At 28.0% G+C, this 61,923-nt stretch overlaps 1 protein-coding gene and 1 long non-coding RNA gene across 4 annotated transcripts; one reads left to right on the forward strand and one right to left on the reverse strand.

The window, feature by feature from the left end:
* The first annotated feature begins 19,483 nt into the window (after positions 1-19,483).
* LOC111037128 (carbonic anhydrase 2) lies at positions 19,484-46,901 on the forward strand. Its single transcript, XM_022319506.1, has 7 exons — positions 19,484-19,860; positions 38,846-39,046; positions 39,515-39,633; positions 40,186-40,281; positions 40,989-41,106; positions 41,324-41,430; positions 46,538-46,901. The coding sequence occupies exons 1-7, from the start codon at positions 19,824-19,826 to the stop codon at positions 46,676-46,678; spliced, it is 819 nt and encodes a 272-aa protein (XP_022175198.1). The 5' UTR covers positions 19,484-19,823; the 3' UTR covers positions 46,679-46,901.
* A 7,232-nt stretch (positions 46,902-54,133) lies between these two features.
* Positions 54,134-55,541, reverse strand: LOC111037145. Of its 3 annotated transcripts, none has more exons than XR_002604848.1 (3): positions 55,428-55,541; positions 54,573-55,363; positions 54,134-54,308 (listed from the first exon to the last, which is right to left on the reverse strand). It is a non-coding gene; the product is annotated as an uncharacterized LOC111037145 (long non-coding RNA). The 3 variants fall into 3 exon arrangements; XR_002604847.1 differs by lacking the exon at positions 54,134-54,308 and having other exon boundaries at positions 54,390-54,700; positions 54,793-55,363; XR_002604846.1 differs by lacking the exon at positions 54,134-54,308 and having other exon boundaries at positions 54,390-55,363.
* Positions 55,542-61,923: the final 6,382 nt, after the last annotated feature.

Below are 61,923 nucleotides of genomic sequence, written 5' to 3' on the forward strand. Positions count from 1 at the left end.
CAAGGTACGAGTATATGAAATAACACAAATCAAAAATGCTCATATCTTGTTTGAAAATTTAAATACTCAAAAATCCGCTAACACTAAAGCATAGATAATATTCTCACCTAAAACTTTTATAATATCTTAATTCACTCTAATATCAAAACTAACAACACACTATTGAAACTAGTGAACAAAAATGTTCTATGTCGTACGTGTGTAAGACGGAGACAACAAATGTAAGAGTAGCGTCCACTTAACTGTTAAAACTTGATATTTTACTTTTATTTTTTTTTCGCTTGTAAATTTAATAATATTTATACATTATTATACCATTTTGTAATTTATTATTCACACCTACTTTATATATATGCATAGGTACACGTCATATACATATTGTATATTTTATAAATTCCCTTGTGTTATATAATTTATAGTTTACTACCAACCTAAAACTTTATTTCAAACAAATTTCTATACCATCATTACCTAGGTACTAATATCATGTTACTATTCTCGGTCCTGACAGTGGATAGTCTAGCGTGGGTGAGTCAACATCAGTGATAAATAGAGACAACAAAATAATATGTTGTGCTGACGCCTGACATCCACTTAAACTCTACAAACGTGATCCATGGGTTGGTATAGTTTTAACAACGAGTAGGTATTTACATTCTACGTCGTTGGTTTGGCTACCTACGTCAGTTCCCGGAAAACAATAATATTATCAGAAGTCAGTTGTATAGCTATAATACGGTACAGGTATGTGCGGCGACACGCACTTGATGTAGGTACTAACTTATTCTGAAATGCAAACAATATAATATTATAGAATTATTGATCCCAGTTTATCAAGTTAAGTGTTAACTATTATAAGTACCGATGTGTATAATTGATACAATTATATTATCATTTTAATCACCAGCAATATAAAGTATACATTGGTAGGTACCTAGTCGGGTATAGACAAGTAGGCACTCGAGACTCGAATAGTACCTATTGTAAATCTCTCCAAAATCCTTATTACGCAGGTCGATGCGTTGCAAATACCATGCTTACTCAATTTCTTATGTAGATTAAGTGTATAATAGCTACCTATGTATTATATTATTAGTAACTTAATATACATCATATACGTAATTACAGAAGTTTTTAACTTTTTAAGTAATTAAAGGCTTTTGGTGTATGTATAGGATTGTATATTTGTTTTACAGTGTTGTGTGTGTACCTATTTACTTTATTTTTTTTGTCACATTCACGATAGCACAAATGCTTCGAATACTGCTATCTTCAACTTCGAGCTTGTTTTCGATTGGCTGGTAGTAAATTTGATCTAGTTGGTCCTTTTTTTGAGGAGGTAATTCAAAAAATATTTTTCGTATGAACTTTTTGCCATTTGAGTATACATATACATATTATTACTATTGGTATCAATACACAAATATAATTTATTATTTTGATATTTAGAATAATTTTGTGCTATTTTTTAGAACCTATCCATTAAGTTCTACGGTCCGTCAGTGTTGAGTTATATAACTCTATAAGTTAACAACACTACTGAAACTAACCTGCAAGAAATAATGAAATTGGGGCATTATCAATTGCGAATAATTTAAGATCTTTGAAAAATGATTAGCATTTCATATCTTTAATATATATGCATGCACGAAACCTGGTAAACTGTCACCCAGCATATATATTATCATAAGTGCTGCATAATATTATGAATAAGGTACTACAGCTTTACTAAGCACATTGGCGTAATTAGCTATAACTGTTAGGGGTTGTGAATATTTGAAGGCAAAATTGAACAATATAAACGTTTAAACACTTTAAACACTTGAGGACTAAATAAAACAATATTTTTGCTATACTTCATACCATGCTGAAATATTGATTAAACCATTATTATTTGCCTTATATAAATCTAAAAAGTATACTTTTTCGTCATATTTCTAAAAAGTAGACAATTTATGTTTAATATGCTTATTGGAATTATTAATTTTAACTCGATATGGCAATTGTCATCAAAGTAAATATTCTTTGAATACCCGGTGTATGCTAATATGCAAGTGCGCGTGGTTGAGTACAACCAACGAACAATATTATTTTATGAGTAGATCTGTTTGTACGCACTAACCTACTGAAAGAGTTTTCAATTTTTCGTAACTTTCAGAACTTGAGATAGGTAGAATCAATAAAAGTAATATATAGCAAGAATGGCTATAGTTGATAGGATTTTAAATTTGATGTTAGCTATAATAAGTATAGGTAATAGTACAATATTTATTTGATTTTTTTTCAGAACTAAATAATAAAATATAATGAACTTAAGACATTGGTGTCATTTAAATATTTCGTATGGTAAGTAGGGCATAATAATGATCTTCCCCATAAGTATAAACTTATAAGTACATACCAAAATAAATCCGATATCTTCATTCGCTAAGTCCCCCGATTTAATGCTTTTTTACAATTTATATTAAGCAAACTTTATCAGCTTTTGTTAATATATTACTTATTCATATACAAATTATCTTAACTCAGAACAACAAATAACTCTCCGGTTTCAATAAACTAAAAAAGAAAATATAAAAATGTATAATAATAGTTTCCCAATAAAATAGTCATCCACGAAGTATCAAACACGAAACACCACTATTTCACTTAGTATACCTACTTAGAATAATAATGTTAATAAATTATAATAATATAATTTAAAAAGTATAAGCGTAATACAATTAACAAATAATAAGCAATATTATTTTTAAATTGCAATCAAATAAAAAATGTAAGACTTATAAACGCATAATAGGTATGTGCAATTTAAAGTAGTAATAATGCAATATAACGTACATCTAGTCATTACAATTTTTTATTTGAAGAAATCTCAAGTGCTTCATTCAAGTCTTCGCAGCACAGTGTGACGTATCTAGGTACTATGGCCCACTATAAAACTAGGAATTAAGACATCGGTTATTCATTAAAATCGTACATAGATATATATAAAATACATCATTTAATAAAATAAAACAAGTTAGCTGAACGAATAATCTCTTGTCCTGCGATTACAATAGTATTACTCATTATTTTTTCCATATTTGTTTTCGATAATCTAAGTGTCCCCATGGAGATTATTATTATTTTTTGGTATTATCGCAATGCTTTGGCCCTCGTTCAAGTCACAATTTCAATTGATTCCTCATTTTTGGCAAAATTGAAATCTATGATGCTCGTGTCGTGACGTTGTCCCTTGTCCACCGTTGTCATCGTCTCTGTCGGTTTTGCGTGTCTGGGAGGAAAAGTGCATGTGCTTCAATTAATTAATTATTATTTAAATCTGTGGATTTGAAAAAGAAAAATAGTATATGTAAATATGATATGTCAATATGTCATATTAAATCTATTCTGTGGTTATACATATTTCATATAATATATCATAATAGTATGCGGTTATAGTATACCGCAAATTCTTCTATCAGCTAGTTATCTCTAAATGTTGATAAGAACGTTTCACGCATAGATAATAAAGAAATCTTTAATATTTATAGTTTCACTCCGTTTTTCCCAGTATCCCACTATAGGCAGCTGTCACTAGATTACTTAGATACATCTTAGTCCATGGCTGTCACGCAACTATTCATTTCTATAGCCATGCCATATATATATATATAATTATTCTATGTACCCGTGAGCTGTGCTAAGAATAAAGGTATCTGATCAAGCCAGGGGTGTACTGATATTTTATACAAAGTATTACTTAAAATGCAAGAATTTTGTACAAAGGTTTTTTTTCCAATAACCAATTAGAGATTCTGAGCTACGCGAAACGATGTATGTATTGATTTTACAATGATTTTTTTGTGTTTATGTGCACGAAAAATAGTGGAAAAAATAATTCGATTTTCAATTTCTAGCCTTCTAGGTGCGAGTTTCTGATAGGATAGAAAATTAGAACTAGTTTATACTTTTAAGAACTAAAAGTAGAAAATCATTAGTATTTTTTTAAAATAACTGGAAATACAAACCAAAAGTTAATGCAAAACTGGAATTTTTACACAAAACCTGTTTTTGGCAATATTGTTTTGTTCTTTTCGTGTTACTCAACAACGAATAACCGTAGATACAAAATTTTCACCAATTGTTTAATTAAAATTTCATGTACATGGCAACGTTTTAAAAATATTATGACTCTTTAAGAGTTTTTTAAAGACGGTTTAATTTTTCAATTTGTTTTGTTTCTTTTCTATAAATGTTGATTTATATTTTTTCACTTTGTTAAAAACCCAGAAAATGTAAATGTAATACAAGATTTCTCTTGACTTATTCATATACCAATTAAAAAATGTTAAAATACCTAGTCACAATATTTTTTTATAGGCGTTTATATAGTTAGACTTGTGACAACATTTCCCACCGTTCCAACGTCTATACAATAATTTAGTCTATAATTGACAAACAAATTCACTGAAGAACGTTAAGCAATATTGTATAACATTCCTATGTTAAATAAACAATGATAACACTTTCACTTGAATACAATTTATTAGGTATTGTTATAATGTTATTGAATCTTCTCTAATAGTATCATGTGGTGAAATGAAGACACGTCACACGTCGGTGACATGATGGTATGTACAATGTACATATTTATACGATTAATATTTATTACGATTCCAAAACACAATGTCTTGTTCATAGATAATACACTAATGCGTAAGACACTTTATGTTTAATTTAGAATCGAAATAGTTGGTTTAATAATAGGTATAGCTTCAAAAGTTACACACTTCACAAACAATTATGCATTCAGATAATCGTCAAAAATTGTTTTACTAAAATAGTAAAATGAAAAATTGTTGACTGAATTATTTTTATTTTTTGTCTTTTTGTATTATTATATTGTTTCCATATCAATGGATCAAGGTTGATCACTGTAGTTCGTCGATCTTTTCATAAAAAACAAAATCGTTAGTAAGTTAATATAATATTAAGGTTTTCATTAATTGCGTATTTGCGGAAGTACAAAAACTACCTAATCTATCACGCGAAAAACACAATATTTACATAGTATTGGTATAGTGTAAGAACCAAACATTTTTGTTTTTGCAGAATAACCTGGTTAGGTAAAGAAAACACAAAAATCTAGATAATGCGTAAAATATATGCTCTAATATAGACAAAAAAACTTTTGAATAGGTATGCAAACATTTTGGAATTCTATTTCTTATATCTTAAATAGGAGATTTATTTGACCTATTTATCGAGCTATCCGAAAGAATACATACAAATGCTAGAAGTTATAAGTTCCTAAGCCTAATCATAAGCATTTCTTAAGTCTAAAAGTGATGTGATATTGTCTATATAGTCTATCCAGAGAGACAAAAAAATAACATAAAAAAATAAAACATTACTTTTGACAAGGTATCGATGAAAAACAGTGAATATATACTTGGGTAAGTGCAGAAATCAACACGAACCTACGCGGAAACAAGCAAATAGCTGATACAAGTATATTTAGTGGCTCAAGCTATTTATTTATTCATTAGATACATGTGACTGTGAGCATGTCTCGATTAGGATAAGGTTAATTGATTCACTACTTAAACAAAAATGTACACTGCCACACTCTAATGTACAACAAGTTAACGTGGGTATGTGAATGAATATGATTTAACAAAACTTTTTATTTTTGCCGGTCAAAACGATTTTGATATTTTACTTTATAAAGTTACATAGGTATTATAATATTTTATATTATACACGATATCTATCAACTATCTAACTTTAATTAATTTTGTTGTGTCATTTTCTTGATAATAATTTCTAACAATTTTCAACACTCAACTAATACAGGTATAATATAAAATAAATAATGCTTTATCCTAATTTAAGCTTACAGAAAGCTTTACAAATAAAAATAAAATTAATAATAATAGTACCAAGTATAATGTATATTCAATAGTCACATTTCATAGATTTATCATTACGATGTAAACTTAAAAATATAATATTTTCGAATGAATCTACTATTGATGGAAGACTACTAATTTAACTTTCCCAAAACAAATTTTCAATCAAGCATTGAATCATTGTTTTTTTTCCACTTATTTTAGTTTAGTATTATATGTGTATGTTTTTAGAAGTCAAACAGTAAATTAAGTTTTTTTAAACAAGTGTTGTATAAAATTTAATTAAGAAAATTCTTCGTAAAAGATCAGAAGCATGGACATCAAAGCCGTGGTTTTTGAATTACGACATCACCTACAATAATCCATGATTATATAGTTCTTTATATATAATCTATATGATATACCATTCCTAATCTTGAGAAAGGAAATCGTCGAAACCTGAAGGTTGGTTGTAAAAAAAGTACTAGACTAAAATTGGTTTTGATCAGGTTTTTGTACAATTATATATCTTTAAAAAATATATTTATAACACCTGGTCATAAACTCATAATGATTTGCATGGTTCCGTGATAAGAGTTCCAATAGTTAATTATTAAATTAACAAAAATTACATTGTCCAGTTCCTAAATGACGATGATTATGAAAAATATCGGTATTTTTTATTCATATTAATACACTTGAAATATGTCATACAACAATATACATTATGTAGGGAGGTATAGTTGGGAACTTATCCAATAAAATACTCCAGTAAAGAATCTGGATTATGCCAACGAAATAGAAGGGGTAATCCGTTTGGCCGTCCTTCAAGAAATCACATGATGAAAATAAAAACTGAAATTTGATAAGATTATGCTAACGAATAACAGTTATTGAGTAAAGAATTAGATCACTATAATATACGTATGAAGCCTATTTACTGGAGAGTAATAAAAACTCAAATAGTACTTATCAATAACAAAAAAATGTATTATTAACTTCATAAATTAAAATTAATAACATAATCGTTGTTTCTGTTGAAAGTTGTCCAGGTCTTAAACTTCTGTCTTCTCAATTAATGTTTTAAAATTTATTAAGGTTTTCTATTAAATAGCTTAACATTTAAAACATTAGAGCTCAACAATTAAGATAGCACTAACTATTAAGAAGTTAACTGTATGAAGTGTATGCAATGCATACTATGCATACAGCATACTTTACTATTCTATGGTACACCAAACCATTTTTTTAAAATTTATATTTACACAAACTTAAGCTTGGTATAATGATATCCATAAAAATTAAAATAATATGCATATACCTACTATTAAAATTCTTCTTGTCAGAGGTAAAAATTAAAAACTATTAATTAAATTCCACGAAATTAAACGACTTGATATACCGCTCATACCTTCTCCAAGCGTTTGATTGACGCCAAGGATATTAAAAAAATTTTACTTCCGTCTTTTTCATATTATTTATGTTTAATACACATAACAGATTATTTTAAAATTTGTATTCATATCCTTATTATTTTAGTACCGACTAAATTAATATCTGGTTATCTATTTAAAATATTTATTCGTTTGATAGATGAATTACTTGTCCTACTGAAAAAAAAATATTTTCAACATTTGTCTACATTTTTAGAATTTCTAATTGAACAAATTATTTTAACATGACTAATTTACCATCAATTCAATTAGTATAATTATTTTTTAGATTTGCTTTATTAAAATGGTATACCAATATTATGTTTTGTATTACTATAAAGTATGAGTTATAACATATAGGTAGCCAATCACTGAATTACCTATTACCTTTAGATTAGGCTCAAATATATATATTTGTTTAAATACAAGACATTTTAAATCATACTTATAATTTATATAGTCTGAAATAATAGGGGAGGGAGTAACGACATTGTCCTTTAAGACTAGTCCTTAACTCAAAAGTTATTATCCAATCATATTGAACAATGTATGTTACTTTTTAGGTATATACATATATAGTAATAGATTTGTGTACTTAAAAACATCTTACAAAAATGTTATATATGTTGACATAATAAAAGAGCTAAAATATAAAATACAATTCCTTATTGTATGCAAGTTCTTGGTAAAATGTATTTTTAACCTCGAGCCAACATTTTTATTTCGTCTGACTTGTACATAGGGTAACTACTTAAATAAATTAAAAATATGTTTAGCACTTGTAATTAGTACAATGAAAATAAATTACTAACCATCATTAGGTAACTTTCCTTATGAATTATGATAATTAATAATAAAATAATTATTATACTGAAATACTGAAAATTTGAAATATAGCAATATGTTTAAAAATAATTTATAAGATGAGATGGTCAACCCAAATCAAATTTTAAAATTTTTAGTATATTTTACAAATACAATTATTTGACTAAGATTTTTTTTTTAAATTGATAAAAAAAAACTAAAATTTTAAAATGTATGGAATGAGGTAGGTACCTCTATACATAAACACGGGACAAAATTGTTGTTAACAAAAATAACATTATGTCGGGACAACTTGATGCTCGATTCAAATACGGGACGATCCCTTACATGTTATTTTATTAGGTAGGAATTATAGTATAGTGTGTANCTGGGTGACAGTTTACCAGGTTTCGTGCATGCATATATATTAAAGATATGAAATGCGAATCATTTTTCAAAGATCTTAAATTATTCGCAATTGATAATGCCCCAATTTCATTATTTCTTGCAGGTTAGTTTCAGTAGTGTTGTTAACTTATAGAGTTATATAACTCAACACTGACGGACCGTAGAACTTAATGGATAGGTTCTAAAAAATAGCACAAAATTATTCTAAATATCAAAATAATAAATTATATTTGTGTATTGATACCAATAGTAATAATATGTATATGTATACTCAAATGGCAAAAAGTTCATACGAAAAATATTTTTTGAATTACCTCCTCAAAAAAAGGACCAACTAGATCAAATTTACTACCAGCCAATCGAAAACAAGCTCGAAGTTGAAGATAGCAGTATTCGAAGCATTTGTGCTATCGTGAATGTGACAAAAAAAATAAAGTAAATAGGTACACACACAACACTGTAAAACAAATATACAATCCTATACATACACCAAAAGCCTTTAATTACTTAAAAAGTTAAAAACTTCTGTAATTACGTATATGATGTATATTAAGTTACTAATAATATAATACATAGGTAGCTATTATACACTTAATCTACATAAGAAATTGAGTAAGCATGGTATTTGCAACGCATCGACCTGCGTAATAAGGATTTTGGAGAGATTTACAATAGGTACTATTCGAGTCTCGAGTGCCTACTTGTCTATACCCGACTAGGTACCTACCAATGTATACTTTATATTGCTGGTGATTAAAATGATAATATAATTGTATCAATTATACACATCGGTACTTATAATAGTTAACACTTAACTTGATAAACTGGGATCAATAATTCTATAATATTATATTGTTTGCATTTCAGAATAAGTTAGTACCTACATCAAGTGCGTGTCGCCGCACATACCTGTACCGTATTATAGCTATACAACTGACTTCTGATAATATTATTGTTTTCCGGGAACTGACGTAGGTAGCCAAACCAACGACGTAGAATGTAAATACCTACTCGTTGTTAAAACTATACCAACCCATGGATCACGTTTGTAGAGTTTAAGTGGATGTCAGGCGTCAGCACAACATATTATTTTGTTGTCTCTATTTATCACTGATGTTGACTCACCCACGCTAGACTATCCACTGTCAGGACCGAGAATAGTAACATGATATTAGTACCTAGGTAATGATGGTATAGAAATTTGTTTGAAATAAAGTTTTAGGTTGGTAGTAAACTATAAATTATATAACACAAGGGAATTTATAAAATATACAATATGTATATGACGTGTACACTGTGTATAGTTTATAATATGAATATTGAATATGGGTAGCAATGATTAAATATGCCTACTGTACATTTAAATTTTAATTAATGCACAGTGGTTAAAGTTTGTATAATAGGGTCATAGGGATAGGGTTATAAGGATATTGAAAATTTTAATAAATAGTTACCTACATGGAACATATTCAGTCCTGTAAACTGTATACAGGATGGATCCAATAGAGCCTAGATACATCCGACCATCCTAGTCTTCTTAAATTTGTTGTTATATTAATTCTATAGCAGTTAGCAGATGTGGTAAAATGTAATGCCTACACAGCTATACGTCCTTCACCGTATCGTTCATTTTTATGTAACTATTAATTTACAAACTATTCAGACTTAAACTTATAAATAACGTTTCAGAAAAAATATCCAAAATTATAGATATGTATTCAAAATACATATCGTAGTTGAGTGTATATGGTGGACGAAAATAACATCAAATAAATTAATTGTGTTAAAGCTTGTACACCTGTCCTGTTAGACAGTTATTTTATTTAAAATTTAAGCATAAAGCCATAAACTTCAAATATTTTAAAATTAATATTTTTTTAAGCATATATGCGATGTTTATGTGATTTTACGTGAATTTACATGAGTTTAAGGAACTACCCAACAGTAGTACTTATGATGTGAGGGATTTAAATGTGTGGGTTATTTGAATGTTAATAATTTTACGTTATTGCTAGGTCTCTGCACCAGTTTCTTTTCGACCTTCTTGGCGGGTCACCAGGTATATTGATAGAGTCAAGGGCAAGGATCAGAGGGTTTGAGTGGTTTGCTAGACGGGAGCGAAATAAGTTGTAGGATTTTGCTACCTCTGGAACTGTTTGGATGTTTAAATCAGTGTGAAGTTAATACTAAAATTTATATAAAACTGTTCTTATTGTTAATATTATATATCTAACTAATTTTTAGAATTTAATCTCGAAAAATAAACAACTAATTATACAATTAATAGGTGCTTAGGTATACTTATATCGTGTAGCCTAAATAGGTTCCAAGGATTACTAGAGATTATGTGAGTTATGTGAATATAATGGATGATAATGATTTATATTGGATATGTTGCACAGTTTTTAAATTATATATTAATAATTAAATTATAGTTAAAACAATATACATGCAGACATAATGCAACCATAATGATTTATATTTTCAAGGCATCAAAAAAGTTAGTGATAGCAAAATTATTACATAACGATATTTTATTAATTGTTCAGTTGTGTCATCTTGTCAAAAAAATCAAAAAATCAATGAAATAGTATTACATTTTAATAGGATTGAAATTCAGCTTCTGTAGGGGCAAAATTATATCTTTGCACCCTCTAAATAATACCCAGGGGTGCAACTTTTCCAATCATATACATAGTATGAGAATGGATAGGCCATTCCTATATTAAAAATTTAAGGGGTCGCGGTCCGGAATGCGGATGAGACAGACAGTGTTCACGGTGACACTCGAATTACCTCCCAAATTTAGGGAGGTGACCTTTTTCCACTCGAATTGTCTCCTATAACATAACTATTATTAATTAATACACCAATGATGGTAGTACGTGTACTATCGTTATCATATCGGTTTCCGTAGAGTTTAAAAATATTAATTTTAAGACATACAATATTTCCCAATTTATTAAAATCAATATGTCGATTATCAGTTAAAGATCGGAGTACAAAATCAACAAATAGATACTTAAAGCAAGAATTTAAAACGAAAAGCCTTAGAACTGCTCTCTGAACGACCAGCAAAACTATTCCAAAACGAGATGAAAAATAATGACAGTATAACAGAAATATATTTCATATAAATTATCTTACATGTTTATTGACTATTTATTATTTATTATTACTATTATTATTATTTATTATTGTTGTGTCTGTCTATTTACTAAAATATTTATAATTATATACAAATTTTTTCGACTGTACCTATAACAGAATTATATTTCATCTAAATTAATTTATGAATTGATTATTGATATTTTTGAATTTTTGTAATAGTATATTTACTAAAATTTTTGTACAATGTATATATTATTTATTGTAATTATTCATTATTATTTTATTTATTTTATTTATTTATTTCCTATAATGTAATGTTATGAATCAATTATTTATCGGAAGCGATTTTAGTACAATGAGGATTGACGGTCACTACCTAAAATATGAGGCAATTCAAATGAATAATATTTTGGGTCTGAGGCAATTCGAATAACCTTTTTAAAAAATTACACGGGAGGCAATTTGTGAGCTCCTGTTTTTATATAGGGCTCTCACTCGATCACGGGGTTTTATCATTAATTTTATTTCAAAATGATAATAGATATCTAATATCTATATGATAACAAAGATTTTAAGCCATACGTATCCGGGCTAAATTCACAAAGCTTATCCATTTCAGTTATGAGTAATTAATGCGCACCTATTAAATAATGTAATTAAATAGATTCTAATGTAATATACTTACAATTAATAAATATTCTGATTATTCATTATTATTTTGATAACCTCAAAATACTTTAAAGTTCATTCCCGTGTGATAAGTTCTGATGCCCTATCCATTTTTATATTATCTATGGTGCCAGTATAATACCGTCATACACCCCCTTAACCCACCACTGGCTCGATATATAGTGCACAAATTACCCAGATTAATGCTTGTGCCATTGTATTACTTAAAAGACCTCCGTAGATTCTATGCAAAATGCAAATTATCGACAACTGGTGGATCTCGGAAGGTAGAAAACTGGAACTTCAACATATCTAACAATTATTTGTGTCTCCATATTGCTGTTATAAAAATGTGTCAAATATTTTTTTTCTTTGTTGTTTAATTAATTTATTATTTTAATCTTCTGGATTACAATAGAAATTACTTGCCGACCCCTGATCTAAAGTATAGGGTGGGTGTGTTTAAATTCGAATTCAATGATAAAGTTCTCTAGATATACGGTATACCTACATAAATGTTCGTACAAAACAATGTATTTTTAAAGTCTATATATAGGTATTAATTGTACCAACCTTAATTTTTAAATTTTTTTAAATTTTTTTATTACATTTTAACATAATTTTCAATGAAATAAAATTAAGAAAAAATTGTATTTCAGTGCTCTACAGCCTGCTCATACTAGCTACTACCAATATACCCCTAAAATGTTTGCTCAAGTCCTATACATCACGGAGAGAAAATAATTTTTCAACAGCTCTATTTTTTTAGTTAACTACAACATATTACAAGGTCACTTAATTGTTTTCTATTTTCATAATATCTAGTTTACTCATCATGTTAAGACTTATATAGATAGTTCCATTTCAATATGCCGACGAAATAAAGATGTTAAAATATACAAACTTCAGCCGATACAGACGAGTTACATTGCGTGTATTATAAATAGATATTAGATATATTTAACGACGTCCATGTTGTTATAACTTTCTCCTTTCTTGCGTCTTTATGCTATTTACGTAAGTATTCTTTACTATAAAGTAATATCCAAATTTAACGCGTTACCACTTGCCAGCTTAAATACTAATATTTATTATTTACATTTTCTACACAATTGGTATTTAGCCATCGCATTGAATGATATAAAGAAAAACAGAGCTTCAAAAGTCTTCAAATTTGTAACAAAACTTAAACGGCTTTGGTCTTCAATATTAGTAATAATATTATTTTTTCTGTCGTTTGTTGTACTGTGTTGAAATACGAAGTGATATACCAATATTTATTGGTATATACTATATAGTATTTATTATTATTACGGGGCGCATGTAAGCCAGTAAAAAAAAAATAGGTAAAATTGTGTGTAAACTTCGTCAGTGAAAAAAATCAAGTAACAGTATAAAATGAATATAATAATAAATTACTATAAAAAAATATCATAATTTGTAAAGCAATAATTGTCCATATTAAATAATGAGTTAATAATAATAAGAATAATAGTTAAGCGCAATATATCAAAAAATACACAAAACTTAAAAATAAAAATAATAATTGACCAAACAAATCATTCAAATGAGTATGTGTGTTATTATAATAAATAATTGTAATAATCATGGAATATGTACCTAGGTATGTTATGTAATTATACTTTGAACTGTGAAATAAAATTATAAGATACAATTTGTAGATATTTTAACTTCTAAGCGTAATATAATTCCATTATTAAGCTATTTATAGCGTTCTACGGGGGATAAAATACTCTTAGTCGTTTTCGAGCGTAGAGAAGAATATCATTAATTAAAATTTTATACATACATTACGGACTACAATGATCATCTCGACACCTACTACTACAGCACATTGGTACCTACTTGCCCACCTACATACATTCGTAGCAGTACGATGTAAGTTGTCATAAGGAGATATAATATATTATGCTAACCACGATTATCTATAGCTCACAATGCTAACCAATAAACATACCTTATTTACTACATGCTTCGGTCTGAAATATCAATTGTAGCTTATAATTTGACTGTACGAGTTTATTTTATTACCTATATATACAGTATAATATTGAGCCTTGAAGGTTCTTGATCACTTTTTATTTTTATTTTAAAGGATTAATTTAAAATCTGCATAACTTGTCGTAACTTATGTATATATTTTTATTTATCTACAGGTTTAATGTGCATTTGTTATCAACATTTGAATTATAAGTATAAATTAGTAGTATTTATAAGTAATTATAAGTAAATTAAGTATACCTAAGTATATTAAATTGTTGTCTGATTAATTTCTGGCTGTTGTCTATAATTGTTTCTAAAATCTGTTGGTCTATGTTCGAAAATGTAGCTTATCAAAATAATCAACAATTTACTCTAACTCTAAACCATATTTGTCATATAACCATAGGAGCAGGCTTGTACTGGCCTACTGGGTTACAAGGAGATTAGAATGATTAAAATGATGAATCCAGGTAGGTAAACACTTTTTGGCTAGTAAGTAGTAACATTCGATGTTATTCCCGTCGTCAGGTATGTTTTTAATCAACTGATCGGATGGTACACAATCTCTAGGTAATTTGACATTATAAGCAGGTACAGACTTTAACGCTCTATACATAAACACTATGCAGGCTTACGAATCAGCCAACATTGATGAGATCGAGTTCACTGTGATACATGAGGTCATGGAGGACATAATACTCACTCTGATGATAATCGAATCGATGGAAAAAACCTGCGGATCGGTCGATGACGGCGATGAAAGCGAACTGACTACGTCCGTTAGCGACGAGAACTGCAGCACGACTGAATTGATTATACCACCGATCGTCAAGGACGGGCCGGAGTGCGATGCAATGGCCAAGGGCCGTGGAGTCAGAAACAGCTTCGGGGATCCTTTTGGTTGTCTCAGCCGTGGGTCAACAACCCTCGAGGAACCACGCAATCGATCCAGGTTTTCGGACGCTTGGAGTGGTTTCAAACGAGTGTTTCTCCAGTGTTTCGGGTGTTGCCGCCACCCTCCGAGGCAAGGGCAAGGTTTTCAGGGACGTGAACCCTTTCCTTTGTCCGAAGTTGGCTGGCGGTACAACCGTGACAACGCTGTGGTACCCGAGAAAGGGCACGGACAGGCTCACGGTGACGAAGCTTAGCTGCTGTTTTCCTGGCCGACCGGAGCGACCAGCTGCAGTTCCGCCGCTACGACACCGGTGCTATGACCTGCAGTCTGCACTTTGAGCCACTCGCTAAAAATGTTGTTTGTTTGATGGGTCTCACTTTGAGCTCTGTTTATAAAGATGTAAAACTCGTCGGCTACTTTAAGCTACATTATTTTGGTTACAACAATACAATCATATCATTTGTGTACACAAAAAATGTATTTCTTTTTTTCGTACTGTCGAGCACCCATTACTGTAAAAATCAACCATTTCAAAGAAATCAGAATCAACAAATAATAAAATCGTTAATAGCAATTGTAAATTGTGCCCACAGTAAACAAATGGAAAATTAAAAAAAAATAGTACCTAATACCATTGATTATAAATGCTAATACTTACAATAAATTTTTCAATTTCTAAGATGGATATGGTACCTAAATGGCGCACATAGTATCTAAGACAATTTGAAATCATCTTTTCAACAGATAGAAAAATTGCACTGACTAAGATTAAATAATATTTATACTTATTTAATAATGTATGTCTAAATCGGTAAAGCACGATTCCGTACGTATTACCTTTTTGGTAACATCAAACAGTGATTTGTCAAAATGGCTCCAAAAACAACACGGTTACGAAAGATTTTCCGCGCAATGTTGCCATATATAATTATTGTAAGTTCGTTTAATTTTCTTACATAACAACGTAATAAAAAAAGTTACAAATTTGTCATTTTGTACACAAAAAAAAATAGTTTAAAAATAATAATAATTTGATGCCTTGGCAGTTATTAAAAACACATGATGAATATTTTATTTTATTTTTATGGATCAAATATTCGTTGTATTCGTTGATTGTGTGATCTTAACGTTGTTTGTTTTTTAAGGCGGAGAAACATTGCGACCGGCCGTCAAAATCTGATAGTCTCTTTTTACCCTCACTAATAGTTACGTACACGCAAAACGCCAAAAGTATGTAAAACGTTTTAACTTATAACTAAGTCAAATAGTCAAATAGGTACCTATACAACCTCATGGAAATCTGGCAACATTGCACTAAAATCTTGGGTACAAAACGTACTGAATCTTGTGCCTTAAAATGCTGATAAGGACCGTACGGAATCGTGTTCTACCCATCTATATTAGTATCTATAACCTATCCTGTATTCCTATATTATGCTAATATGCAATTTATCTCGAAGAAAAACATACAAATTGTTAGTCTTAACAATAATAAAATAATTATAATTATTATATAAGTTAAATTATAAGTTTTCGGTAAAATATATACCTATATCGAAAGTAAAAATAGTTTACCATTATTATAAAAACTGAAGATTGCAAGTAATTCATTAAAAAATAGCAGAAAGAGAAACAGACCATAGTTTACAATATATCAGATTGTATAAGAGTAATTTTTTTATTATATTTCATTTAACTTGGCTTCAAAAAAATGTAGAAATTAGATGATTTGACACAAAATTAATGTAACTCAACAGACGACGTCAGATGTTTACTTCAAGTGATATCAAAATAAACAAATTATACATTGTGTACAGTATATATTTCAAAATATATAAAATATTATTGCTATACCGCAGAATTGAATAGTACTAATGAAAGAATCTAGGACGTCCCCCCCCGTGCCTTTTCCCCCTGATACAATGGACGTTTCCCCCCCGGACGGGATAATTTCTTCCCCGGACAAAAAAAAATAAATATTAAACAACAATCATATACAATGCAAATAAATAAATGTACAAATGATTAAATTAATGTATAAATATAATGAATTTAATAAAATAATAATATAATAAATATAATTGTATAAATGTATATTTTTATTTTTTTATTCTGGTAAGATAGCTCACTGAAATTAAAAAATTTTAAATATCATCATTTGAAAAACTTTCACATAACTTTTTTAACCTATCATCTTTACCTAAATTATTACGAAAAGCTCCTGCTCAATAATTTAAAATTTTGATTGATGCACTTGAATTGCTTATCTGTAGAGTTTCAATAAAAAGCCAAATATTTGGATGATTAATTCGCACTAGTGTTGTAAATTTATTATTCCACCCTTCCGAAATATTGTTTGTTCTACCTATACCAGCTTTTGTCAACTCAAACACGTTCCATATATCGTATATTTCGGGTAAATTCAAAGAACCTATTTTCAAACCTATTATTATGTGTAAAAAAAAGGTATATTGAGTCAGGGGGGAAACGTTCAGTGCCGTTAAGATTCCCGGGGGGGGGAAGCACGGGGGGAAACGTCCAGGTACCCTTATGAAAATATATTGATTTTCTTTTCAGGTACGAGGTTTTATGGATGTAGCCATATTGGCACGTGGTTCATTAGTGGGTAATCCGACAATAATTATGTTAAGATCATTTTAGTGATTCATTGTGTAAATAAATACCTGACTATAATAGTATTATACCTGCATTGGGCTGCATAGTATAGAGTTTGCCCAGAAATGTGGTAACTTCTATTAGTTTTTAAAAACCGTAGTTAATCACGTTGGGTTCCATGCCTGGTTGGCCTCTATCTTTATATTATTCAAAGTTAAAATATCGTCCATAAATAATCAAATTTACACACGGATTGTAAATATTCTTTATAAATAAAAAAAAAGAATCGGAGTTTAAGTTTATTACACTGATATCAATTTAATGTTTGCAAAAACTGTAGTACGGCTTAAATTAACCTTAAAGATAGTTTTATAGTAACCACAATATTCAAACGTAGGTTAAATATTCCAATAAATAATAATATAATTAATTTTCATCATATTGTTTTAATCAAAACTTTGTAAAACATATAATTAACTTTTGTTGTTTTTTGGTTAATTTTGGAAACCATATTATTAAATATCTTCCGATTTCAAGAGGTTAATACTATATTAATACTAAATTAACCTAACCTTATTTATGGTTAATTATTTATATCTATAGATTTCATTAGTTGTAATTGTAATAATATGTAAGACTAGACGACGCTTCACTATCTGGGTCAATATACCATTGAATCGCTGGTGTGTTCGATCGATCGTTATAAGTACATTTAGCCATTTAGGTATAAGTATTAAACCTATAATAATTGTAATTGCGGACGACAGCAGTCTGTAGGGTATAAATCAAGCGTCATAGCTCCGTAGGTCAACGACGCGTTTTCGAAGAATACGATACGGTACGATTTAAACGACTTATCGTCACCGCCAACGCAGTGCTGCAGTAAATCCTATTACCCAAGTTTTGGTCATATCATAAATCATTTAAAATGTACACAATGCGGATACAGTGTACACGTTGCACATTACGACGATTATTTCACAGCTGTCCCTGTAGGCTACATCAGCGTATTGTTACGTATATTATTAGACGTATTATGTTATAGACAAATGTTATTATGGACTTACTGTTATCGCACCGTATAAAACACACATACATACACACACAAACACACACACACACACACACACACCGCCGAGTACCAAACTGAGTGTTTGCAAGCGCTTTGCCTGCGGTCCCGAGTTATTCTTCGATCCCTCAGCGAGCGACGAAAAAGCTCTCACCCTTCGAACGGAGCACCGTACGCATGCGCCTGCCGGCCGGCGAGCGACGCGTCACGGCCTGTGCGGGCCGCGGGGTCCGGGGAGCACGTGCGTTTTCGCCCCCACTCCATGCCGGAGAGTGCACAGACACGACACGACGACGACAACGACAACGACAATGAAATAATAATAATGTACTGTACGACAACAATAATACATAAACAGTATTACAATATACACGTATTATACTACATCATATAATAGGAGTGAAATCGTATAGAAAAACAGCGTGCTCTGGCAACCGGCTCGTAAGTCTTAAGTCGCAATACGCGCACACACGCGCACCAGACCTACCCGTATTCGCGCGCACGCGCACGCCTGCGTCACTACACACTTCACGCGAGTGCGGCGATTTCCCCCACCGACCGTCCGAAACGCATTTTATCTGTGCTGCAGCACACTACTATTATATACCTATACCTACCTACCGACCGCTATAATGCGACCGCCGACTGAGCTGCACATCGCCGCCAACTAGTTTTCCGTACGCACAGTGACTACGACCGGCGGCATCAATTGACTCGATCGCATTCGCATAGCGACCGCGACCGCGACTGCCAGTTTTTATTTATTTGCGGCGGACCGCACGACAATTTCGTCGTCGCTAACACCGACAACAATTTTTTCACTGTTACAACATTGAACTGTACCGGAAATCGTTTTCATACGATTTTTAAACTCGTTCCGCGCACCAACTTCTCAGGTCGCGTAGCCTTTCGTCCACGGCGATACACCACCAGGACACATCATGACGACCGACGAATGGGGATACGAAGAGTTTAACGGTAGGTGCACGGAGAGCTCATCGGCTCGTACCTACTACCTAGACTATAATTATTAAGTTTTTTTTAAAATTTGTTTTAACCTCCCACTAGGGGCTCCCACGGTAGGTATGAGTTATAACGATACGTAGATAATATATGTAAAATACGCAAATTTAATAGTTAACAGATTTATGAGTTGACGGCACCTGTTATTATTGTTAATTGTTATATTATTATTCTATTACGCCTTACTTATTTTCGGTTTCGTTGCTGTCGGTTGCCGTTTACTCACCCGTTCGATTGAAACCAGTTTTTGACCAGATTCGGTATTGGGTCGTATTAGTGGAAATGTGGAATACCTATTAATTATTTAATGTACTTATTCTCAATTTTGGTTCGTTTGTTCATTTCATTCTTTTGATGTCTAAACTTGTTAGTTGATATTATATGCATGCTATTTTATAATTTATTTATATGATAACCATACCTGATTAATGAAAAAAATAATATATATTTTTGACTGTGGGTACCTAATTTTTTAAATATTTTCCTTTTAATACAATTTACAATTGTTCTAATGATGAGGTATTGGGGTGTTTAATTGACTATGTCTTAAAATTACCTACCGGCTACCATAAATTGGTAGGTACACAATTTCAATAGTTACTAAAAAAATCAATATTTTGCTTCTATAATAATTGATAAATATCCATAAGTAATAAGTGCCAAGTGCCTAATATGCCTAACGAAAATATCTTGGTACACTGCATTCAGTTTCCGTATATAAGTTTCGAAGAATGAATAAAAATATTTTATTTTTAATTATTATTTATTAAGGTTATGTTATGTAGTGGTAGTATGTGCAAATAAATTTAATAACCTTAATAGGTACCTAACTAAACTATTATTATTTTAAAATCAGTCCTATAAGTTACTAACAAATTTATGTACTGTAGGTTCCTACAATTTACTAAAATTATTTTCTATTGGCTTTCATATAGATATGCATTACATTTTAAGTCTAACATTGTAATTTTAATTAAATTATATTGAGGAAATCTCGTACAAAATCCGTATATATTTACGCGAATTTACCCGATTTTTTTCCAACGTATTTTTCCAATTATTTCTCTAGCTCTAGTTCTTTACTGAAATGAACGGCTATAATTACTACTCATATTTAATAAAGGTCGTTAACTGAGTAATTATCCCCAAAGAGAAGTGAAAGCTATACGCCTATACAAATGTCGATGATATAATAATATATTATTATGTTCGTAGTTCGGCTTCTTTTACGTCTATAACCTAACTTTTACTTCATAGTTGTTAGTATAATATCCTTTTATTAATACATATTAATTAACTGCCTACATTATATTATTAAAACTTTTTAAATTACCTACATAATATTATTATGTAATTGTGTGGATAGATTACAGAGAGGTAGGTATAAAGATTCAATTTATCATTTTAGTTACTGAGCGAAGCGAATGAATGTATTGATCTTGCAATACTGTGGTTTTTTTTTAATTTTTGACATTTAATAGTAGAAAAAGTGTTTCAGTTTTCAATTTCAGGGGTGTTTTCTGGTAGAAAATTGGATCTGAATTTTTCAAAAAAAAAATAAAAGACAAAAAAGTATTTTTATGCAAAAACAGATTTTGGTTTTTGTTGTAATCCAAAAATGAAATGAAAATGGAGAACGTTAGAGACTTTAGTAGTTTTTATCAAAATATGTTCTATACATTATTTAATTTTCATAGTATATTCGATTGGAACATAAGCTTGAACATTCAATACTAACCACAGGGTTTCTCATAAGTTGTAAACAAAGCACATTTTATATAGGTATGCATTTTTTTTTGTTTGATGTTCAAATTTGTACGAAATTCTTCAAAATCACAAAAACTATATTTTAGTTAAACTGTTTGTTATTAAGTATAGGTCATATTATTATTTACTATTCAAAATGAATTTATTAAAATATTAAAAATAATTTTTTATTTAATTAACCTGTCCACACCGTTCTACGGTACGTCCGTATTGACGTAATATTATAAAATAAAAACAGCTAATAATAATATAATGTATGTGGTTTTTTTTTTGCCAAAAATTAGTTCAACCTATTGTGTTATTGTATTAGATATAGGTAGTTAAAAAAATTACTATATAACAATTTAAATATAAAATAAATTATTCTTTTTACTTTAATAGTAGCAAGACTGACTAACCGTCTCCCCTCAGTATTATTTTTTGTATGCAATGATTTATCACTGAATTTAAATTTAAGACTTTCATTTTACGTGGCTTACTCAATTACGATGGTACACTTGACACCTTCTATACAGTAGAGTGAATTTTATGTTTTTTCCAATCCTGTAGAATTTCTATTCTAGTGACAGTTAAGAAGGAAAAATAGTAGAACGATTTTCAAAGTTTTTTTAATTTATTAATTATTTACTTGGTAATAAAGGAATTATTTTAATATATATGGAATACCTAAATAAATGTGTTTTATTTGAAGGGTACCTATTCAGTAAAAACATTTTGCCCATCCTAAGTATTTATACCTATACCCACATCCTACATATTATTATGCACGCCATAAATAATTATATAAAATAATACCTACCTATTAAATGATAGTAAACAAATATCTTTTTAATAATATTATTTATAAAGCGATGTCCATTAAATAATGTTATGTTTATGGCAACCGATTTAAAACACACAGTGGGTAAACCCATAGAGTAAAAATATAGGGTAAACCCCTTTACTTTTAGAACAGTATGTCAAAACTATTTTTACAAAATAAAGGAGGGCCAGCTTTGATTTCTTTAATTTATTTTTACTATTTGAAGTACTGTCTGTCTGTCTTAGTCAAGTATGCTATGAATTTTTGAACGATTTTTTTAAAATTAAATACCTGATGGAAAGCTTCGGAAAGCTTACAAATTTTCAATAGATAATGATAGGAATATAGCCATATAAAATAAATAAATATTGGGTTTAATGCACTTGTCTTAATGTTCTCATTACAACGTAAGCATTTATCGTGTTATTATTGTTATTACATTTTTTCAATTTTCTTATGTAGTAGTTTTCTAAAGAAAAACATTTTGAACAAGTACTTACCTTCCATTTTTAAGTGCAATGTTAATAGTATTTAGTTTTTAAATTTAAATCATAGTTCTATTGTCATTTTCCACTAGCTTACCTAAAACTTCCTGTATCTCAGAATTCTCACTATTATTTTTTATTTGACATTTTTAACATAAAATAAATACATAATGTAATAATGTATGTGGATATAGTAATTTCAGGAAATATTATTATTGTTTAATGATGACATTTTAATGATACAGTCAAGTTTTTCAAAATATTTTTCCTGAATTACATGTATTACTACAATCTATTAGTAATAAATCTAACCTGTTTTTATTACAAGTTTGAACAATTTATGTGTTTTTGTAATATGTTTAATTATTGGTAGGATCCTAATGGATACCTGAATATGGAATTTTGGAATTGCCAGTTATTATTGTTGGAAATTACCACGTAGTAGGGATTTTATAATTCTAAACATAAGATACCATAAATACTACTGTAGTATTAACATAATAAATATGTATAAAAAAAATAATGTGTGATTTATTATATTATGCATTAAGATATTTAAGCTAAGGTCTGCAATCAAATGTATACTAAAAAAACTTTATTATCTTCTAAAGTACCAAATTAAATATTAATAACATTGAATTCGTTTAATATTCAAATTATTTTTCTCTAATTTCACACACATTTTATTATTTATTCTGAAAAAAAATAATATTTTTGCATGATAGTTACACGATGTTTAATAACTCTCCTAACTTTAATTATATACATGTGAACAATATTGTATCTAGGTAGTTAGGTAATGTGATTATCTGAAAAAAAACTTATTAAAATCATATTACGGTATTATTAAACAAAATTAGATTATAAATATAAATTCACACACATAAGTACATATACAATATATAACTTTAGATATAACTAATATACTCAGCTATATTATGTCATTATGAATTTTATAAATTTTTGTGTATTGTGTTGGAAACTATTAAAGTTTTGCTCTACACACATGTAAGCATTTTGTGTAAAATGTTTGACTCTTTACAAATTCTGTTGAGATAGGTAGGTGTTGACAATACGTAAATATGCAGCTATAACAATGGTTGTCACTTGTCAGGCTTATATTGTATATATTATAATAGATATTTTTCGATGACTATTATTTTATCTTTCAAAATGTCCGTGTTTTTGATGATTAACATTAAGTTAATTAACCATGATATATCGTACCTTTAAAATTACATGTTCAGTGAAACATAATTTACAAACTATAGTGTAACGCCCAGCAAGTATAGGTATCTATAGTATTATGCCTGTTATTAATTCTAATTTTTAAAATTGAATTACCTACTATATATAAGTATATATTATATAGTTACTATAGTGTATTACTATGAGTATAGTGTAGATATTACTCATATAATACTTTTTTCTAACATGGCGTCAAAAACATTATTTCGATTTAGGTATATACAAACACTGTATCCGACAAAATAAAATATTACTACTTTTTAATTTATTATTATCATCAGTCATTATTATTGTATTAACGATGTGCGTATAATAATTATTTTAAGTCTGATCGGCTGTAGATTATAACTTTGCATGCAATCATTTGTTTTATTAGACAAAACAGCAAAAAAATATACAGACCGTTTTAACTCTAAATTGTTAAAAAGTGACGAATAAAAATGACCTATTTAATATTGTATAGAAGCGGTAACTGTCAAAGGCTGTTAAATTCATTTGGTTGTCATTCGTTACTAATTGTTTCATGAATACTACCTAATCTTAACACTCCATAACGTATTATTCTGTCCTAATGTTGCCTTAAAGAAAGAGAACAAAATATAATTGTAAGTAAGTACAAATTGGTTTCAGATTAAGTGTTATTATACTTGCATTGGTATTCCGAATTCATTAACGTAATTAATTAGTATGGTTACATAATATAATAAACAGCTTAATTTTTACCAAAGTCGTTTATAATTATTCTATTTTTATACATTTTTAAAGACCCATTAATTCTTTACTTTATTGTTTTTTGAATAGTTCATTTTTATTTTCATTAAATTTAAACTTGAAAGTATATATCTTCTCAGACTTTGGCGTGTCCAGTATCCATTAGCACTATTCAAAATAAGTTTAGTAGTGGTGTTTTATGTCAATCGTTGACTGTAATCCACTGCGTATCGTTTCCGTCCGAATTTACTGCTGCTAAGTCGAAGTTATAACGAAACCAATAGAAAAAATTGTACTGTATTATATCCAAACTTGTTGGATATTAAACAGTGTCACAGAAGAATAATGAATTACGATATCTGGTAATTATTTATATTTTATAATATAGTAAGTACTATAATAGGCGAGGCAGCGTTAAATAGGAATCTAATATTGTACCATAATTATTAATTGGCGTTGTAGCCGATTGAGTAACCATAAACCCGTAACAAATATAGCCTTGGTGGTAAAGTACTGCCAAACAAACGGGATATAGTTTAATTAAACGAATTAGGTATTACGAATAATGCAGCAACGTGCTAACCTATCGAAATTGATAAACATTTATTATAAATATTGTGATGCACCACTGCGTCATCACATGGTCACGAAACAATAATACGATAATAACTTATTATACATATTTTTTTAAATTTTATAGATATAAACGTGTATAGATTTAAGCTAGACACTAGTACCTACTATCTGAAGTCTGTAAATTGTGGTACTTACATTCTAAGGTTTAACCAAAAACTGCACCGTATGATGCTTCACTGCTCCAGTATCTGTGGGAATAGAAGTTTTAATTCTACCTAAAACTATATCAACACTTTTTTATGAACATTGCTTCATATACGAGTAGAATATGTATAGAGTTGGCTATAATGACTGATTACTTCACTCCTACAATTCAATAACATCCGAAAAGAAATGCAATTTTAATTAGTCATTTATATAAAAAAAAATTAATTTTTGATAATTTATATTAATTTCGTGACTATTAAAAACATATTTTACATACCACAACACTTATTTATGGTTTGTGCACTGCGAGTGCATACGCCAATGAGTGTTGTTAGTAAACAAAAACAAAACTTACTTCTTGAATTCCTTCTAGAAATTTAATCGAGTTAACACGTTTAGTTCTTAAACTTAGTGAATTTTGGACGCCTTCGTGTATCATTAAATAAATATATAACCCTCGAAAGACAACGTTATTTGCGAACAGCTCACTTTTAGTACGTATAGCTAGAATACCTACTATTAAATGGTAATGTGATTTGTTCAATGATTATTTTTGGTTTTTATCTTCACATTGTTTTATCTGAGTCCGTTACACCGGAGGTCGCGGTAAACAGACCGCTAAAACGATAATATTATGTTTAAACAGGTAGGTTATGGTCGACACGTGCAGCGGTTTGTATTTGATACCTATCTATAAGCACGTTCTATTTTTTTAATGTGTAAAACAAGTTTAGTGTTTTTAACTTGTGAGTTGCGAATGAAATTCAATATCCTCTTATAATTAATTCGGTTTTGTTGGATTGTTGTACATCAAGATTTATAAATTTATGAACAAATTAAATTTTATTGAAAAAGCCTAGATTAATTTCTAAACAAATCTATAATAATTATACATTTTGTATTTGACTGTTTTGTATTATAACTATTTTATCTACGACAAGTAAAAATATATTTTATCGTATAGTTTTAAATTGTATTAGTATTTTTTGTTTCATCAGTGCATAAACCTCGTAAATTTATTTCATATTTAATCATGACATGGGATAGCCGGGAAGTTACTCTAATGTTAATCCTGAACATTTTTAATGCAATGTATCATATTTTATTTATATTTATTTAATAAATTATCTATAATACAGACCTTGACGTTATCGTTTCAAAAATTACAGAGTTGTCAGAAAAATTGGGACATGTTTATTGTATGACAATTTTAGATGAGCAATAAATCAAACATGTATTCTATTTTGGATTTCAATAATATTTATTTAACATTCCGTTTATTCATATTTGTTAATTTTATGTAGGTTCTACTTATACCTAACCTTCGAAACGCGGTATTATTACTATTATCAAAAGAGAAATTTTCAAATTATTAAAAAAATCAAATTATTAAATTGTAATAGATTTACTGTGGTAATAATGATATACTTATAAAAAAACTGAATATGTAATATAACAGTTAATTTACATGGTCGACGGACATTATTTAATTTTTAAATAGCAATAAGGTACCAACACCGTTTTATATTATTTTTATTTAGTATAGGTGTTGTAACGTTTTTCTACGCAAGTCCAATATATTGCTTAATATTCCAAAACATTTTTTTTGTAAAAACATAGTGTAATACTATAGTCAATAATCTGATAAATGATAATAAACGAAAAAATAAAAATTGGTAATAAAAAAATTGCGTAGAAAACAATATATTGTTTTTCAGAACTGTTGTGACTTGCAAAATTACATTGTTTCTATCCTCGGATAACACAGGCATAACTATACATTTTATCTGTAGAATGTTGTTATTTAAAGGTTTTGTAATTTCATTTTTTTTATTGGTGTACATCAAGTTACTTGGATGTTTATCGATTAATAAATAACACTATCAATCCAAAGAATATTATGTATTTTCAAAAGCATATAAGGTATAGTACATGAAATACATCATACAGTTAAGACTTTTTTAGAAGTTAACAGTAGTCAACATACACTGGACACTATACCAGGTATGGCATAAAGATTTAATTTAAATGCATTATTGTATGTAAATAAGTTATAATTAAAATTATGAATTCTCGAAAGACCTTTAATCTCAAGTTAAAGACCTAATTTTTTTTTAACAAACTGTATACACTGCTTGTTTATACGTCTAATTCAAACAATACAAGTTACAATTATTTCGATTTTTTTTCTTCAATATACACTTTTTATAAACCTGTAAAATGCATAGTATCTTTCAAGTGTCTATATAGAACCTTAAATGGTGAACAAAGCAGTTTGTTTTAATTGTATATTATTCATATTTTAGACGCGGCCTTTGTACATGCAACAAATTATTTTGATCTTAATTTTATTTGTATACGTTTGAAGCTAACATTAATGCAAATTTCTGTTTTCAATTAATGAGTTCAATTTTCAGTTATTGATTACATTTATTTTTAATACCTATTCGATATGATTTTTTTTTATTTCTATAATAATATTTTTTCATGTAAGTGTTATTAATTATTATGCATGTGACAGATTGGGTTCATTTGTGCTCTGTTTTTGTTGGTAGAGATATAAAAATAAAATATATTTTAAATAACTGTTGGCAAATTAATTAGTAGTATTTGAATGTCCGTCGCTGAATACAAAATCAATATCATAACCAAACAAAATTAGGTTTTAAATAGTAGCGAACAATAATGCATACAAATATTGTCTTGTATTGTGTTCGCCATACGTGGGTTAGTAAATAAATGTTTTATTTTTCATTTCAAAAAAAAAAAAAATAGTACAGTACTTCAGTATACTCAAGGACTTATAAACCAATCGACCAATAAAACTATTATCCGTAATACTATATAATTTGTTTTACTTTAAATAAAATCTTCTTTATTGTTGAAAAAACAAGGTCAGTGTTATAATAATAATATAATATCAATACCTTAAAAAATATATATTAAATTCACCACACTTGTTTAGGTGAAATATCATTTATATTTTTACTTATATATTATTGGTATAAATATCAGATACTTATTTAAAAAAATAAACAAAATATTATGGTTAATTTAAATAAATAAAAACTCTGGGCAACTCGCTTCTATTGTAACTCGATCCGCTATATTGTAGGTTTCATGTGTAGCACGTTTATTTAAATATATTTAATCGATTTCAGGTCACTGTAGTCTCTAATATGGGTTTGTGTTAATTAAAAATGACACAAATAAATCATTGTATGTTCGAAAACACTATTCTAAATGAAGGAGGCGAGTGCAAAATGTCTGCTTAAAATTTCTAAGGATAGATACTTTCTTTTATAGCAATTTAAGTATTTTTTTATCGGTTGAGTTAGTTAATTCATTTTTGTATATAATATTGCATAATAGTATAATACCATACTTAATGTCGACTGACAAACTGTATAATGGTGAGAAAATAAGTTCGTGGTATAGATAGTTTTTAATTAGTCTGATTATTTTGAAAATTTTGTTGTGCCTAGAAAATAATTATATAATTATACTCGATTGTAAATGTACCAAATCTTTGATGGTATATTTTTTGAATTACAACATAAAATTAAACTAATTCAAGAAAAAATCGTGATTTTTCGTTCAAATATCGAATATTGTCAGTTTGAATATTAAATGTTACTGAAGAAAAAAATGTTATATTTATTCGATAACTACTTTAAATACAATAAATTATTAAGGAATCTTGAATTAAATTGTCATGTTTTTTGACAAACATAAATCAGTGAAAATATTTTTTTTTAAGTAAAACATTTGAAATGTCAAAAAATAATTCAAAAAGAGCCCAAATGTTTTGAAAATGACCTTAAAAGTACTTATCTAAGAAAAACTGTAATATAAATGTCTGGTGAATAGTCTTTACGGTTATTTCTTTCTGAAATACAAGAAAACTAACAAAACAAAAGTGATTTTCTCTAAAACTAGTGTTTCTTACATATTAGTATATAACTTAGTTTTCCTGCTGTTTTGTTTTAGTTTTTTCTCACATGTCCAATGGTCATGTTAAACATTGGGAAATTCCTACTCCCAAATAATAAATACATGTTGTGATCAAATTGTTTACCAGAACTAGTCTTCGTGTAAATGAAGCACATTTTCTGCTTCAATACTTGATGATAGACTTACCAATTTATTTGTTATAATATTTTATTAAATTGTATCATATCTTCGCTCCATCCAGTATTTAAAATAATTAGATGACTTTTTCTCAGGAGGTGAAGGTAAAATTAATATACACATATAATATCCGTTATTATAAAATCGGTTGTGAGTTTAATGTTTTAATAAGCTGTAAATCTGGCTGTATGTTAGTAGATTGCAGCATGGAATGTTTGATTTTCAGTCGAATAGTAGCTTTTATAATATCGCTGTCATAAAATTAACCTTTGATCAATCATTTACTCGGAGTTGTTGTTGGTATTCGTTCAAATAACTTGTTACTTTCTACAAATAAGCAAACCATATTTTGTTAACCGTACACGAGTCTAAAATTATGATTCATCATTTATAATTCAAAACTCCATTAAATTATTCTGTCTGAATAAATGTTTGCATCTCTGAATTTTAAACAGTAATGCCATTGTGACATAACGAAACATATATAGTATATACCTATTTATTTATCAAATATACATTATTTTACATTTAAAGTTTAATTTTTTTTCTTATAGGTTGTGTATTTATGTAATTTATTTGTGATCAAATACTTATATCTCTTTGCCCGGCGAGTGTTACTGCTGCGTAGCTACTCCCCTCACGATTTCATCGTTAACTGTATTATTTTTTTTTCAGCTCATATGCTTATTGTAACTATCATACAGATCGTATATTTTCTAATAAATGTTAAAAAAAAAATATGTCTTTTGTTATGGTATTGTTACAACTTACTAAGAAGTATTAGTTTTTAATTGTATAATATCAATAAGTACATATATTGTTTATTGTGTTGAGAAGGAATTTAAAAATAAAACAAATCCTTTTCATCCGGTAGACGGAAAAAAACCATTACAGTAACTGACCTACTTCAATTTCAAATAGATTCATTTGGGTCATGTCAAGTCCTCTTAACAAATAAGAAAATAACATTTACGTTATAAAACTAATACATAGTAGTGTTTTTTCCTAGTTTCAATAAAGTCGTTTGTATGTATAATATTGGTATGCTCCATTGATGAGTATTTATATATGTCACTTACATTTTGTACATGCTATCGAATTATACTAAGTCTAAGTTATTAAAGAAAATTTAAGTGTAAATTGAATGGAATTATTATTTTTTGTAAAAAATATGTAGGTAGGTAGTAGATTTGTGATTATTGAAAATTCCATAGAAGATATAGTAATAAAAAAAAACATGGTTGAATATTCAAGTAAATTATAATCCTGTACACATAAGGTGCAAAATTAATTTCTCTGGGAATTGAATTGATTATGAGTATTCACTGTTGCAATTCGATCGTATTAACAAATCATGAGGTTTCAATTTGCATTTTTTTTTTTTATTTATTGACACAAGTGACTAAACCACAACAGTTATATGTTAGTATTATAAGTGTATTGTTTTTGCGAAATTCCTCTGATTTTACAAATTAAGTTTCTATTTATTGTTTTTTTGTAAATATTTGTACCTATATTATGTCTAGAAAAATTGATAGATAATTATTTTTCTTATAAGCACAACAGCACATTCTTTAAAGTTTGGTTGGTGTAGAAAGCTGTATTTCATTATCATCAACATAAAAATTTAGCATGGATGTGGGCTGAATTGCCGCCTACCTAATTTTATTGATAAATAAATTCGCAGTAGTAAAGATGATATTTTATTATTGAATAATTCGAGTGGGATTGATAATGCTCTCTAGTCAAATACTATTTTTCATGTACTTAAGTAGTTTAGGACACATAACATCTACAAAATGTGAGGACAAATTAAGTTATAAAAAATTATTATAATAAATGTTTTGCAACCTAAATTCAAATATAAATGATTATTGTAATTTATAGCTATATGAAATTAAATAAATAATTGGGAGTTTTCTAAAAACCATAAAGGTGTGTTTAAACGTGACTTAGTATAATGATTATTGCAGATAATTGACTTGAACTATGCCATACAAGAAGATTGGTCGAAAACTTTTAGAAGTGTCGTACTATAAATATTTCGTTTCCTAGGAAATAATATCAGTTTTTTTTTAGTTTTTCAGTTATAATATAATTTTACCAAAAACCTTAAATCTTAGTACATACACTTCTGTAAAATCGTGACTATATTTTTATTCAGATTCTCTAAACATTGCGTTTAATGAATAAAATAGTAAATACTAATCTCGTCAGAAGTTTTCAATTCCTAAGGGCTAAAATAATAATAATTGAAAAAAAATTGAACTCATTCAATAACTATTAAAATTGTGTTACTCGCGAGAATAATGTTATCAAAGTGTAAATCAATCAAACAAGACACGTTTATTTGAATGATGTGCGTATGGCATGACACGGCGTGGTAAAATTCATGCTAGATAATATAGTTATACCGTGTGTACCTACATAATATTTGCAATGTTAAAAACGTTCAATAAGAAAACTGTTTGAAAATTATTTGAATATTATATGTGGTTATTAATAGCAACTTAACATGTTATACAACATTATGAGTAAAAATGATTTTATTAATTTTTGAAGCTTTGATATTATATTTTTAATTAATACATACTATACATAAACTTAATTTGGTGTACCCACTGCCCTTGAGCCAATACTAATTTAAACTATCCAACTATTATACATATTATATAAATTTAATTATTACTGGTATGACTACAATTAAATAATGTGATGTATTCTTGTGCAGATAATAGGAAACGTAATAATAATAAGAATAAGAATAGGTAACATAATATATAGGAGGTAATACTGTTTGATAGTATAATACTATTATGTACCAATACCTGCGTGAAAAAAAAATAAAAAAATAAAAATAAGATATAACAACATCCATAATAACTTTGAATTGTCCTTGATTGTCCGATAGCCCGGAACGGGAGAACATTTAATAATAAAAAAAGGTAGCATAATATGATACAGCACCAATGTATGTTATATAACGGAAGAAAATAAGTTTTTAAGTCTATTAGTTGCATATTAGTAATATACTAGTTGTTGCTATACGAAATAATAATAATCGCATGAACCCAAACTATGCCATCATCATCATTAAATTCACCATTCGATGTTTATGTATTTACTATTAGTTTGAACGATTTTATTGATTTTTTTTTTTTTTTATTGATTTTATTTTCTGTATTGTAGAGATACTTCGTAAAATAAACTATTTTTCTTTTTGTAGAGGAATTATAAAATAAGAAATTACTTAGAAATTGTGAATATTTATTGAACAATATAAGCATTTATAATTATTGTTATTATTTGTTTACAAATCAGATTTGTAAGTAAGTTGATCTTGTGAATGTATTATTGCATTTCTTGTGATGATTTTGACTGTATAATATATAATTTAAACGGTCATAGTAAATATAGTTATGGTAAATTAAAGTTATTATAAATTACTATATTAATATTCACCGTTTTAAAATTAAAATACTATGCTAAATTTGGATCTACGTGATTGATCTCTTTATAAACTCTAAAATGTAGTTATATAATTTAGAAAGAGAACATTTATACTTGTATTAACTTTTAAAAGTTCGTGTTCAATGACTTGAGGTGGCCTTTATAAACTTTGTTTTAGTATTTTTCTTCAGTACATAAGTACATTTTGCATTAAGGGAGAAGTTGTTCATTGTTTTTCTTTACTTAAAATAAAGTATTTATTTCAAACTTTTCCTCAAAATTGTAATGAAAGTACATTTCTATTCATTTTTATTTAAAATACCATTAACTAAAACAATCCCAATTGTTTTAAACACTTTATTTTCCAACTAATTAAAAAGCAATAACTATCAATTATACTGAAAAAATTATAATTATTGCTGTATTATTCTGTAAACAAATATATTTTATATTGGTACCTACTTAACATTTTAAAATCATTTTGTGTTAAGAAAAAATTGTATTAAATTGTATTAACTTTAAATGGAACTTAGCCGTTTAAAAGTATTAAAGATACATATCTATGGTTTTTTTACAAAGATTTTTTTATTCAAAAGTTAAATTGTTGACCAAATTTATTTACAAAAATTAAATCAACCTTCCATAACACTAATAGTAAAATGAGTTACTATTTGATAGCAATATGAAATAACATATCATGAAATATACTTGACATAAATAGGTGACAGACCATCTCCTCTCAGAATCGTTTTTCGTATACAATGATAATATATTAATATATCATTGAATCCAAATTAAATACATCCATATAGTGACATACTCGACACTTACTGTACATCAGTCGTCATCAGAGCGGTTTCCACTTGTCACCTTTTTTTTTTTGATCGGATATACTTGCATTGGTTTTTTATTAATTTAAGTAGAATCGATTAGTGTTAAATAATTTCAAAATATAAACTACTAATAATTTTAATTTATTCAGATAAGAAAAAAGTGGTATTGTTTAATATCACGATTTTATCTTCATAATATAACTTTCCCAAAATGTTCCTACAGTAGGTACTTCATTACACGTTTTAGAAACAGACAACAGTTAACAAAGTGCATTCCATACGTGCAAATAGAACAATAATAAATAATAATATTAGCATACCTAGCTCATTTTTGTTAAATTCTATTACATTTATAATATAATGAAAATAATGTTAAGATTCTGCAGATTGTTTATTTTTTCCATTTGTAATATTGTTTGTTTTGTTTCGTATTTTTATGTATGACATTTTAAAAATCGCCGGAAATTGCTTTTGGAATTGCTAATGTAATAATGATGGACATGAATTTAATGCGTAAAAAATAATTAACTAAATTACATGTTATGAGCATATAGTTAAGTAATGAGTTTATCATTTTTAATTAACTTTTAACCTCACATATTATAACCATTTACCATGTTTATCTAATTGTGTCGTTTATATTAGGTATGTCGTTATAATAATTTATATAATAGTCTGATATTCTCATCGTTTCAAATCAACTCGAAACTATTTATAATAGAAATATTATTATAATTTGTCATGGCGATTTCCATATTTTTGTTTATTTGGCTCAAATTGATTTAATATGGTTTAATGTGTAACCTATAATAATATATGATGTAATGGTTAAAATAGAGTGTAATATAGCTAAAGGCTTGAAAGTATAATTTTGAAAATCTAAAACAATATTATTATCAAGAATATTTACCTATTTCTCTGTCTAAATAAACTGGCTGTGTTCCAAAATAAATTTCTAGTAATTGAAAAAAATTGTCAAGCAAAAGAATATTTACTTTATGAAGGTCAGTCAATTGAAATGTTATGACTTATGAATAATATAGCGATTTAGGTTTATAGTAAGATACATTGGTGTCACATGATACGGTTTGTATACACTATACAGCAGCATGGGGGTATACCTAGGTCTAGTACTACATGTATAGACTATATTTATTTTTATAACATATATACTTGAGTTTAAATAGTATGTGCATTGTAAATCATCATTACTTTCTGATCTCTGTCAATTTATTATTAAATTTTTTTTTATTATTATTAATAAAACACCTCAACGGCAGTGAATACCTTCTTAAAAGTAACTGATACATTAACTACAGGCATGGGCATAAAGAATCGAAAAAGAAAACATATTAAACATTATGTACCTAACAAAAATTCTTCAGAAAGAGAAAACATAACTGTAGATTTCATCAATATGTCTGACAACTGGATGATAAGTGGGTGGTGGTTGTAAGACAGATAATGAAAAAGGATATGCGGTATGCATTACAGTATAGGAATTCGAATTATGTTGGTCCCCTACTTCTCTGAGTAAGGATAATTAATCATGTATATTAGAGGTCAATAAAAATATAAATTGCACGTCGCGGGGGGTAGCTATTAGGGGTGACGACTGTTTCCATTCTAAGACGGTCGTACGAAATCATTAATGAAACATTATGTCTTATTATGTTTGATTAAGTAATATTTTTTTTTTTTATTTAACCATACCCAGTAATTAACTACTTACAGGTTACACCAAAGAACAAGTAATGTTCTATTTTGGGTAAATACTAAATTACCTACCTAACACACTTCTATCGATATTATGGCAATAATAGTTTATGCGTTTTTAACACCTTCTCGTATGCGTGAAACAACCTTGACGGTGTTTAATAGAGTTGATTGGCATATCGTTTAAATTGCAATTATCCGGGATAGGTGTATCATTATAATTCATAACACTGACCATCGCACTCGGGTGCTTCCGATAATTGCCCATTTCGCGGAATTTATCGAACTCGTTTTACTCAGTTCTATATTGGTGTATCCCACGTGCTGAGATCGTGATCAGAATCGCTATCGGCCTATCCACCGACGTATTTATTATTATATCATTGCAACTTTTTTACCCGAGGTACACCCATGTGACTTGTATTGTTTCGACATACGAATCGTCCCGTAGTTGCAATTCCGGCGAGTCGAACGAACTGTCTGGTGCCTGATCAGTTTGAAAAGATAATCGACTCGACGGGGGGTTATTTTTTTGGAACAGTTATTTAGGTATATATATATTATATAATAACCGGTCGGGTAGTGAATGTTCAGCGGTCTTGGCCAAAATAAAAAGTTTCGATGTAGGTATAGTATTATAATGTATTAATGTGTATCATTATACAGTCGTTAGATCAACGAGTGAAAAACAAATTTCCATCGTATGCACAATGTTGAACGAGGGAAATTTTTTTTTTACGTTCCTATTAATTATATAGCTGTTAGATCACATACCATACCTAGTACCTACGTTCAAACGTCATGCCTACACACGCTCACCGCATACATAATTTTTCTTTTACGTCTTGAATTATTGTACGTTGCCCTGTGGTTGGCTCAATGTTTTTTGGATTGCAATTTGAATACCGCGGGCTCAATGAGTAGGCGTGAAAGCCAAACAATTTGCGAGGCCACAGGCAGTGTACCCATAATAATATTATTATGCTTCGCAATTTGCACCGCTCCACCTGTCGACGGTAACCGGTTATTTTAATCGCACATCGTACGTCAAAATACGATATTAATCATGATGCGATGTTTTTTTTTCATTTCTGCGAATTAAAAAAAAAAAATAAAACCAAACATAATAATAATATCACTGGAAAATAAGTTGCAAATTATAGTTGTTCGGTATTCGTAAAAAATGTAAATAATATTTTGTTAAACTGTACGAAAACAAATTAGTTTAACGTCATATGAATAAATTTCAATAGTTTTTATTACGTATGTGTTATGCAATTCGATATTCATAGGAAAATGGGGGCGAAATGTAAAGATGCAAATACTATATTTTCTTGACGTCTGCAAATACTTTTTGGTTCTATTGATATTAGTTATGAGTTTTACTGTTTTTAAATGAAATGACAAATGTCCATCTGACAAAATATCCAAGGCTGACGTAGCACGTCGTATTAATTATATTATCATTAGCAAACGCCATTATCAAACTGTGTGTTAATTGAGGAAGCGAGAAATTAAGCACTAAATTACTACCTATCTTAACTCTACGTTGTTCTCATTATGCTTGTGTGAACTGTTGATGCTGTGTTCCGATTCGGGTGTTTTGAGTCAAATTGAGTATAAATTATAGTAAGCTCATCATCATATTTAAGTAAAGTTTTTTTGTAAATAATGCTTCAATGCGACTACGAGTTTAAAATATACAGTATTGGATAATTTTGAACATTTTGTATACAAATTACAAACATAATTAATTCTCATATTTTTACTTTCTCGTGTTCTAGAATTGATTACTTTGTGTACAATAAATTACTCCTTGTTTCAGTCATCCGTTAAATTGTTTTTAAATCATAATTGTATATACATATATAAATATATATATTATGGAAAAAATGTGTTGATTTCGAAAAATGTATACTTTGCAGTTGTAGTTGTGGACTGCGTAAATATTATATTATGTTTATTGTTTATAGAATAATTGCTGTAATTTATTATTTATTTGTTAATTATTCTTTTATTTCATAATGAATGACGAGTAATATTGATGAAACTTTTTACTAAGTGTATTATTATCTACATAAATATTTTAACGTAACTTAGGTATTTATTGTAATTTGTTATTTTAAATACTTTAAGTGTCTGGTTTGGAGAAATATTAAAAATATTACAAAGGATTTGAATTGAAACCAAGATAATTTCGTTGAAATAAGTATTATAACTTTCACGTTTGAGTAACAAAAATTAATATTGTTCCTTTCAAATATTCATCTTAAAATAAAATAGGTACATGTGAGATTGATATGACTGTGAAGGTCCATATTGTTAATTTCAGAAAAAAATTGATTTTCTCTGATTCGTCTGCCTCTTAATAAACTTTAGATACATGCTAACAAAATTATTTGGGTCACTAATAATTTAGAATTGTGGTGTGATGAAGTACTATCCATCAAAGTTCAACTATCAATCTTCAATCTTTGAGAAGCGTAAAACTTGATGAGGTTAAAATTGTTTTTCTTAAAGAAAACAATCATAAGTAATAAGTGAAAAACAAATTGCCCTCTCGCTTCCTGCTCCGAGTCAAACCAGTGTGAAGTGTGCTTACCGGTTTTATCGATATTATAACATCAAACATTCTGTTTTCATTCTAATGATATACCTACAAAAATAATACGTTTTGTGAAATAATTAAAAAAATATTAAAAGCCGGAAACGAGTCTTAACAAATTTCAAATGCGCACACAGGTCATTATTCTAACAATTCGCAACGTGAAAATTAATAGTACGTAATGAAAAACAAATGATTACTTTTTGTGCACTAATGTTAACTAATAATACTTAGAATTTATTTTACAGAATTCGGTTTCTACGTTGCATAGAATAAATTATATTTGATTGTGTTGTATATAATACCATATTGTGTGTTATTTAATAACCAGTAATAGGCATATAATTAAATTTTTTTTAAATGTTGTTATACGTTTATTAATTATTATAAATTAATTTTCTTGTTATAGGACCATCGGTCTGGCCAAAAATTTTTCCACAAGCGGGTGGATTGTTACAATCACCAGTTAACATCGAAACTTCAAAATCTACCAATGACATGACCCTAAACTGCAAACCTTTGTACTGGAACTACTGCCCTGAAATGTGCACAAAAATTATCAACACCGGATATGGTTGGAAAGTGGATGCTACCGGCGGTGAAGGATCAGGTATTATCAATAGTCATATATTTTTTTCACATTGAAAATATTGTTTTTGAAAAAAAAATAGTTATCTACATTTTGCTGTGTAATGCTTGTACTAAAAATAATTAGCAATTCACGTTTCAAAAATAACTGTAAAGTTTTTTTTTTACCAAACAATATAATATAGTTAGTTACCTAACTAATATTACAATACCGCATCGCATTTATTGATAAAACAATATTCATAGTCTTCCAACTTACAGATGAGAAATTGAATATAATTTAAAGACGTACATCGTTAGTTAAATTTTATGTTACGGCAGATTATCAAACATTCAAAGAACCAATACTAATTTAATTTGTTCCATAGAATGCTAAGTTTGTTAATATCGAAATGTTGTAGCATAAAATGTAATAGTTTTACTTTGTATTGAGGATGAAAAATTATTGAGATTGTGCTTCCTTCCTCACGAAAATGTTTTACTTTTTTAGAACTCTCTGGTGGTCCACTGGGACATAAGTACAAATTGGAACAGTTTCATTGCCACTGGGGATGTAGTAGCGCCAAGGGATCAGAACACACGGTTGATGGAATGCCTTACGCGGGCGAGGTAAGTGTACTTCAAGATTTTAAGAATTTTATTTTTACTTTTTAATCCATATTACACTAAAGACAATTTTACTATAATACAATTTATTCATCATAACTCTTGGATACATTACATTTACGGATACAATAATAATGTGCCAGGCCTATAATTCTTGTGCTTAAACGACCCTGTACCATGATGAATGATGATGAGTGAATTATTTTCCTTACCTACTCAATAGATTCCCCGTTATGGGCCTCCACATGTTTCTCTTTCGAGTTTTATTGTTATTCACTTGTAATGGTGAAACCATTGTTTTTATTTTCATTAGTCATTTGCTATTATTGTCTATTTGCCTATTGATGTGCATGATATTTGATATTTTTCTATTGATAATATTCCATGGCGCGTAGTCGTTTACATATTGGTACTGCAATAATTTCATGACATGAGATCAAATTCAATCGTTGGTAGATAAAATTTCGTTATTTAACTCAACACTTTTACTTAAAACCTAAATTGATCATATGTTGTTACTTGAATGTATTAATTTATGAGTTTTAAATTTTTCAGTTACACTTGGTCCACTGGAATTGTGATAAGTACAATTCGTTTGCCGAAGCCATTGCACACCCAGATGGTTTGGCAGTACTTGGAGTGTTCTTACAGGTATTTAAAATTATCCACACGATGTGATATCTAGGTACATAATTGAGAATTTCCTCAAAGGTTATGCATGGTTTAAGGGCGAAATTGGTTAAATATATGAAGGACTAGTCCACTCTCGGCTCTATTGTAATAAAAACATAATGTATCTACGTTTTCTGCTAGTTTCTGTACTTTGTTTATGCCAATTTATAGATATGGTGCCGAGTCTGGGGCTGATCTAACATAATATTTGTAAATACATAACATGGTAGTATTTAGATACTTGTTATTGTTTATTATTTTTTTTTAATTTTTACTAGCATTGATTAGATACATTGAAACGGATCAACTTCAGCCACCAATGTATAGGATTAATCTGTTGATTGGTCTTTAAAACACTTGTACCTGTCTAGTTATAGATCGGTCCAAGTCGGGGAAATTAGAAATTTTTAACGGGTCCTCCAAATAGAATACCGTGCAAACTTCTGATGATTGAGTCTGTTTATGACTCCGCGTGAGTACCTCACAGTATATCTTGTCTGTCACAGAAGACAGATACATTGAGTGTTATCGAATCTGAGACATAAATCCCTTCTTATATAGTTTTGGATTATTATTGTTAAATTATTATCACTTATAATATTTTAATGATGTGCCATATTATAATAGTATGCTTTTAAACACTATTAATAATTGTGTATGTCTGTGGTTGTATTGAATTTTTTTAGGCTGGAACCGAATCTCACGACGAATTGGAAAAAATTGTTTCATTAATTCCCCAGGTTGCCTTACGGAATCAAACTGCTGAAATAACCAATTCCATTGATCCAACAAATTTGCTGCCTGGTAATTAATGATTTTCCCTTAATTACTGTTAATAACTACTCACTACCAATAAAACACATATATAATATATAATACACATATTGATGATCATGGTAATTATTGTTTGAAAAATAAAACCATATACTCACGAACAGTATTCACCTAGGTACCTACACATACACATGAACATTATGCCAAAATGCTTTTGCATAATATTGTTTGCGTACTTCACTTTCAGAGGACGTAACTTACTGGACATATCATGGTTCACTGACAACTCCACCGTGTTCAGAATGCGTCACATGGATCATGTTCAAGAGCCCCTTAGAAGTCTCCGAAAAACAAGTAATTACATTAAATATTATATATATTTCATTATCACTCGGTAATAGACAATATCTAGTCAATTTATGTAAGTTATACATTATCATCAAAGTCGTATACGCCTCGTAACTTTGTAAAAATTGTAGCCTCAGCCGTTAGTGTCATTTAATTCGGTCCTAGTTATTTCCTCCGGTCAATTACTTCCAACCTAACTATTTCTTACTGTACTATATCCAGCTATCTTATCTTTGGCATACTCTGCTACAGTCTATACCCCCATTTGGTATACTTACATACATTTACATATTTGACGATTTAACAGTTATGAAGTGCGTTTTAATAACTAACATCATTTTTTTCAGATAGGCAAAAGCTTTGAATTTTTCTCGTTTGATATTTTATTATTAACGAATTGTGTTGTTTATATAATTGTTGAGCTGTAATAGTATTACTAAAAGCTAAAAAAAAAATAATAACTCACGTCAATATTGATGGTATGTCAAACGATTATCGAATTATCAACGTTAGCTAATAGTACTGATAGCACTAGTCATAATAATTTATAAGGAATTTATCATGCTTGTACGCTACTTAATATGCCATATTAGGTACTCAACGTAGGCTATATATTCTGTTTAGCTTTTAAAGTTGAATGGAAGTGACGTACACGTCATGAGTTCATTACAACGTGTTAAGTTTTTTACTATAGTTATATTATTTAGGTAGGTACAGTAATTATTATTTTATACTTTATACTTACATACTTTATATCTTAAATAAGGTTAATTTAATATGCGTTGATATATCAGTGTAGTATTTATATTATTATTTGTCTTATAATTAGAGTTTACCTCAGAAATAAATGATCTTGAACATCCCCTAAAACTTTTAATTTTTGTGTAAATATAAATTATTTTAAAATTAAAACTTAAATTTTTTCAATACGACTAGGTTATGTCCTAATAATATTGTTAGTCTATTGAATATTTGTTATAATTATAATTTTTTTAAAATTTAATTTAAATTTCCTGCTAACTAATTTATGTACTAAAAATGTCTCTCAGATATTAAAATTGAAAACAATTATCTACCTCTCTGAAAATTATTCCAAGTGGAGCTGTTTGTATATCTATTATAATTTAATTTGCCATTTATTGATTGCTTATGTAAAACATATAACGTGCACTACTCATTAGGTGCACCTAAAATAAAAATTTTTCTAATTTAATATGCAAATTGATTCCTAAAATATTATTAGTTATTGTAAAAAAAAAGACATTTATGTATATAGGTGTCTGGTGTAGTGTGTATTATGAATTATGATTAATGAGAATGCATGAATAAATAATATGAAGACAAGAATAATAATGCCATACCTATCCTCATTTTTAAAACACCTTATCTAAAATTAATATTTTTATAGCAAAAGTATTGGTTACTGGTTAAGTTAAACTATTAAAACAGGTTATAAAAATTAAATTGGCTAATGTGTAAGGTTTAAAAGTATTACACAAGCAATATTTATTTTAAAATATGTATATATACATATATATTTAATATATAAATAAACTTATACATGTACAGTTTAAAATTAAAATACAAATAATCACATATACCTATTTTTTTAGTTTTTAGATTTTTTTAAATTAAAAATATTTTATATTCGCCTGTTTTTATGATAATTTAAAAACGATTCACTTAATTAATTCATTAGTTATCAATTATAAGATATGAATAAAATAATTTTAATTACCCCTTCGTGCAATTATTACTATGTAGGTAGGTACTTATGTTAAAAACATAGTTTATGACGTCGAGGTTTTTTCTGTTGTTACCTAATTACTATAGCAAAGTTTTATTTTAATCGTAATTTATCTCTAAAATTATTCATACGAATATCGATCATTATTTATTCAAGCATCCTTAAAGTAATAAAATTCAGATAAATACCTCCTGTAATGATAACATTAAACATATTATATTTTATTACATAGTTTAATCCATTTTAAATATTGAATGTACCATATCTTAATAAACCAGCCATTTAAACTTCTAAATTTTGATAAACATAATGTGTGTTGTATGTCTGCACCATAGTTAATATTTAAAACGTTGCTATGTTTCTTGTCTTCGAGATTGAGCCAATGTCACAGGAAATTAATTGGCTATGCGTATATATACGAAAAAAACATTAATTAAAACCACTTCAACATACATTATATTTTATATTAAATATTCGCTGATTAGTGAATTATTAAGAAATAAGTTGGAATTGTTGCTTTAATTAGTTTTTATTTGTTGTTCTTTAAATTAATATTTTAATGCGTGAAATGAAGTTGCAAAACAAATAAACCAATTTACCATTTATCAAAATCGTAATTTCAGTTTATAGGACTCTAGGTTTAGGCGTTCAAGAGTTAAACATGGTAATTCGTGTCCAAATAGATAATCAGCCATTAATTCATCACTATCACGGCCTGCTTGTGTGTCTCAACAAAGAAATGATATCCCTATAGCTATTTAAATAAAATATATTTTTGATGACGAGTTACGTTTTAGAAATTAAGGAATAAATAATATACATTTATTTGTAACAACACAATTTAAATACAAACTAAAACGAGTTAATATTGTTAATTATGTGCTAAAATAATTACTTCTTTACCTAATTTAATTTAATTTCTTTTATACTTTTATCATTACGTTTAGGTTGTCCAATCTCTCCCTTACGCCTTCTTATAAAATTCATTTTGTGATTTAAAAGGTTGAGAACTGTGTCAGGTACTAATTATCAATATACTGCAGTGCCGAGTAAGGTCAATTGCAGTGTCATGTGATAAAATATATTTCTCGAAAAATGCATAATATAGGTAAATACTAAACATATAATACTACCACTTATATAAAATATTATTGTAATCTTTGTTTTCATAATATTTACTGTTCAAAAAAAGGTTTCATTAAAAATAAATTCATGTTCGAGTTCGAGTTCGAGCAAGTACTTCTATTATAGTTCTGTGTATGTAATGTGCCCGCGTGCGTGTGTGTGTAAGTCGTGTCTTTAAGTACTGGTAACTACTGATATTGGATACCTTATAGTATAATATTATTGCTTTTATGTTATGTATACCTATCATCTACTTATAATTTTTTTTACACTTAACTATTTCATATTTATCAGCCGAACAAGGTCAATAACGTTAGAAATTACACATTGTTAATACATTAGCTATAATAGCGAAATGCGCGTACAATAGATAATCGATCAAAACTGAATTCAATTGACAATGTTGTAGAGTAATCTGTATAACAAGAAGAAATATTAATTTAAAGTAATAAAAATTGTGAATTGATAGTATGAGACGTGTGTATATAGTATGTATATAAAAATGGGTAATATATTTCGTTTATCTTGTATTCTTCATATAAACTCTTCGTATCCGTAATTCATAATCCATATTATAGTTTCAAATTTTATGATTAATTTACGATTAAAAAAATACTCCAACAAATTTTATTTAAACAGCAACGGATGGTATATAAAATGCAAATATGCAATATATTACAAATAAGCGTGTACATATCAACATTTATAACGGATCCATTTGTTTACAAAGGATTAAAATGTACAATCGCTTCGATAAAGTTATTAGCGTCATAGTCAATAGAAAATAAATTGATAAAAACCTATTTAGTATACACGTTTAAAATAAATTAGTAGTATACTCAATATAAATAAAATTTAATTATTTTCGGCATCATTTTGTTTTTTTTTTTTCAAGCAAATTTAAAGTATTTTATGGTCGACAATCACATAAATTATGCAATTAAAATATAATATAAAATTAGCTTTTAATTATTGTTGCATTATGAAACTGTGCAGTGACAACAATGTGTAATTTAATAGTTAAAAAACACGAATGAACATTATGAACAGATAATAGTGATGACAATTATTGAAGAAAGAAGATAGGACTATACTTAAAAATGATATTTTTTATGGTCTCTCAAACTAAAGATAAAATAACATGTATAATATTTAACCACTGTTACCGCTTGTTCCAATATTTACTTTGGCGAGTAGCGAATACAAATTTAAAAAAAATTGAGAAACTACATGTTTGTTATAATAATAATAATAATAATAATAATAATAGTAATACAGACCGATGTGAACTTTTTTTTCATTTTATGAGTTATGTTGCTGTTTGTGTCAGCACTATGGCATAATATACGTGAATGGAGTCCTAAAGTTCCTAACAACCAAACAGGTTCTATTGTTAAAAAAAATTGACCGAGGGTTATGTAACTTAAAAAAACAATGATAATATATCTTTATGTCCTAGACAACGTGAAGTATTCTGCAGATATCTTGTAGGGCTTGAGACGGTTAAGAGAGCAACTTATCCATCCCTAGTTTCCCTTGCCCCAATTTACGGCTATATAGCTACGACGAGCTTATTATAATACTTAAGGAACTTCATCTCTTTTTTTTTTACTAATAAACTTTTTTTCCCAATTAATATTTTAACACAGTTATGTTTTTGAGCTGTATACAACTTATTTCTTGTAATCATGGTAGAATTTTCACCATAACGTTTTAATCGAAATTGAACCAAAATATTTGGTGAGAAATTAACCTGTTGTACTTGGTTATACCTACATATTATTTTGCTACATATGATTTGAGTGTATTTTGGCGATTTTAAAATCCGTCGTTTGTACCATTTTTGTGTACTAGTTCCTGCAATGGAGCAATTGTTTTTACCAAACATACATAAATTACACAAACGCTTTTATTGATCAAATGGTGAAATTATTCATCTAGGCCGATTGCTTAGTCACTTGGTCTGTAGAAACGATATATTTTTAAAAACAGAGTATATACAATAATATTTCAAACTGAAATACGGCCAAATTACAGGTCAAACAGTCAAACATTAAATCCGACCTTAAAATCAGTAGGTACTCGCTGTCGGGTGGGTGATAGGTATTCCCAGTTATTGCGCAAGTTAAAAATCCTATCCTTGGATACGTCTTTATTCAGACAGTCCATAATTTTTCGTCTTCTCTCGGACTTGAACTTACGTTTTTTTTCATTTCTAAACATGCACGTTTCCGTTCGCAGCTGAACGCGTTCCGAAGCATGAGGACATGGACTCCCGAAGAATGTTGCTCTGAGGCGCATGGTGGACCTCAGCTGGTCAACAACTACAGGCCGCCACTGCCACTTGGCAATAGGGTGCTCAGAGAGTGCGGTGCCATGTGAGGCGACCACGTCGGACAAGCATATTATTATATTTTGTATTTATTGTTTAATTATATTATTGGTCGCCATCGCGCTAAACACGGCCGACCGACGGCCTCAGCAACAAACCACCGCCACCACCAGCACCGCCGGAAGCTAATGTATACGGAATGATTTATTTTAAACAATTTTTCCTTTTTTTTTACGCGTTTTAAAAATATATAATATGGTATAATAATATGCACAATCGACGAACGTCATTATCATTATTTTTATTATTATTATATTGATACTTTGCAACGCGATTTTATAATTTTTTTCTTTTTTAATCATCATTCTATTATAATATTTATATATATTTTTAATTATATAATATATTATATAGGTTGATACCTATGATATTATACGCATTATTTAACTAACAAGTGGGTCCACCTTAACATTTTATTTTTCGTAATCGTAATATAACGTTATTGAGAGTGTTTTTTTCAAATTATATTAATTTTTTTCTATCATTCTATAATACGATTTATTATACGATGTATTTATATTATAATATTGTATTGTTCTCATACGATTATGTAATACAAGGTACGTATATTTTGATCGAAATTACTAAGTAGTTTTTTAATACAAATATACTGAGTTTTGATTTATTTATTTCATGTGATTTACTTGGTTCTTTTTTTCGTATTATCTTGAAATTTTTTTATCCTAAAAAAAAATTCAACTATGACAGCAAACAACGAAGCACATTATAGTTAACTCAGCAATTCCAAAGTTTCAACTTAACATTTTTCAAACACAATGAATAATGATTTTGTAAATAATAATAATAACAAACTATATATTAGTTATAGTAGTTGTTATTTATGTTTACACATTACTGTTGACTTGACTTCGTTGTAAAAAAAGAAAGAAAAACGTATTCAAAAGACTTTTTTGTTTTAAAATTGGACATGATCATACAAACTAGATAATTGAAAACTGATGTAGTACAATTAATTGTGTATACATTGTTTTGTCCTAACCAACAAACTAAGTTTATTGACCTAGATTAAAATGTAACAATTACTTTGTGACTTATTAACCATCTTACTATTTACCATCATAATAATGCTATAATCATGTACATAATAGAATGGTTCGTATAAATTAGTCTCGACAACTGATATGGCTTATTTATTGATTTTTATAAAACAATATTATAATTGATTGAAGTAAAAAAATAAGTCGTGCCTTCATCGTAGAACCTTGTATATTGACCATGTGCATTGTGCATAGTTACTACTTACATACAGAGGCCGTACAATGCCTTTGAAACAAACAATGCATATCGTACTTTGCGATCGAACAAAAGTATTTGTCAATGTAGGTGCGTATAAACTATAAGCGACCTTACAGAGACAAAGTTATCGAAGTACACGATCTTGGCTTGTAATTTCAATTTTTTTTTACTGCAAGAATTATTGAAACCACGATTAATGAAATTATGTTTAAAAATAAAAAGGTCAATATGTACCTATTTATAAAAATTAAAAGTGACTTTCAATAAAATAAAAATTAATCAAAAATGTATAACTTAAAGATAAATTTATTCTGTAGTTCTTAAGAAAAATTGAAATATGGAAGATTATGAATTAATTAATTGTATAAATTAAAATATACTTACTAAAATTCAAAGGAAAAAATCAGAGTTCACTGACTAGAGTAATAATAAATTAATGTCGTCGATAAACATTTTTAGATTTTAGATCACAGACACCACGATAACATCAATACTGTGACTTAGAAACATGTTTAAATAGCAATTATTTTTCATTAATATGTATTGCACTTTTTAAAGTTAAATTAATTCCCTATTAAGATTAATTTATTGATTTTTAAATATACTCTTAGACACTATACACTTGAGTTATAACAGTACATCTTGCGCTATTTATTAATCTAGTACTAAGATAAGATTTTTCAGAGACGCGTATACAATACAATAATAAAAGTTTATAAACGTTTAATTATAATTTAAAACGGCACAATAAGATGCAAACACTTAACTCCCGAATATTATTCGAAACATTCGAATCCATAAGTTTTTATGAATTCATAAATATTATTTCACAGTATAGCGTAGTACTTGCTTGCACCATAAAATTATAATTTTTTGAATTATACATTTTATCCATCATGCATATAATCGTTATGTATTATATTGTTATATTGTATAAAGGTGCCCATGTATATGAAATCATGTTTATGTGGTCACTGCACACATTTTGTAGAATGGATGGAAACAATTATTATTTTACCGAATTGGTCGTAGTTCAGAACACTGTTTTTTAATTCATTAAATCGCGTGTGACTGTGTTCTGTTCCCTGCATATACAGAAAAATGATTGTTTTTGTATAATATATTAACTTGATTTGTATATTTATTTAAATATTTATTTGTTGTTTTAGTCGTTGTTTAATCTTTAATAGTTCTTGGCCGCAAGAAATTATATGAAACATAGGTTCATAATATATTATATTGCATTGATGTGAAATGCAAATTAAGTAATAAACTAATCAAAAAGTTTTTGCTCATAAGGGGCATATACGTACTTGGGGTCGTTACACCTTTCACGTATTTAATATTTATACCTGCAAAAATTTGATAAAATTAAGTTAAACTTATATCTAAGTAAGATAAATATTATGATAAGTTTTATTATTTTTATCTATCGACATAATTATACATACAATTACACAACCGAAATTAAGAGTGTTCTTTTTAAAAATTAAAAATATAATAATTATTTCTACTTAACATTAGTATTGAATCGTTCGTTTATATAGATTATAGATATAATATGCGCGTTAACAAATGTTAAATTTATAGAACGCAAAGGCAGTGAAAATATTGAAACTCAAAATTTAGTAATTAGGTACTTATTTCACTGTCGGTTATATATATATATTACAATTTGTAAGAAAGTTTCAACGTTTATTTACAAATGTCTGTAATCTATTTATATTGTTTATGCGTATTATATTATTATTTAGTACCTACCTATATAGGTACCTAAAAGGGAATATTTTTGCACTACGCAGGTATTTCAAATGGACTTTGGATGCTACTAATGATATTTAACAAGCTATTGTGCAGCAAGTGTAAGTACACGCCATGCTGAACATGATATGGTATTATGTACCTACAAGACTGGACCGTACAAACATCGGAACACTATACATTGATATTGACACTACTAATATAATATAATTATGGGAGAAATTAATTGTAAGTGAGTATTTCGTAATAAATGTTACTGCCTAATCGCCATAGTTACACATTTATCATTATAATAGTCTGAACTAATAAGTTAGCCTATAACCTAATAATATCAGTTTAACTATACTTTAACTCGGTTGCCAAGTACCAATAATTATACGCACACATTATAGATAGGCATTTTTATATAATTTTAAATATATACCTAAGCAATAATACAATAAGACTATATACTAACCGATAAATATTAGTAGAAAACGATAATCATAAATCGGTGTGATATCGATATCCTGGCAAATATTTGATATCGATAACGTTTAAGAATTATTCGATTTACCTATAAAGTCTGAGTTTATTGAAAGTGGTGGATAGGATTGCTATTCGATGCTATAGGTTTTGTGGTTTGAAATTTTTGTTCGATGAACGCAAAACTTCGATTTGAAAAATTATTAAATTTTATCAATGAAGAGAACCCTACGGCTAGAGATCAAAAACGACGATACTGACGAAATAATATGATACAGTGATTATCCGTGTTATTTACGATTTCGGGATAATTCGAACGATATCGATGTTTGATTTTGTGATTATGTCATTGATGGCCATAACTAGGGCCCGGATTTTTATTCAAATTTCAAATATATTTTTCTACACTTAGACTTGAATAATTTTGATATGTTGACGTTATGCGATTGGTACCTTCTCTCTTTTGTTTTGGGCATATTTTGCATATTTCGCATATTTGAGTAAAAATTAATATAAGTTACAAAGTTCAAGATAATTTTGCATAAAGTCGTATATTTTAAGTACATTAAAATATTAAATAAAATAATTTAAATTGTGCCCAAAGTTTCTTTACATTTTTGATTGTTACTGGTTCCTAAGTTATTTTGAGCTTAAGACAATTAAACGATCGGTCTGTTATAAATTTATAATTTATTATATTAAAGCCGTTAAAATTGCTTTGTAATACATTTAGTAAAAATAGTTAGCAATACCTCTACATTTGTACATGTTCAAAAACTTTGTACTATTTTTAGATTACATTTATGTTTTATTATTTTAATATTATTAGTTTTATTACCTGACTTTATCTGGGTTTAAAACATTAATCCACTATATTCTGCTTTCTTCGGTTGAAATATTTAATACATACACAAAAAATTATGAATTTCATGATTATTCCATTTATTCATTCTAGATGTATTTTTTATGTTGACACAAAAAATATGGAGTTGCGCTCAACGAATTCTCAAAGAAAGTCGACGTAAATCCAATATCGTTAAGATTAGTATTCGTCTTAATGTATTTATTGTTTACGTCAAAAATATACCCAGAATTAAGAAAGCAAATCATAAAAGTTAATTTTGTTTATAGGTACTGGTACTTATTTGATTTTAACATTCATTTTAAAAGAAAAAATATATTTGTAAACATTTTTATATGTCATATATTTTGTACTTATTATTATAATAATAGTATAAATGTATAATTTGTAGTCCATGCAAACCATTTAAATAAATAAAAATGTTTTCTATGTCCATGAATCAAAACTAAATTTATATGTTAGTCACTCTATATCAACCTATAGGGGTTAAGAAAATAAGCTAATAACACCCTCCGAGTCGCAAAGAATCTATTGATATAATTTCGATTGAAACATATTTCATGTCTATTTTTGAGTATATAAAGGACAAATAAACAATGAAAAAACATTAATTTATATACACATATATAATGCTATATATTTATATTAATTTTGTATGTAAATTCTTTCATATTTTTAAGGGTTGTGCATATTCTCTTGCATTATTTTTGCCATACAATTCCAGACCCCATCGTCAACACTAAAACGTATATTATAGCTATTGTACTTAGACCTTAGAGTATTTGATGAATAGATAGAAAATACTAATATTTTAAAACCCATTTATTTATAAAATATTAAACATAATGTAGTAACCTTACGTAGCTAGGTCGTAGTCACAAATAATATTATTTTAATCAGCTGTTTGGCGTATATATATTTTTTTATTACTAAAATACGTTTATTTGTCTATTAATTAATAGTTACTAATTAGTGGTGAACAATTTATTTGTATATTATACATGTTTAATAAACTCATAATATGTTGGTATCGAATAATTACTATTTTGTTGCATGTGTATACGTGTATTTTGAAACATTTCCTTTGATCGTATTTTCAAAATGTAGCCAATTTTGAGCAAATATCTGAACAAGATGCGTTTGTGCATGAACACACGTGTTACAACGCCACTATCTAGGGGATAACAGTGTTATTCGATAAGAAATTACGTCACTGCCACCTCTAGTTTGAAATTATAAATATTATTAATACATTTTAAAATAATTGATAAATGATAATGTTTACAGTGTTGATGGGTTAAAGTACATCACACGCTTGCGCGCAAGCAATTTATAGGCACATCTAAATTTTTTTTAGGATCTGACTTTATATTTGAATATGTTGTTACGTATAACAGTTATAGTTCTTCTTCTTAATGTTGTATTTTCGTATGAGGTTTTAATGTGTTACCTATACGTACGTAAACTTTATCATATTATTAAGAGTTATAAGTTATAACGAATATACAAATTTTCTTTATTTGGTCCTGGTGTTAATGTCGCTCTAATATCATAAGATATTTATTATTTTGTAGTGGTTAATACAATCTTGTAGCCTTGATTAAAATATTTACGCAATCATTTTTTTTAATCTATCGGTTCATATATTTAAGGTACCTATATAATTAGTATTCTCTTTTAGCTGCCCACTTTCAGCTGTAGACAGGCGTGTAGGTAATAGATTTTACTATTTTATTCTTAGTAATTCTCGTAATTACGTCTATATGTTACACAAATAATAATAGTTTTAAAATTAATATAATAGGTAGGTATATGTATCATTATTATAATTAATATGTTTTGATAAATTAATTATAATTTAATTATAAGTTAAATAAATTTAGAACTTATGCAATTTTCACGGTGAAAAATCTTGTCATATTTACATACACAGCTGAAGGCTTAACCTACAACGATAAAGTATTTTTCTTTAGAATCCGACATAAACTAGGAAAGCACTTGTTTTTCCTACAGACACATGGATCCAAGACTAAAAAAACATATTAGCCAGAGTATCCTGCTATATATTTAATAGGTACCAAATAGTCCAGATACACCTGAAGATTGCTCATTATTATTAACCAAAATGTTTTCCTGCTCCCATCACCAGCTCGACGGCATTATAGGCGGATATCGGGCACCTACTATTATTGTGATTGTTGTGGAGAGGATGACTTATGACTTAGAATTGTGTAAACGTATGTCATAGTTGTAAAACTATTATACTTCTTTCTCTACATTAAAAACTACAAATTGCATAAGTCAGTAGACGCTTTTATTCGAGCCATTTAATTAAAACTTTAGATATAGGTACCTAACTTAATAATATATCAATATTATAAGTTACTTTACCATGGTTAATGACCATTTGTTTGACTACAAGCTATAACCAGTTTGAGCACATTTTAAAATTTTCCATTAGAAACTGGAACTCGTTTGCGCACAAAATAATATGGAATTAACTCGTTTACGCAATAATAATTACTATATCTACTCGTGTCTCGTATAGTATTCAACATATTATTTACTTGTTGCCCGAAATTATTTGCTCAGCATCTCAGCTGACTACAAATAAAACAGAATCAATCATCAACGCATAAGTTTATATAGGTAGTTAATACTTTATCAAGTAAGTAAATTATTATTTTTTATACATTCAACGCATTACTCATAAGTCATAATATTTTAGTGAATTCAGTCATGAGACCCATTTAACATTTTGCATGGATGCGGTACATACGGGCAAGTTTTAGTTTACATTGGTTAAGTTCAAAATAATATGTGCCATTATCGGAGTGGCGAGTATCTTAGCAATGTAAATCGAAGCAAATGATTGATACACGTCAATGTGAAACGGGCCTAAGTTTTAATATAATAAGTTTATTATTATAGAAAATATAATATGAAAGTAATCTAAAAAGTAAAAAAATAAAGTATTATTCATTATTTAAAACTGTTATACATATTTAAAATATTATTAACATCAACAAAGTATTTTAAATTTAAAAACAAATATGACAATTAGAATTTTTACTAAAAACTGATTCTGAATAAAATGTTGAAATAATAAATTCATACAATATTCACTATTTAGCATGTATTAATAAATTATTATCCTTCATAAGACATACAGCGCTCTTGGTGATAATGACTATCTATAGAGTTTTATATTCAATCAAGTTTTCAAACTAGTGACGACACCTTGATAATGTTGTGTATTAATAATTCACCTGGATCTTCAATTCAAAACATTAATAACAATTAAGTATTAACAAACGATAAGGAAGTTAACTCAAAGGAAATATTGAACAGTAAAATGTAATAAATTATAATTTAATATTACATATTTTGTAATATAATGTGGATAGACATATTTATAATAACTATAGTTTGGTAGTATACGTAATTCAGTTATAGTAAGTTGTACATTTATAAGATTAAACTATTTAACACCACAGTAATACGATTATAATACCTGATTACACTTTTTATATAGATACCTTTAGTATTTTGCTTCCGTTAACATTTTTCTGCATTATTATGTACTTCGTTTATTTTTAGTGTTTGATCACATTTTTAGTTGTATGGAGGAAAATCTGTTGGTTTTTCTGTAGAATCATTGCTAGGTCTAGAAACATTACATTTCTCACAAAAAAATAAAAAACAAATGACAGATAGATAAAAAAAAATTAATTTGCATATAAGAATCCTTAAACATACCTATTTAGATACGGCACGCACTATAATGAACGGTGTGAACTTCTTAATTTTTTTTTTTACAAAAGTGCCTATCCGTGTCCTATAGACAGTGTTAGACTTTGACAGTCAAAACGAATAGAAAAATAATGAAACACGAAGTATGATTTATGTAGATACCTAGAAGTTAGAACAGATTATTTTATACACTGATTTAATACTTGCAGTGGATGTGAATAGTAGACGTGAAACGTAAAAACAACAACATTATGTCACAGGAAACAATTATGTATAAAGAATAGTATGTTAATTAGTAATTACATTTAATTATTTTTTATATTAATACTCAATACGTTTAATATAATGCGTTGCAATTATGTAGGTATAATCAAAACTAGGTAAGGCTAGATACTTAGGTATATAAATCAATACTTACAGTTTAACATAAACATTATTAAATTGGTTTGTACAAAATTTTATGTTCAAATAATAAAAACATTTTATTTTATCATACAAGCATTTTTGTGTACAGTAAAAATAGTTTTGAATTTTGCTATACTTTTAGTTGTGGGATGTTCATCTGCGACATTTTCACCTATAAAAAAAAAACAAATCATAAAATAAATATGTTTTTGAATTTTTACCGGTTGTTAGTTTACTTCACTTGAACGTTTAACGTATAACAACAATAGCGGTGTTGGTTAGAAACTGTTTCTGGTGTAAGTAAAACGCATAATTTGTTTATACAGTTTTCCACTAATGTACCTACCTGCATAACGATTTTCATTAACTTTACAAAAGATTAAGTTGTAAAAACTGTTAACGGTAATAAAGTTAAAGATAATTATAGTTTACGTAAATATTAATCCATTATTACGACAAACAAAACAAATTGTGTGCACAGCGAAATAATATTTACACTCGGCTACGTAATCGAGTAATTTCTACATCAGTTATCCTCGGAAAATATATTCAGTGTTGTTAAAAAATTAGTCTGTCGACGTGATTCAAGCACATAATAATAATATATGTGAAAAATTAACGACTTGTATGATTCCATTTATACGCACTTAATTCGAGATTTAATTTTAAAAATCTGTAAAATTCTAGAATTATTTTATGGGTAACAGATAAAATTAGTGATGAATCCAATTTGATTTTATTAAATTTCAACTATGAACGTTAAATGTAATGGAAACCATACATGAAATTTTGATAAAAAGAATTAGTCTGTGATGTTATAATTTATACCTATAACCTCCGTTAGTTGACATTATAGGCAGTTTTTTTTATAAATTATAACGTTAGCACAACTCGTAGGTACCCATATTATGCAATAGTAATGACAAAATGTAATGGTCGAAAATCTAGCTGTAGTGCTTACGCAATAGGTATATAATATTATTCTTAAGTTAATCAGCCCCCTCCCCCCGAAAAAAACTTGAAACAGAAGGTTTGTTATAAGTCTCCTTAAAAACACAAGTTCATTATTTACCATTAAGTGACAATATATTACATTTATTTTGTAGTAATTCGTTTACACTCTAATATATTATTTTAAATATATACATCGATATAATTGTTGTTAAATTATTTTGAAAACATATTATCATCCCTGGAATATTTTAATAAACAAAATGTAGATGCGCCAATACACTTAACGCGTCTTAATGGTTTTGCACGATTTACCGTCGTTGTCATCGCTACGATTTATAAGTATTTATTTGGCATTGATCGAGGATGTATTTTTAAAACCATAGCACCTCTAGAAACTGCACGAAACATCCGTCTATGTATAATATGGCGGCAGTGGTGGTGTCTTTCATATAAGTTGGCCCTAACGCAGTTCTTAGGTTTCAGCGTCACCGGGTTCGCTACTCCTCTCTGCTATTATTGCCGATCCAATATTATTATCGTCTTGGCTTGGTTGAAAACACCGCTAAGATACTTCAAATGATACTCGTGGCGTAATATAATAAAATGGCGTTCAAATATCTATTAAGCGTCGTCCTCTGCCGTCGTGAAAACTTAAATAAAATTCATCAAAAACGACGTTGATTAGTTCTGGCGGATTGTTCATGCGCAACGTAACATTATAATGTTTAAAATGTATAACAAGATTTACGTATAGTTGTTCACATCAAGTTTCGGGGTTTACGCTCGTAAATCATAATTCGTTTTAGATTGTTTTTTTTTCAAACATCATTTTAGTGCATAAACAATGTGCAAGACAAATATACGCGACACACATTGAAGATATTATAGTTAATATACACAAAATTACTAGTTTATAAAAATTTCGGTTCTGCATTTTATTCAGACTAATTTACTAATCAATAATAGTTTGTGACGTTGAAATTATTTTTAGTGGGTTTAATAATAATACGCACAGTTATAAATATGTAGGTACTTTTTATATTTAGGTATGCTTAAAAAATATTAGTATCCATATTAATATTCAAAGTTATCATATAGATATAAGAATACCAACTTATAAAATCAATATAATAGAAGAAGTAAAATTAGTATTGATTTTTTAGACATAAAAAAAAAACTACTTACAGTGAAATAAAATAAATCTCTTAAACATTAGTAATCGAATTCAAAATTCTGACCACGAATTAAGTAGGTAATAACAATAACGTCACATCATCATTCCAAGTATTTTTAAAATTCTAAGTTTCGTTTCGAAAACTTTAAAAGATTTCATCACTTTTTTTGTTCCTAATTTTAAACACTAGAAAACGACTTTTCGTTTCCCTTTCCACCCCATGACTATTTATTTTTCGTTGTCATTGCTCTAATAATTTGTGTTCAGATATCATAACAGAGATCCTTTTAAATTATAATTTCTGTTTACTAAAAATGTTTACTTATTCTAGTTGGTACTTTTGAAAGGACACAATTGAAAATTTCCAAGTATTTTAGAAAGCGTCAAGAAAAAATTGATTTTATTTTTTTGGTGTAAATTAAAAACTAATAAATGTAGACACTTGATATTTTCACTCAATATTCTCCATACATGGTAACGAACGTTTTCGAAATATTTTGTCTGTTTTTGAGCTAATTATAGCCTCTTACATTTTTTTAAAATTTTATCTCGATTAGTGAAAAAGCTTGAAAATTGAATGCAAGCATTCTTATAAGGTTCATTAATAGAAGCTCAAAAGTATTAAAGATGGTACAGGCATGGTTATTTTTTATATGCATTTAAAGATCAAATTTTGACGAAATTCATCAAAATCTTAAAAAAATTAAATCAATCGAATCTACCAAATTATTTTTTAGTGTGAAATTCATAAAAGATTTTTTTCCATACAACATTAGACATTTTATAAAAGATTTCTCCACAAATTGTTCTACCTTAAACAAAAAAAAAAACGTTTACCGGAAAGTAACATTAATTTTTGATGAGCGTTTGAACTTAACATTTTTACGATATTGGATCATCAAAGGTAAATAGTAAATTAGCGAATTTCCATACATAATAGAATGTTCGAACAAACTCTACCTTCCTTACTAAACATATATAGCTTCGGTATATGTGCATTTTAACGAAAAAATGACTTGGACCCACCATACCAACAAAACCAAACTACTCCAAAATTTTCGTTTTCGTATCATTAAATATTTTCTAAACGCAAGATCAAAGCTTTCACTCCACACTAAACTAAGTCTTAGACTCTATAGACCCTTTTAAGACCAATTTTGAGATGTATGGTGTCCAAATTTGGTGCTCCTAAAAGAAATCAATCCTCAACATCATACAAAAACCCCAAATTATTATATAGGTAGTTATAAACATACTAACAACTATACACATAATGACAATGAATTGCATAGGTAAAACTCCTTAATAAAATAAAACCGTTTAGCTTTTATTATACATACTAATGATCCGAACCTTTACTGTACACGAACGCACTTGGTAAAATAAATAAATTTAAAAAAAAATGTATTTTATTTTAAAGCCCAATAAATCGTTTAACTTTCATAATATTTTTATTTCGCCCAAGCTCATGTCATATAATTTTATTTGATGTAGATGAGTTGTGACTTACGGTATCTTTCACATGTTGCTCTCAATATTTGAACTTGAACGCAATGAACACGTGTTCACAAAATCGTTATTTCCAAACACAGTACCTAATATTATCAGGATTTAGGACATTGTATTGATTTCCTCGAGATAGTTTAAATGAGTGTTTGGTAGGTATTAAGTATATAGAATGTTGCAGACTTAATGAAAGTAATTGCTTAATATGTATGAAACGAATACTCGTGTACTTATATATTTTGATAACAACACATCACTCAACTACTATAATATGTGTTTTATTTTTTAGATAGATGAAAATACCTATTAATTTTACAACGATGTGTGTTATATTGCGTCGATAACACGGTTAATAGTAGAAAAATATTTCAACCATCAACTTTGAGGATCATGATTCCAAATTATTTTATTGTCATCTATTTTCATATGTTAAAACAAAAATGTATTTTAAGCAAAAAGTTAAGTTGACATAAGTCGGTAAAACTTTATTTAATAAAAAATATTATTAAAAAAATGATACCAAATAATATCTTTTTGGTACTTCTAATAAGTCAATGAAATGTCATAACATTAATTAATTAATAACAAATATCATAAGAATTAAAAATCGTATTGAATGATAAACTAAGACTTAGCGAATTACAAGTGTTTTGGAATACATTACTTTTATAGTTATTTTATCAGTATGATGAAAAATCAATTTATTTAAGAAACACCACTGTATTATGTTTTTGTATTTTTAATTTTTTTCAAAACAATTTACACAGTAGGTATAAAAACTCTTTTGCATATTAGACGTCACACTATCACAGAATAAATAATTATCAATCAAGACTTACGGAAGATTATTATTAAAAACCTGGCTTGGTCAAGTTTTATTATTTCGCAAGTACACGTCATGGCTGTATGTTAAAATCAAATTATGTGTAAATGTGTAAATATAAAGTTGCAGTAAATGCAGCTACATACATTTATTTTATTCACTTAATTATTACTCTATTATACTTAACCGTGTAACAACTCGACAAGTTAACTAAAAACAACTCCAGATTCGACAATACACAATTATAGTATTATCGTCGGCTAACGACATTTTTTTCACCACTTTTTTCTCGATGACGAGATCTTGATTAGATTGAGGGTTTCCAGATAAACGAGCAGGATTTAAGTTACTCATATTATTACGTCACATATTACCATTCATGGTGAAGTGTTTATATACTTCCAAAAAAATATTTCCATGAATACCCACCAATATATCACTTATCCACTAATCACATCGATACCCACCGATGAAATTATTAAATAAACACGCTTCACATTTTAATACATTTATTTGTTTCACCGTATCACAACATTTTGTTTGATGATTATTACCAATTTTATGAATTTTTATTAGTTGAAGCACATATATAGCTAACCATGAATCTATGTATATATTTAAATATTTAATACAACATAATTATATAAGTTATGGGACTTATGAGTACTATAAACCCTTGGCTTTATTCAATCCCATATAAAATAAATCGAGCAACCACCTCTAAGCGATCACCATGCCACTGCCACCAATAATTACATTATAATGTTCATATTTACAGTACTTAAGTATCTACATGTTACATATTAGATGAAGAATAGAAAAAAACTATTAATACAAATCAGACAGCGAGTATAACACAAAAAATAGTTGATAAGACCATGCCACCGGATACAGCACATCCGTAATATTGTGATTAACAACCATTTAACACTATTTTCCAGTTTTTCCATAAAATATGAAAATCTAAATTTCATAAATTTGAAACTCATTTGATATTTATACATATAGGAATTGAATACTCCTTTGATTTTACTTTGATATTATTTTCAAGTAACTTTATATAATATATTATGTAGGATGTGCAGACACAATACTATAATCCTCTGTAGGTATGTTAAAACTTTAATTTTATAGATTTTACAACAGATTTTATGTGTACGTAATATTTTAAGTGGTTATACGTCCACTTAATGTTGAATACGGCAATTAATATTTGGTTACCTACTTACCTTAACCCGGCACACACGACAAAATAAAGATAAATTATAATTTAAAGTAAGTATAACTCTGTATGAGTTCTACAACAATTTATTTATTAAAGTGCTTAATATAAAAATGGAGTTTCATGTATGAATAGTTTATTTATTATTAAACTCGCAATTCGCAGCTAATATACGATGAAATGTTTAAAAATGCTAACAATATGAATTCAACTTGATGTCGAATTATTATGTGATTCTTGTGTATTAACTTAAACAATTTTCTACGTCTGTTTACTGATATTTTTGGTATTTACATTTGAGAGTAAATATAGAAACAGTAGGTAAATATATAAGAAAACGATAAACATAACCGAACATATCATACTATCATGTAATACTACTTTATTTCAGCGGGTGGATAGAATATGATGTATATTTTTATTGTACCCATGTAACGTAAAACTGGATTACATTTATACAGAGTGCTTAAAAAATACAAATATTTATGTTTTCATATCTAATGTATATACAATATTATTAATTTTTTTGTTCACGATACATTTGAATGGTATTGTAATAGAAGTTTAAATACTTTGAAAATATGACGTCGTATTGGGTAAAATAGGTTATACAGTGACGAATACGGGCACATTCCCCTACTTCACCATTGTAAGTGTTTTTTTTTAATGTTATTCTAATATTTTATAGGTTAGTATATGTATACGGTTGCAATATTATTATAAGCTAGACAAATTTGCTGTAATTACAGTTTGATACAATAAAATCCCTCATAAATATAATACATTAATAAATATTATTATCATAAAAATATTTTTTTAAAACATCTCTCGCTAATTTAAACCTTTAAACAACCCCTGTACCCGCTACAGTGGGTATATTATAAGCGAAATCGAGTCACGTGAAAACGATTTCGTGATTTCTTTTATACAATATTGTAGTGTTATTTTTATCTACAAACATTGACTAACAACAGAAGTGCAGCTATAGTTAAGTGAAACATTTTGTACATCTACCATCTAGTTAAAAACTATTGGCCATTGCGTCCGTTTATA

This window comes from Myzus persicae, unplaced genomic scaffold (genome assembly GCF_001856785.1).
Source record: "Myzus persicae strain clone G006 unplaced genomic scaffold, MPER_G0061.0, whole genome shotgun sequence".
Classification (NCBI taxonomy): Eukaryota; Metazoa; Arthropoda; class Insecta; order Hemiptera; family Aphididae; genus Myzus; species Myzus persicae.

Coding starts and splice junctions, on each gene's coding strand:
- LOC111037128 (XM_022319506.1), top strand. CDS start 19,824: ATGACGACCGACGAATGGGGATACGAAGAGTTTAACG. Junction 39,047..39,514: donor TACCGGCGGTGAAGGATCAG/GTATTATCAATA, acceptor TTACTTTTTTAG/AACTCTCTGGTGGTCCACTG. Junction 41,431..46,537: donor TAGAAGTCTCCGAAAAACAA/GTAATTACATTA, acceptor TTCCGTTCGCAG/CTGAACGCGTTCCGAAGCAT.